The 71179-nt window shown below is 37.9% G+C and overlaps 4 protein-coding genes across 6 annotated transcripts; 1 reads left to right on the top strand and 3 right to left on the bottom strand.

The window, feature by feature from the left end:
* Positions 1-5386: 5386 nt before the first annotated feature.
* Positions 5387-12268, bottom strand: LOC149944050 (proton channel OtopLc-like). Its single transcript, XM_090175333.1, has 6 exons — positions 12121-12268; positions 10959-11067; positions 8402-8648; positions 7782-7945; positions 6149-6922; positions 5387-5870 (listed from the first exon to the last, which is right to left on the bottom strand). The coding sequence occupies exons 1-6, from the start codon at positions 12264-12266 to the stop codon at positions 5562-5564; spliced, it is 1749 nt and encodes a 582-aa protein (XP_090031459.1). The 5' UTR covers positions 12267-12268; the 3' UTR covers positions 5387-5561.
* Positions 12269-31604: 19336 nt separating this feature from the next.
* LOC149944049 (uncharacterized protein KIAA0513) lies at positions 31605-34965 on the bottom strand. Of its 2 annotated transcripts, none has more exons than XM_090174433.1 (7): positions 34855-34965; positions 33479-34354; positions 33267-33411; positions 33038-33182; positions 32894-32974; positions 32163-32257; positions 31605-32101 (listed from the first exon to the last, which is right to left on the bottom strand). In XM_090174433.1, the coding sequence occupies exons 2-7, from the start codon at positions 34280-34282 to the stop codon at positions 32043-32045; spliced, it is 1329 nt and encodes a 442-aa protein (XP_090030559.1). In that variant the 5' UTR covers positions 34283-34354; positions 34855-34965; the 3' UTR covers positions 31605-32042. The 2 variants fall into 2 exon arrangements, with proteins under 2 accessions (XP_090030559.1, XP_090030558.1); XM_090174432.1 differs by having other exon boundaries at positions 33479-34339; positions 34752-34960.
* Positions 34832-40829, top strand: LOC149944048 (nibrin-like). 2 transcript variants are annotated; one of them, XM_090174430.1, is made up of 14 exons: positions 34832-35067; positions 35161-35376; positions 35446-35579; positions 35903-36075; positions 36137-36400; positions 36478-36595; positions 36748-36932; positions 36994-37085; positions 37162-37258; positions 38037-38106; positions 38167-38344; positions 38418-38983; positions 40475-40674; positions 40740-40829. In XM_090174430.1, exons 2-14 carry the CDS (start codon positions 35346-35348, stop codon positions 40747-40749), a joined length of 2118 nt encoding a protein of 705 aa, XP_090030556.1. In that variant the 5' UTR covers positions 34832-35067; positions 35161-35345; the 3' UTR covers positions 40750-40829. The 2 variants fall into 2 exon arrangements, with proteins under 2 accessions (XP_090030556.1, XP_090030557.1); XM_090174431.1 differs by having other exon boundaries at positions 34835-35067; positions 38176-38344.
* Positions 40830-40885: 56 nt separating this feature from the next.
* On the bottom strand, positions 40886-58157 carry LOC149944047 (uncharacterized). Its single transcript, XM_090175087.1, has 5 exons — positions 58018-58157; positions 44815-44956; positions 44662-44744; positions 44475-44590; positions 40886-41426 (listed from the first exon to the last, which is right to left on the bottom strand). Exons 2-5 carry the CDS (start codon positions 44946-44948, stop codon positions 41253-41255), a joined length of 507 nt encoding a protein of 168 aa, XP_090031213.1. The 5' UTR covers positions 44949-44956; positions 58018-58157; the 3' UTR covers positions 40886-41252.
* Between the last annotated feature and the right edge of the window lie 13022 nt (positions 58158-71179).

Genomic DNA, 71179 nt, shown 5'->3' with positions numbered 1-71179 from the left:
GGCAATCGGTACGCACCCTTTTAAAACAACCTGACTCAAATCGTATTGAAGATTTAGATTAATTCATTTTGAATATTGATTCTTCTAAAACATCAGCCCCTGGACCAGAAGAAGATTTGTCTAATTTGGAAAGTTGCAAGGTCTTGCAAGGTGAAGGTTGATGTTCCGATGAAGACTTTGAAATTTGCAACTCCCTTGAAAGCTTAAATCTGCTTAAAAAAATGTCCTAAGTTATCAGGATATCTAAACCCATTCGACCGAATAGGTGTTTTCATAAAATCCGGCTATGTTGTTTTTCCGCCGACAATAATTCCCCCCTAAGTCTTTGATGGGAGTTCCGTTCAGTATGTTCCAGTTATAAAGCCGTCGGCGCGACTCGCATGAATGTACGTCAACAATCTGGCAAACATGTTTCCCAAAAAATCAATAAAAACCAAAGACTACAGACTGTTACATGTTCCTTCCTAAAGTATACCACCTACTAGGCAGTTCTTTGATGGGGATTTTATGAAAACCCTATTCCCATTCGACCGAAAGTAGCTCAAATGTGCGATTTTTAATTAAATATATTTTTGGTCCCATTCGACCGAAATTAAAGGGCTCCAAAGTTCGGTGGCAAAAAAAAAAGAAAATTGAGCATTCTTTTCATCCCCCCCAACCCCTCACTCGGCGGGCAGAGTCAACCGTAAATTTTGCACTTTACTGACTTTACACACATTTTGCCACCGAACTTTGAAGCCCCTTTAAATTCCATTTTACTACCATCTACGGAGGACCTAAACCTAACCCATGGAGTGCTTTCGTCTGATACGATTTTGAAAACTTGTAACGTCATAGCTGTAGTGTTAATAGTGGCCGCCTTGACAGTTACCTTTTTTATCAATATGCAAATTACCTTGGTGAAGTAGGGAGTTTCGAATTGAAAGCACTCTATTGGGCTATAAAAATGAAATTATTCGGTCGAAAGGGACGATACCATCTAATCCACAAGAACCTTTTAAATCATTAAAGCGAACAATAGCTTCCCCACCCAAAATTTTCGTTATTGTTTTTGGATAGAAGGTGTTGATTATGTTAATGGCGGAAATGATTATTTCCAAAGAAATTATTGGTTTTTAAATTGGGATTTTCCAGTGATTTTTACCTGGTTGTTTTAATATCCAACAGGTTTCAGTTTTAAAATAACAAGAAGCTGAAAAATAAATGGCTTATTTATCTTAAGATATATAAGCCACATTATAATTATAATATTATAATTATCGTTCAAATCGACCTACGTTTGAACATTTTATTTGATTAAATTGTTAAAGAACGTTCATTTTGTACCAACTGACTCGTTCTTGAAATTTCTAACAGAAAGAAATGAGGCTTTTCACACAAGGTTTAAATTGCTTTCTCACATGACAAACGTTAAAGAGTAGGCACGTGCCTACGTTGAAAAATTTCGGACTAACTTTATGGGCCACCAAATTTTAAAATATGCCTATATGGTCTTCTAATATTTGAACCAACTACACGCAAATTAATGTATTAAACGGTTTTTATATTTACAAAGATGAGAAATTTGTATAATTTATTTGTTCAAAATTATCCCTCATGGGCCGACCCCTTTCCTCAGTTTTATTTCTGTTGTGGATTTGTTTACGTCGTTGGACTCCCATACTTCAAAAATGGTCATTCCTTAGAAGCGGCAACGTATCTACAACTTTCAAAGCTAAACAGTTAATAGATGTGAATGTTTTAAAGAGTCAGAAAGATCGGGGTTATGATATCATTCTCAGAATGCTACAATGTCCCAACACTAGGTGGTGGAGTGAGAAAGAAGCTAATAATTTTTATAGAAAGAGGTTTGATTGTATACAGTTATAGTATTGCAAAATATATGGTTGAAAACAGATAACCCGAGGAAGCTATTGAGTGTCGCGGGTATATTTCCCAGTTAAATAGCTTCAGCAACTTGACTTAAACTATCGTTAATGTCGTTTTAACGGAAACCGTTGCTTTTTGTGCAGCTTCAGTAGCTAGCTTAGATGTTAGAACGTCTGAACGGTTTGACTTAATTTGGAATGAAGCTGAAAAGTTGGGCCAGAATCTTCCAGGGGAGGACCGTTAAATTTGGGGGCCCTGGACTAACACTGTTAGCGGCCTCTCCAATAAACTCATGTTTGGGGTATCAGAGGAATTTTGCAGGCATAATGAAAAATTTCATGTTTCTTAAATTTAAATTGTTTTTATTTTTTTTACCGCAAAGGGGGCCCTTTGATCTTCCCATATTCCGGTACCGGCAGGGCCCCTAGGCTTCGATCTTTTTTTTTGGGTCCCTCAACATCCCCCTCCCATTTGTGATGCATGGGCCCAGCTCCCGGTGGGCCCCTAGGCTTCAGCCTAGTCAGCTTATGGATAGTGCAGGACTGCATGGGTACTGGTTCGTAGCAGCTAACCTTTAAGTTTACGCAAATGGAAGATAATACCTAACAGAAGAATAAAACATAGTGTCATTAGTTTTACTCGAGGGGTCCAGCACTTCGAGGAATCGTGTACGAGATTCCGAATCAAGGAATCTGGAATCAAGATTCTTGATTCTGCTAAGAGTCTAGATTGTAGCAAGATTCCGCTATGATTCCCTAATATTCCGTGATTCTATTTAGATTCCTGATTAGATTCCGTGGATAATCTTAAAGCGTTCAATATTTATTATATTCTTGAAGTTCGGAATCACGAAATCAAGGTCCGAAACGACAGAAGCAAATACCCTCATTGCGCGGATGAGAACCACTTACTTCGACTTCGAAATAATCCATAAATTTATCAGAAATGGAAACTAGACTATTAGAAAACAATGGCCTTTTCAAAGCATTAATAGCCAAAATTTCGTCGCGAAAACGATATCCTAGCTCATTGTCAATCTTAAAACCGGTTATATTCCGATCTAAAAGGGTTAAAAGGGCAGATAAGAAAAGCCAAAAATTAAATAAAAAAACTTGACTGACTGCTTTAATTCAAGATGACTGAAGATTTTTTCCAGTGGCAAATACTTTATTCGAAAGGAGTTTCAATTCTCTCAACAGAATTATAACACGTCAACAATGGGGGGACAAGCCTCAAATAGTAGTTGATGAATTTGAGTAAAGAGCTAATCGAAGGGTGGAATTCTTCGATTGAAAGTAAAGTCGGTAATATTTAATTAGAATTAATTTAATAATAACATTGTTATTTATTAAATTGTTTAAATAATTAAATACAATAATTTGGTCAGTTAAATATCAACGAAAATGACAAAGAAGTTCTTGATGGGGGGGCCTCTTAATCACGCAGTGCCTACTCGCGAAAAATCCTGGCTAGGCTACTGGTTGCAACGTTTCATCACTCGGCGAATTTCTAAGGACAGCCGGGTTCGATTCCAGCTTGTGGCACTGGGTGAAAAACTCGGAACTACTCCTGCGTAGAGTTTGTAAGTTCTCTCCCCACTGGTTAAAGGGGTTTTCTCGCGAGTTCTTCTTCCCCTTTCCATAAAAACTTGAGGATAGTTAGTGCAGGGGCGTAGGAACCAGGGGGGGGGGGAGCAGAGGGGCAATGCCCCTCCCTAGAATTTTGCTGGAAGGGGCAACTAATGTTATTCCCCCCCCTCAACTTTTTGGTCTGTTAAAATCTTCCAAAGGCTCAAATGCTCATTTTAAATTTCTATTAAGCTTATAGAACCACACTGTGTTTAAATTTCAGTCTTTTCCCGCCAATTTACATAGTAGTAAACAGCACACATGCACTCGGAGAAGCTACACTCCATTAAAAATTCAAACCCATTCTTTAGACCTCTTTTCGTTTCTCTTTGCCCCACGAAGTTCTAGAACGCTCTTACGCCCCTGATTTAGTGAAGGGAGCTGTTGGCTCGCGTGGCATGAAGGGCTTGCCACCACCCTCCTACGCATTATAACCCGGCCACCTGAACTAATGGCTTTAAAAGTCGCTAGATGACTTGGGTATTAGCCTAGCTGATTATTATTATTATTCATCATTCCTTATCACAGAAAAGACAGAAATCTTAAAAATTCAACACTAAATCAATACACAAGAAAAACAATTGATTTGAAAGTTTTTTCTTGATATTTATACATTTGATATCTATATTGCATTTAAGCTGTTCTCTATAAATTTCTTGAATTAATAAATACATATTTTTTTAATATTAAAAACTAGTAAACTTTGCTGTACTTATTTGTTATATTTCCAATGAAATTTTACATTTAATTATTTTTATTAACAAAATTCAACATCCTAAAATGATAGAAAACATTTTCCAGACGTTTCAATACTATTTAAAGTTACCACCTTGGATGAATAACGAAACTACGCGTAGGCTGCGGTTTTCATCCAAGTTACTAGCGACATCGCGTATAGGGATCCTGAACTTCTCTTCTATGCCCGCATGCTACAAAAACATCATACGACATTTTAACGTTATGGCAATAGGCGCTTCAATAAAACATCTTCAAGGAAATCGTCAAGAAGTAATATATCCGAGAGCCAGGACCTGCAAGTCACTGCTTATTGAAATAATGGTAAATTTTCACCTGTAAACAGAACAGACGCTTAAATAAAATTTCCTTCAAGGAAATCGCCTAGAAGTAATATATCCGAGAGCCAAGACCTGCAAGTTACTGCTTATTGAAATAATGGTAAATTTTCACCTGTAAACAGAACAGACGCTTAAATAAAATTTCCTTCAAGGAAATCGCCGAGAAGTAATATTTCCGTGAGTCAGGACCTGCAAGGGACTTTTTGTTGAAATAATCGAAACTTTTCACCAGTAAACAGAACGTTTTTGCTAAGCCTTAATATGTCAAAAAAAGATACCGAGATCTATTCACAAGACAGACTGCATTACGGGCTTCGTCGCCGTTTTGCGTCAGCTTGCTAACGTCACACGTATCCTTTGACAGCGCCTCGTTAGGGGGAGATTTTCTTTTTGTGATGACGTCACTCCGTTACTAGCTCTCAATAAAATATTCCCCAAAGTGACAAACTTATGGAACAAGTGATTGCTAATCGTGGTTATATTTAATGAAAATGAATACGTTGTGACGAATCGTGACGTTGTTGCCAATCCAACTCATGATCGGAGAGTAAGCTCCTCCCCTTATAAAATAAAATCAGCTCGGTATCTCATTGGTTCCCTAAAACTGACGCCTTCCGACGCGATTGAAGTACACGCCGGTGACGTTTTTTCTTCCCCCTCTCGTGGAGGGGATCATGTTTCCCCGCAGGTCGTCTACACATAGTCATTCTTGGATAAATAAATACATTCTTGATTACATTAAAAGATGAAACCCTGAACATCAGCAGTAAAATAGCCACGGGTCAACTCGACCAAAATAACAACCAAACGAAGTAACAAGTTATAAAATCATTTATTTACATAACTCCAAGTATTCAAAAATTAATGAAAATTATTAAAAAAATCCCTAACAAAACGCGTTCAATTTAAAAAGGTACAGATCGTACGACGACCGACCCTCGCGGCTAGGACATAATGACATTTTAAAATCGACGATCGTGAAAACATATCAGTGGTCGCCTTTCTCGTAAGCCGATTTCCAAATATCAGCTAAGCATACTGAAGAATGAAATCTATAGAAAAGCATGAGAGGGTGAGTGCTGTGTCCGATGAAAATGGACTCCAGCTCGCCGAAGAAGGATTTGTTGGCCAGATGATGTTCAACATTCTTCTGTTCGAACGTATTGATAATCCAAGTGGACAAATTCAAGATTATCAAAAAAGTCACAACTTCTCTCCCAGGCTTTTTGTAGCGTAAATTTTTGGCATTGCTACAGCGTCGCAAGCCGTCAATTATAAATGGGGTTTGAATGATGACCTGAAAGAAGAAAAACCACTTAAGACTGGAATAACTAGACAGAGGAATCCATACCTCTACTTGGAATGCTTATCCTGTCGTATCGCGTATGATAAGATCACTCTGACGGCTTTGTCCCCGCCTACGAGAGAAAAAATCCCCTCTCACGTTGTTGTTTGTTAAGTTAACATAGTGACTTCAAAAAAAGCGTCAGCCACATCGAGATGAAAATCTGCCGCGATAAGCATTCCAAGTAGAGGTATGGATTCCTGCTAGACATAGTATTGATGATGATTTACCTGCACCGATACAAGTACGTGGACCGTAACCCTCAAGTAGTCTCCGGCCATGACTTCAGCCAAAGAGGATAGTATGTTGTTAGCGAAGAAGAAAGGTAAAGGGATGAACAGTAGAACGTCATCTAAAAACGTTACTGGATGCGTGTTAATATCCAGTTTCACGAGCTGGCTGAACGCGTATAGAATGCCAACCAAGGCCAGAATGCACAGTGTCAGTTCTTGAATGCTGTACACTAGAATTCCGACATCATTGGATTCTTCCTTTCCTATGGTCACGAAGAAGATGATGACTGAGATGATTATGACGAGAAGTAAAAACAGCCCGGCGAAGAGTCCTTTATTTGCCGAATGACAATCCGCGCTAATGACCAAATTGCTTTGATACGTGACGTCATCATCATGATGAGAAAATTTGTGCTCGAAGTGATGCGGATCGGCTTTGGCGTCGATGTTACCAATGTTCTGCCATACTATCATCCAGACGCCGACTAATATCAAATTGTACTCGATGGTGAACGGATACAAGTAGGGAATGGCTTCCAGTCGTTTAGAGCTGAAAATGTTTCCGTTGGTGCAATAGTGGTCGTGATCCGACTCGTATGAAGAACTCGAGGAGTTGAGGGACGCGGTGTTGTTCAAATCCGGATCAGGCAAGCTGTGAGTGTAGTGGGCCATGCCGTCTTCCACGATAGTATTGAACCAGAAACAGAGGCAAGTGGCGATGCAGTGCATCAGACCGAACCCTGCGATCTCCTTGTGTCTGTTGATGATTATCTAAAGATATTATATGCAGTGATAAGTAAAAAGACTTTTTGTTAACTTAGGTAGTGCTGAATAGACCGATACATAAGGAAGGGTGGCGGAGTGTTTAGCACTTTCAGTAGGGTTCGACCCTAGCTAGTGGCACTGGGTGCGTTGAGTTTTCAAAATCTCTCCCCACTGGTAAAATGGGTTATCTCGCTAGTTCTTCGGTTTTCCCTTCCCATGAAAAATTGTTGAGGTTTACGGTTATAGTGAGTGTAGGGAGCTGTTGGCTCGCCACCACCCTCCTACTCATTGTAACCCAGACACCTGATTTAAAGGCATTAAATGTCGCTAGCTGACGTGGGCCTAAGGTGGTGTTTTGGGTAATAGGTTAGCTGATTATTATATTTGACAAGGGATAAAATAATATTAAAGACCAATTTTAAATACCCAGTAGTGTGAAATTCCAAAATATTAAAATACCCAAAAACCGTGAAAAATATAAAACTTTACTATGAATGTTTCCGGAGTTAAACTTTGTTTATATTTTATCATTTAAAATAGTACTAGAAGTTGTTTTTTTTTTAAATTAAATCAGTGTACATTTGTTCCGTTAATTGGAGCCATCTACCATAAATAAAAGCATTTAATACGTCAACCATGTTTTTTCCAATTGGGAGAAAAGCATACCAGCATGACAGCCCTAGCCAAAGGTACGTCGTAACGTCATGCTGCCAATCCCTATTTGTGAATCGGTCTATTTCAAATATGATAACATGATATAAATCTTAGTTACATAGATGATTTCTTGAGAACACTTTATGATAGGCAGACACGGAAAACACGTTTTCGTGATAACATTTTTGAAGTAGTTTGTTGATAAACTTACGTTTGAGTACTTGAAGACGATGAAAAGTTGGTAAAAGGAGTAAATCGGTCTGAAAATTCGCAGAATGAGACTTATGACGTCGGCGCATTCGTCATTTTCCAAGAAGTAGCCCACTTGTTGGGTCAATAGAAGCCCCGTATTTATCATATGCCCAAAACAGAAAGCTGTTTTAAACAGAAACATTTTTATTGGTAAATTTATACGACCAAAAGACGTCACCAAGTGTTTCTCTATTTGCTAATCCTGAATCTTTGAGACGGTAAACAGTAAACAAAGCAGATATGATAACTGTTTTTAGTAATATCGAAGGCTTATCTCGGTTCCTTTTTAAAGTTCTTGGTCTGTCAGTAACTCAATATTTATCAACGACATTCTGAAGTGGTTTCCTTTGACCCTTGCTAAGTATAAATTATTTTTAAGGGTGAAATGGAAAAAAAAAATATATTTTTGACTGTCGATAAGGATTCATTACTCGGGCATAGAGTCTTCAACGCAGATTATCGCCTCGTGTTGAAGAAGTACCTGACTCGCCGTTGTCGATAAGAAACACTTGTCAACGCGGAATGTTTGATGGTTTGCGTGCGCGTATAATATTTACAAGGATCCTTCTTAATATTTACCAGCCATGCCGACTTTGAGATAAAAGCTGCCACTGTGTCGTCCTCGTAGGAAAAAATACGCTGGTTTGACATTCTCTTGGAAACACGACTGATTGCAGACGGTTTCCGTAGTGGTGCTGATATTGTCCCCCATGTTCTCGTGTTGACGCTTCAGGTACTCCAGCACGAAGCCTTTGTAGCGATTCAGATCAATGTGCAGAAACATCAGCCAGCACATGCCCAATATTATCAGCACCAAGTTGAATACCTTTAATACATTGACTTGGTTAAATTTAATTTATTTTCTACGGTGGTACTTGAGGAATTGACTAATAATAATAATACCCAGTCTTCTAATATATATATTGAAAGATAAGCAGTGCTTGAGCCAGTGATTACAGGGTGGGGTCGGGAATTTACATAAAGGAGTATTATTATATATTATTAAGTTTTCACTACAATTGCCACTGGTTGGCGAAATAAATGGGAATGTATTTCTAACCATTTATATTTATTTCAATCAATCGTAAATAGTTTGGAATTATTATTCTTCAAAGTAAAGAAGCTAATACGTGGAAAAGCTATGGCCCACAAAAACGACCCAGCGACGAAACTGTAGGTCTGGAAATCAATTAGAAGTTTCATTTAAACCAAGGAATACCTCTGCGTGCGGTGCCATACCAGAGTGACTGAGAAAAATCATATCACTTAAATGAAACTTCTAATTGTATAAATAACTGCGTAATAACAAAAATAAATTCTGGAAATCAGATTATTTTATAACCTATTTAAGGTGTACTAGAGTTAAACATTGATTCCTAAATTAAAGAAAAACTCAATAGTATACAGAAATAATAATTTTAAAATATTCAAATTATTAAGTTCCTTAGTTTAGAACATTTCCCATATATTGAGAATATGGTGCGACTTATCTCCTGAAATATCTCTAGTCCACACGTCAATGTTCGAAAATCTAGCTTTGTCTAGTGCTTTAGGCAGTTCTAACTATATTCGGTGTTCAATTTGAATCGGTAACGGTTATTCATAGACTCAAGCTGCACTATTTTGTAATTAATTATTTGAGGATACAAGATGCTTGTGTCCTCAAATAATTATTTACATAGCATTAAAATCCGGTTTAAGGATAAATTTAAAACAGACAGTCCTAAATATGTGTTAAATTTCATTTAAAATAAGTGAGATCTTAGAACAGATGTCAAATATTAAAATTCAAGCTTATTATCAAAGTTACATGTAAATCGCTCATTTGACATTGAACGTTTTTAAGATAGAGATATTTTGAGAAATTTTTCACACCAGCCAACATTTTTGCAAAATATTATTGGTCCACACGAGTCGCAAACAAATGCTTTTGTTGACCAAGTTTTGAAAAAGGGCCGGGTTTTACGACCAAGGCTTAATTTCAAATATTTCAATCTGACAATTTTGCTACACATCCTTATGATCCTTTTGATTTTATAAAACCAAATAGTAATGTTGAATACTTTTATTAACATAAATTGACATATTTGATTGTAGTAGAGGTATTTGTTTAAGATTTACGAGTCATTTTCTTAGCCGGTTAACGCGTGAAATCTCGATGCTTACCAACAAAGTTAAGCATAAATGTTGGCTCGTGGAAATAGGCATTGATTTTGGCGCACCCAAAACGAAATGAACGTTTAGGCGTTTAGGCTTTATGTTTCATTAAAAGTCTTAAAATTTTCTCAACTTAGTTCATTAGATCAATACGAGCCCCCTCCATAAAAAAATCCTGGGTGCGCCACTGGCATTTACAGCATATAATGAGAGTTGGATTCGATTAGTGAAAACTATTTATGGCATATCTTATATCGCCGCAAGATATGGTAATTCCAGTTATTAATTCTCACTGCCTGTTATTTCCGATTATAATCAGGATTGGAGATTTCAGTAATCGAACTTGAAGAGTCGCCGACAATGGATCGCAATGGATGAGGGATTATGTATCGCTTTAACTTTCATTGATTTCAAACATTATGGAGAGTCACGAATGAGTTGGGATCTCCCCGCGGTTTTACTTTGATAACAGTTTTAGAGCCTTATCTAACTTTTAGAGAGGTTGGCGTCATTTTGCGTGGAATTTTTTTTATAAATTTAGTGCGGTTATCGCTCCGATTTTGGGATTTTCCCATAAACAGACCTCGACACATTTAGATGGATGACGAATTGGTAATTGTAAAAATTAACAAAAGCATGACAGTTCCGATACTTTCTAACGCTAACGATTTAATGAATGATGCTATCAAGATACATGTAGAACGCGTAGGAGGTTAGACTAGGACGGATGATGTACCCACTTTCTGGTTTACATTAAAACGTAGATAGATGGCGGTAGCGTTTGTGGCAAACAATTAATAAGCCTGCTAACTAGCTTCTTCAGTGCTTTCTTAGTTCTCGAACCTCTCACCAGGCGACACTATTTGTACTTTTGAACTGCATTCCCTCCCTAATGTATACTTTACTTATTATAATTCTCGAGTGGGTCTTTTTGCCTACGTGTAATCAGTTTGGAATGGACCTAAAATCTTAGACCTACCTCGGTGAAGACTTTGTCGACGTAAGATTGACTAGCGACGTACAAGATGCAGCCTAACATCACTACCAGGACTGCGTAAATACCGCTGAACATTTTCGTTAAATTTCTCCTGAAAAACATACGTTTACGATTTAGAAATAAGATCATTTTTTTTTAAAATGCGCGTTCAATGTGGTAGGGCGAAGTATTTAAGTACAACATCCCTGTGACTCACTGATTTTCACATATATGTAAAGGCCGAAAAACGGCCAAAAAATAGGGCATTTAAAAAATTAATTTTTATTTTTTTTAAAGACGTGAACTATAAACAATTCTAGGGTTAGAGTAATAAATATCCCTAATTCAGGTAATATTACAGGCTAACAGATCGGGATAAGATACAGGGGTGTAGGAACCAGGCGGGCAAGGGGGGCAATGCCCCTCCCTATAATTTTGCTGGGAGGGGCAACTAATGTTATTGCCCCCTCCAACCTTTTGGTCAGTTGAAATCCTCAAATGGCTCAAATTCTCGTTTTAAAAGCAATAAAAACTTATAGAACCTCAACTGTGTTTAAATTTCAGTCTTTTCCAGCCAATTTACATAGTAGTAAAATGTACACGTGCATTCGGAGAAGCTACACTACATTAAAAATTCAAAACCATTCTCCAGACCCCTTTTGATTTCTCTTTGCCCCCTCCAACTTCTGAAACGTTCCTACGCCCCTGATTAGATACTTCTACAAATGGATTTTATTACGCTTCTGGTAATAGTGGAAAACCTTACAAATAAAGCAGTCCCTTTTAAGATGTAATAGCATAAAATTTTATTAATATTATTCCATAAGTATGCGTCTTTGGGAAATATTTTACTGATGATTCACAGATGGATTTCATCAGATAAAAAAATTCGAACCCTAGCGAGTTGCTATCAAAGGCCAAGTGAGACACGAAAGCTGAGGGACGCAAAACTAAAATTAAGCCCATTATAGAGTCAGTCTCTCGAAAGCTAAAGGATGCAAAACTAAGATTAAACCCATTATAGAGTCAGTGTCTCGAAAGCTAAAGGACGCAAAACTAAGATTAAGCCCATTATAGAGTCAGTGTCTCGAAAGCTCGCAGTAGAAACTTTGCCCGTTAAGAAAAGAGAGGTGTCATCCTTATAACAATATTAAAGACTTTTTACCTGAGATGCTTAGCTTTTTCCTCTTCGGAAGTGGCCTCATCCTCAAAGACAGACCCGCTGTCGTAGAACATTGAGACGGTGGTATTTCTCCTCTTGCCGATAATGCTGCTGCTATTGCCACCCAAGAATCCCAAGTCGATGCTCATCCTCGGTGAGGAGAAGTTCCTGGTTCGGTTGATACCCGCGAAACTCTTCCTCTTTTCGGCGGCCACGGTGGGCAGCGAAGTGAAAGAAGAGCTACCCTCGGCCAAACTTCCCGTTAGTCTCCTGACCACGTCCGGTCTCATATCGGTCACTGAGGCTACTTTCGCACTCTCCGAGATACCACTGTCCCCACTGGCCGGTCGTTCGCGACGTAGGCTCAACATTAAGTTGTCGTCCAAGGATTTTCTCCTGGTCCTTTGATAGTTATGATCCTCCACCACGATGCTGGGAACCGTCATAGGAGGCTTTGTCTCCAGTACGTTTTCGTGAATCTGGAAATTGTTGAAGGTTAAGATTCCAAACCAACCATAATATGAACCAGTTACTAGGGTGGCTATGAGGTTTTGTAGAGTTTTGAAATAAATAAGGCACAGTTACTAGGGTGGCTATGAGGTTTTGGGAAGTTTTGAAATAAATAAGGCACAGTTACTAGGGTGGCTATGAGGTTTTGGGGTGTTTTGAAATAAATAAGGCACAGTTACTAGGGTGGCTATGAGGTTTTGGGGAGTTTTGAAATAAATAAGGCACAGTTACTAGGGTGGCTATGAGGTTTTGTAGAGTTTTGAAATAAATAAGGCACAGTTACTTGGGTAACTAAGGGGAGTTTTGTAACAAATAAATTCAAAGAAGTTTGAAATAGCGTTCCAGGTAACTAGTCTATGTCCTAAATTTTAAACAAATGATTATTCGTAATATTGAAATTCAATAAAATAACGGCCCCTACCCAAATTGGCATAGCCATATTTTGCTAGCAGTTGTTTCAATCGAGTTAGAACTCCGAATAAAGATATACTTTTATAGAATGGGTATCTACATCTTTTAACTTTTACGAAAGTTTGGGGATTTATTTTAGAGAAGATTAGCGAAATAATCTCTTTGTCGTTTCTTAATAACTTTTACCTGAAGATTAACGAAGTGTTCGGAATGGCGGTGTTGCGAAATCGACTTGGAGAAGTCATGAGGCTCGATAAAGCTGACTTTGGTGTTGCTCGAAGCGGGATCTTGAAAGGATTCGAGACTCATCTTTTTATCTAGTAAAATGATGGGTATTTTCTATAAGAAGCCAAAGACTGATAAACTTTGGCTTGAGTCTACTCCTTTTATACTGAGATCATGGTTTCCCCTTATCAGCGAGATACACTCCTTACATTGCAGATTGAATTCACCGAATCTTTCTTGCAAGAAATTGTCAATTTTCGTTGTTTTTCTCATTTTCGTTACGAGCGTTTTGCGGTTTTATGTCGGACACAATTTATTCGGTTACAACGTGTTTATCGCTGTGTTTGTTAGGGCGTGAGCTGATTATTGGGTACACTGCCAAATCATGTTTTTTACCTCTCCGAGGGGACTATGTAACCTAGTAGGGGTTTTACAATCACCGTGTCTGTCTGTGTGCGTGTCTGTCCTGCGAACGCGTTCGCATTTTCGGGGCAAAGCGTAATCGCTGCGTACGCAGTTTCTTAGAATTAGGGTAAAGGTTTTTCCAAAAGCGCCGCCTTTTTGTTGTCATTGGGTGTAGTATAAATATTTTTCAATTTGCGTTGCGGGATTCAAACCCGAGCCCTCCTACAGGTGAGCGTTCTACCACAGAACCACGGATACATATTACACTTTACTGAAAATTAGAAACTCTTCCGAGGAGAGGTATATCTGTAGAAATGACTAATAACATAAGTAAGGTTGTAATTAGGTTCTTATATTAGAATTTTTAAGATACGTCGTACCTTGGTTAGGTTACAAGTTGTCTCAATTTTATTGATCAGAGCATATTTTTTTAAATATTTAAAAGGTATAGTTTTAAAACTTTCAACGTGAAGTGATTTAATGGGAAATTTAATTTCACCAAATTTCTTACCGAGATCAATTTTTCACCTACATTTACCTCGAAAAAGTTTCGTCTAACGATGAAAAAGAAATATTTTTCTAAAATTGAGAATTTCTTTGCAAAATTTTCTGAAATCTGAAACTCTACCAATTATATATTTGTTTGAGAAAAAGTCCTGACCGAGACCAAAACTTCTTTCCATTAAATCCTAACCAAATGTCTTATTCCCCTGTCGAACATTGCTGCCAGAACTTTGACAACAGCTTGGGCCGTATAAAGAAAAGCTGGTTGCAAGTCCAGTCACGGTAGCACAAACCATACATTTAACTTTTATCGGTATTTTATAGAAACATCTATTTTATTAGTTTTAGCAGCTGATTTTCAAAATGCATTTTCGAAAAAAAACTTTTTATATTGCTTATCTTGTTACATCGATTAAGGAAGTGATAAGCCTTTGAAACTATATGAGATTTGAGGATTTTGTACTGTGATGTGACCAAGTGAAAACTGACTGGAGTATACGAAGGTGCATTTGAAGGAGTTGTAGGGGGAGAGTTGAGAAGTATGCCTGTCTTTTACCATTTTCCTACAATGAGTTACAAGAGCGCCAGAGAGCTTCAAAGTGTGGCCTACTAGCCCCTGGAAGTAGGCTGCCACAATCACAAAACCAAGAAGCAGGGAAATGCGAACATTGAGGTTTGGGTTCGTGTGATAGGTAAAAAAGGACTTTGTAAACAAATCGAGGTACCCCGCGTAAAAAGGTAACTTAAACCGTATTTAAAGTCCCTGCTGCTTGGTTTTGCGCTGGTTGCAGCCTACTTCCAGGGGCTAGTAGGCCACACTTTGAAGCTCTCTGGCGCTCTTTTAACTCAACGTAGGAAAATGGGAAAAAACAGGCATACTTCTCAACTCACCTCCTACAACTCCTTAAAATTTTACATAACTTTTGAAACACCCTGTATATTTTAAACACGCAATTAAACAGTTTGACACGGTATGCGTTAATGAATATGCACATTATAAAACTGTAGATAGTTATATGGACAGAAACGTTATCTTTCTAGGAAAACTATTCTTGGAATTAATTACACCTAACCATGTAAAAAACTCCTTAAAAGTTTTGCATACCCTTTTGAAACACCCTGTATTCTATTGTTGTAACAAAATATAAATTTTTAGCAGCTAACAAGTACCGTATGACACTAAACTTTACCCACATCCAAATTTAATTGATGACCCCTGATTTAGCCCCTGACACAAAAAGATTTGGTGGAATTTGATAAATTAATATTTATCCTGACAGTCACTATCCTTAGAATGTACTTGAAAATATTAAGTGGAGAAAGAAGACTCATATACGCTGAAGAGATAATAACAAAGGCATCACGCGCAAGGAAGCACGTTCTGTCGGGTGCTTACGTCGGCTTAAGGTTAATCGTATTTACTAAAGGGCTGATAATCCCAATAAAATAATCGCGCGATAATCGGTTTACGTCGGCAATGGTCACTTTATTTACCAGCCACAAAGAACCGGATTCAACTCACTTCAGAAACAGCTGCAATAAAATGCTTATCATCCTATTTTAAAACCATTAACACGTCGTAAATTTTTCCGTATATTCATTATCTTCCGTTGGTTGTGAAAATGTAGATAATGTTTTATTACCTTTATATTCAGGGCCGAATTAATTCATAGAAAAATTATAGCATACCAGAAGTATATAATCATAAGCCTCTCAACCCTAAATTTGAATCGAAGGGCAGTGTTGGTTCAAGCAAATGACTGGCGAAAGTACAGCGCTAAATCCACCGGGTGGCGGAAAAAGAAACGTAACGCGTCCCGCAATGCATGATGCCAGCTGCTTTGGTAAGAGAGAGGTGCGTAGAGAGAGAAAGGGGGTTGGAAGAAGCTTCAATTTATCTCTACCAGGTGCCGATACTATCGCCTGATTTCTTCTTTTTCGCCCGTCCAGTGGTGGTACAAAGGGCGCTATGCGAGTTTCAAATTTAGAGGTTATAGGCTTATGATATAACACATATCTTACGGCAGTTTCAATGAATGTGATTTCTGTGACAGCATCACGGCTGAAAATTTACCGAAAGTATTCGCAGGCTCGCAGCCGAAAACTATCGCTATGCCCTCTTTGGTTCGCCATTGAAACCTTGATAGGTAGCGGCTAAAGCAGACGTTATACGCTTATATTAAAAGGTGGGTAAAACTGTCGACCCACAGGGCTGCGAAATTTTAATTTATATCGAGACGAATTTCCTATCTCGCGTAGTTTTGTGTTTTTTATTACTCTAGGTCATCTTCTTCGTAGGACACGGTTGGGTTTTGGTACCCATGATGGTACTGAGGCTTCAGCTCACGCTGAATTCCGCTACATCAACCACCCCCATCCAGATGCTAGGCTTTTACTAAAAATTTACTTTCTCAGCGCATTCAATTTGATTCGCCATGACTGTCTTCTGGAATGCGTCTGCAAGGAGTTTCCAGAACTGTATTTATTTCTACGTCAAAGATATAAGGAATACGTGGTGCCCAGCAGCCAAGGGACTGACCACTATCCGTAATCGGTGTACAAGTCCGTAGTTTTGACTGTACTAAGTTATTACGTAATCGATTACAGATTTAGCACTACCAAAGGTTGCACTCGATCCCTGTAATCGGTGTACAGAATTTAAGGAAGTGGTTAGCCCCTCGCCAGCAGCGGTACCCGCTGGGCCGGCACTTTTCTGTCACATCGTATAACAATTCGCTTCTCGCGTGGCATCCAAATGAAACATTTGGTATCTGAACGTTTCATCGCTGGGGGGTGTTCTTCGCCTTCAAGAACTATTCTCAGATATTGACCTGAAGTTGAATCCGTTAAAATATGCGCTTCTGGTCCGGAATTCAGGTGGATTCAACGACGAACACTTTCAATCTAAGTTAGACTCAGTGGCCAATGGTATTAGAATTCTGGCTCGTTCTAATTACATCCCCCTGAGTCCTGGGGGATCTACAATCGGAGGAGAACAACTCCTTCTGCGTAGAGTTTGCAAGTTCTCTTCCCACTGGTTTAAGGGGTTTTTCCTCGAGGTCTTCGGTTTCCCCTTCCATAAAAACTTGTGGAGGTTAACGGTAATAGTTAGTGTAGGGAGCTGTTGACTCGCGTGGCATGAAGGGCTTGCCAACACAATCCTACGCGTTGTAACCCGGCCACCGGAACTAATGGCTTTAAAAGTCGCTCGATGACTTAGGCCTAAGGTGGTGCCTTGGGTATTAGCCTATCTGATTATTATTATTATTATTACTTTTTTGTTTGCGTTGCTAGGAAAACAAATACATTGTCAATCATGGTCGGAAATCTGGAGAAAGTGTCGGATCAGCATGCCTTTTTTCCTATTAACAAACTCCTTGGTCATTCCTAAGATGTCATACCTCTTTCTGAATGTCCCTGCCCTTTGCAATGCTGACGACCGGCATTCGTTCGATACTACCCTACCGCCAGCCCTTCAAGACGTAACCAGGGTTCGAAGCTACTTGGGAACGGTCATCGCTTTCCGTTGCCAAAAGCGGCCTTGGTATCCGTCATGCGAAGCCGAGCTGGATCACTAAGTCCTTTCGACCTCCATCTCGGAAGAGATTGAATTAGGGGGGGAGGGGGGGAGACAATTTTTGTAAATAAATGATTCCTCTATAACACTTAATGCTGCCGACTGGACGGAATTTTAAACTCTGTAAAAGGACACCAAGGTCAACCACGGAATAATTTGGTTCTTCCGTTGGGGTTATTCTTGTCTGAGTCGCTCCTTGAATGGTGCATGCTATCTAGAAGCAACAAACACAGCACCCCACACAAGGAGCACGCAACCCATCAAAGGTCGTGCATTTTCTTGTGTACATTTTTCATTGGTTAGACGCTTTAGCGCCTGCTGCCGTCGGAAGGAGAAATTAATAATAATAATAATAATAATAATAAGCTAGGCTAATACCCAAGGCACCACCTTAGGCCTAAGTCATCAAGCGACTTTTGAAGCCTTTAATTCAGGTGGCCGGGTTACACTGCGTAGGAGGGTGGTGGCAAGCCCTTCATGCCACGAGATCGAGCCAACAGCTCCCTACACTAACTATTACCGTCTTCCCCCTTTCCTTAAAACGTTCCTTGTAAAGGCTCGTCCAATGAAATTTGTAGACAACTCTGCGTTAGCGTGTCTAAAGGCTAGCTGCGTTCTCCTGGTGTGGGTTGCTATATGTTTGTTACTCCTAGATGCTATATTATTGGAATGGCGACAAAGGACATTTGAATGGTGTAAGTTTGCTTTTGACCTTAGAATCTATTTCCCATCTCATGTTTTTCTATATATATTTATGTGACTAAGAGTCTGAAAATGCTAATTAAAGATTTACTGAATGATATTATCGAGACAGAGCGCGTAAAAAGCTAGAATAGGATGAACGATGCACCTCACTTTCTGCTTTGCTCTTTCGTGTCTAGTATTGATAGACCAATCAATAAGCAAACTAGCGTTCTCCAGGCTCCAGCGCTTCCGTAGCCCTCTAAGCTCTCACTAGAAGGGCCGGACTGTCCATAGGGGCGCAACCCTTCGGGGTCAAAAAGGCTCGGATCCCCTAAATTATAACAGGCTACAGTTTAAACTGAAACAGTTATATAATTAAGCAAGGGCTTTTGGTGGCTTTAGTAATCATAGGAGTTGAAGGGGGAATAACAAAAATGTTGTGTGTAGATGAAATTGTCTTGGAAAAAGTTGGAATTAGCCAACTCATTAAAAGAACTGAAGCGTAAACTTACATAAACATCAAAGAGTTACAAGAGTAAAATGAATTAAATGATACTAGCTGTGATATTTTAGCTTATATTAAGTTATAACGTAATGATACTGTGATATTTTAGCTTATATTAAGTTATAACGTAATGATACTGTGATATTTTAGCTTATATTAAGTTATAACGTAATGATACTGTGATATTTTAGCTTATATTAAGTTAAAACGTAATGATACTGATATTTTAGCTTATATTAAGTTAAAACTTAATGATACTGTGATATTTTAGCTTATATTAAGTTATAACGTAATGATACTGTGATATTTTAGCTTATATTAAGCTAAAACGTAATGATACTGTGATATTTTAGCTTATATTAAGTTATAACGTAATGATACTGTGATATTTTAGCTTATATTAAGTTATAACGTAATGATACTGTGATATTTTAGCTTATATTAAGTTATAACGTAATGATACTGTGATATTTTAGCTTATATTAAGCTAAAACGTAATGATACTGATATTTTAGCTTATATTAAGTTAAAACGTAATGATACTGTGATATTTTAGCTTATATTAAGTTATAACGTAATGATACTGTGATATTTTAGCTTATATTAAGCTAAAACGTAATGATACTGATATTTTAGCTTATATTAAGTTAAAACGTAATGATACTGTGATATTTTAGCTTATATTAAGTTATAACGTAATGATACTGTGATATTTTAGTTTATATTAAGTTATAACGTAATGATACTGTGATATTTTAGCTTATATTAAGTTATAACGTAATGATACTGTGATATTTTAGCTTATATTAAGTTAAAACGTAATGATACTGATATTTTAGCTTATATTAAGTTAAAACGTAATGATACTGTGATATTTTAGCTTATATTAAGTTAAAACGTAATGATACTGTGATATTTTAGCTTATATTAAGTTATAACGTAATGATACTGTGATATTTTAGCTTATATTAAGTTATAACGTAATGATACTGTGATATTTTAGCTTATATTAAGTTAAAACGTAATGATAATGATATTTTAGCTTATATTAAGTTAAAACGTAATGATACTGATATTTTAGCTTATATTAAGTTAAAACTTAATGATACTGTGATATTTTAGCTTATATTAAGTTATAACGTAATGATACTGTGATATTTTAGCTTATATTAAGCTAAAACGTAATGATACTGTGATATTTTAGCTTATATTAAGTTATAACGTAATGATACTGTGATATTTTAGCTTATATTAAGTTATAACGTAATGATACTGTGATATTTTAGCTTATATTAAGTTATAACGTAATGATACTGTGATATTTTAGCTTATATTAAGCTAAAACGTAATGATACTGATATTTTAGCTTATATTAAGTTAAAACGTAATGATACTGTGATATTTTAGCTTATATTAAGTTATAACGTAATGATATTGTGATATTTTAGTTTATATTAAGTTATAACGTAATGATACTGTGATATTTTAGCTTATATTAAGTTATAACGTAATGATACTGTGATATTTTAGCTTATATTAAGTTAAAACGTAATGATACTGATATTTTAGCTTATATTAAGTTAAAACGTAATGATACTGTGATATTTTAGCTTATATTAAGTTAAAACGTAATGATACTGTGATATTTTAGCTTATATTAAGTTATAACGTAATGATACTGTGATATTTTAGCTTATATTAAGTTATAACGTAATGATACTATGATATTTTATTTTATCTTATTCTTATTGACGTAACGATGTATTATCACCCATAACCAGTTTAATAAATAAATTCGGAAATTGTATTTTTAAGCCTTTTTGCAACTATATATGGCGCCCATAGATTTTTCAGCCTGGTAAGGATTTTAGTACTAGGCAACACTAAGTTTTACTTCACGAGTAACAGTCATTTCAAAAATGCTTAATTGACTCAAAATTTTGGTAATTTTGTCAATTTAGATGTGGTACTTTATTTCCGGTGTTACCTGAGGTATATTATTTGGCATTTTTGGACCTTCTCCAAATGAATATTAATTGTCAGAAGAATCAGATAATAAATGATTAGAGCTCAAAATATAAAATCAGTGGCGTAGCCAGGATTTGGGTTCAAGGGGGGGGGGGCACGAACACACACAAAATCATAAGTACCATAATTAAAATAAGTATGACACTTCGTATTTCATTTTAAAGAAGGTCAAAAAGTGAATTTTTAATGAAATATCAGTCTCTTTAGTTTATCAATAGTTTTAATTATATTTCACCAGGGTTAAGAGGTTTTGTTTACAAAAATAACAGTCACTTTCCGTAAACAGCGATTTTCAACGTTTCAGGAGAAGAAATAGAATAAGGGGTAACGCTTATTGCTAATAGGACCATCTAATTACTATACGAAAGTTACTTTCGATGGCTGGAGTGGCGGAGTGTTTAGCACTTTCGTCACGCAGCAAGAGTAGCCGGAGTTCGATCCCGGCTATACACCGAAGCATTCCCTTAAAACATGTGGTAAAAATAAGGGTAGGGAAATGTTGACTCGCGCGGCATGAAGGGCTTGCCACCACCGTCCTATGATAATTGATATTGTGACATAAGTGTGACACTTCATATTCTTCTCATGCAAACGTTTTACTGAGAGCTATTCACAAGACAGACTACATTACGGGCTTCGTCGCCGTTTATACGTCCGCTTGCTAACGCGTCACACGTAGCTTTTGACAGCGCCTCGTTAGGGGGAGATTTTCTTCTTGTGATGGCGTCACTCCTTTACTAGCTCTCAGTAAAATATTCCCCAAAGTGACCAACTTATGGAATAATATTATAGACTTATGCTAACGGTAATAGTGTAGGGAGCTGTTGGCTCGCGTGGCATGAAGGGCTTTCCAGCAACCTCCTACGCATTGAAAGTCGCTCGATGACGGTGGTGACTTGGTGTCCTCGAAGTTTCTGAACTCCCCTTCATTTAAATTCACATATTACAAAATACAGCGTTACAATTCCCGTCTGTAAACGGTATGTTGCAGATATCCTATAAAATAAATGAATGTCCTTCTAAAATTCTCTAGATAATTTCATTCAATTTACGGAAGAAATTGAGTCATATTCTCTTCTTAGATGTACCAAAAACCTCTACCAGCGAAATTATAACAATTTTTATTTAGAAAGCTCTTCTCAGTGTCTCTTCCACTGCATAAATCAAAGCCAAAAGGATGTCTATTCCCATATTTTTAGAGTGTTATCGAAACGTACTCTTATAACGAACTTAGCCTTATCATAGCCATAAAGGTTAAATAATAATTTTTTTAATCAAATTCTAAAAAAAATTAAGGAACATTTTAACCTTCCCTAAACAAAAAAACTTGCATTAAAATAATCTGATAAATTACGAAACGAATTAAGTCAGTCTTCAAAAATAATATTGATTTAACAAACACTACTGGTTCGAAAAATGATGAAATTTCTGTCAGACCAAAAACTAAAAACACACGAAAGTAAAATTATTTGTATATTAACATTTATTAGAGATATTAACCTAGTAGAAATTTGTTTTAATAGAGAGGATAAATTTGTAAATCGTATAAAACAACCATTGAGTTCATTACCACGATGCGCATTTTCAATAACATATTTTTATTCTCACTTCGCAACAGATGTTATTTTAATCATTTAATGTGTTTTAACGCGAGGGTTATTCACCTTCTTTATAATTTTAAGCCACAGATGCCTAAGAACAGAATCACTTCTATAACGGGTGTAGTTCCAATTCTTTGTCGTTATCGGGTATAATTAGAGGCGTCTGAAGAGGTTTTGTACATTACAATTATTTTCTATTATGTTCAACAAAACTTTAAGTACTTTTCGTGTGACCGTATCCACGGTGTTCTGTGTTTTCAACGTCTACCACATTCCGAAGTTGGACCCTATAGACTCTTAAACCTGGCCGGCGCTGGGGGCCCCTAGGCAGCTGCCTAGGCTGAGTAGGCGGGTATCCTACTGTCATGACATATTCTACATTGTACTGCTATAGTTGTCTGCTACCCTGCACAAAACTATAGAAGAAATGTTTCGTACGATGAATTTGAAGGAGTGTTCTACATTGGGTCAGATATTTATATAGTGGACGGTGCATTCTAGCTCACACGATAGTCAGTAGGGTCTTCGTACCGGTCCCAAAACATTCCTATTCCCCACTTTAATAATACCGGGGAAATCAGTGCTTCAAATTTAGATCTAATTTGCATATTAAAATGTTGTTTGTTTCTTAATTCGTACTTTACACAGTCTTCGTACGGTATAACGTGTACAATAGTATCGGAGAAACGTTTCATACAGGTGGTCAAAAAGCGGGGACTGTCAATCAGGATTATAACTCTTCATTTCTGCAGGTGGGGACCAAAGCTGACCTTCTATCATTAATACAGAGAAAGGCTACTGCCTTCTATAAGGGTTTCATTTTAGCGGAGTACAGTCTGTACCTTTTCATATTCACCACTCTCTCTAGCTTTACACGTTCGCCACCAGTGATGTCCTAGCTTTACTAGTTCACTCAGTGGCGCACAACTCGCTCTAGTTGCGGACATTGAAAAAGCATTCTTGCAAATACAGCTGCACGAAGGTGACCGTTCATCGGTGAAATTTCACTGGCTCGAAAGTTCATTGACTTCCTATGAGACCCAAAGTTTGAAGAGATTGAACTAGCTCGGGTATTATTGGGAGTCACAATAGTTCGTTCTTTTTGCCAGTCACTCTTCGTTACAGTGGCGTAACTATAGGAATTTGATTCCAGCGTTGAACTTGTAAAAGGGGCTTTCAACCAAAACCTTTTGGAACCTAACCCGAGGGGCTGAGCATTCGGTGTACTAGCGTGTAGCTTTGACTATACTAAAGTGATTACTTCACTGATTACAGATTTAAAATACTACCCAACACTGGAATTAAGAATGTCAATATACACTCTTTTACGAAGTCGGCCATTTCATTACAGGCCTAATTTAAAATAGTACAGGCAAGGGCGCTTGCACGTGCTCATCAGCTCGAGACGTCGCGTGCACTTGACCGCGTGAAGCGGCCTTGCCTGCACTATTTGAAATCAGACCTGTAATAAAATGGCAGCTCTCACAAATAAGGATATAAAAGAGTGTATAGAGGTAAAATAAATGAGAAGGTGACGTTTCCAGAGGCATGTTCAAGGAAGGTTTTAGGTCTATCTTGGAACCCAACAATGGACAATTTCTTTCTAGTTAACAAGATCTTGGCGGCTTCAAATATTAAAAGGGGAATTTTGAAAACATAAGCAAAAATATTTGAGCTAGTGAAACTAAACTTTCAGGAGGTTTTGAAGAAAAGTATCGCGATGAAGAGTTAATATACGATTTAAGCCAAATGTGGAAAGGTTGGTGTGCCGAGATATCTCTAGAGAACAACCTCTTCAAATCACGGTATTATGAAGGAGAACTTCAAGAAGTGGAGTCATTGTTCGATTTGGGTAATTATTATCGAGTGGAAAAAGCCTTACGAATTACGACTTGGGTCATCAGATTTATCGAACACCTTAAACAAAAAACCAATACATAATTACAATACGTTAAGTCTTTGAAGTTTAAGGGTACTGGATAAAAGTAATCCAAGCTGAAGAATTTCTAATGGAGGTACAGGCATTAAAAGAAGGCAAGATTTTTGAAGGATTGAAAATTTCACAATTGTATCCGTTTGTAGACGACAAAGGAATTATTAGATTAGGAGGACGTTTACAGGAGGCTGCTTTTTCTTATCAAGAAAAACATTCAATAATTTTACCGAAGTCAAGGTTTTCCGAACTACAAGTTACGGCCCGCGTTCTCATTCAATGATTTTACACAAAGGAGTAGATGTTACGCTAAAACAGATACGAGAAACACTTTGGATAATAAACAGTTGTCAGTGCACAAAGAAATGTCTCCAGAAGTGTCTTACTTGTCAAACTGGAGAGAAAGACCTTCTAAGAAGAAAACAGCCCCACTACCGGTCGATAGAATAATGGAAAGCCCCAAATAATGGGAATTATCTCGCAGCACCTTTTTATACAAAAGGGAGTTATAAAAATGATTAAAGCACTATTCAAGTGCGTCAAAACTCGTGCTCTACTAGAACTTGTGGCGAATTTCATATCTCACACTGGCTATTTTACTGGTTGGAAACCGTTGGACCTCACTTTGAAATGACTCCATGGACACCATACCGATCACCACGTCCACGGATAATTATCGAGGAAGATCGTTGCACCACTAAAGATTGTCGAATCGTTTGTGGTAGCGTTGTAAGAAAGACTACATTTCAAGATTGTGATCAGCTCAGCAGTCGGGGGTAATAGCTCCCGGTAATATACAGGCTAAATATTTTATATATAGTTACTGCAAAAGTGACATAATTACCAAAAGTGTGTCAATCGGACCTATTTCGTAATGATTGTTACGAGCGAAATACAAGTTGGGAGGGGAGAAGGGAAAGTATGCCTTGGGGAGGGAAGGAAGTTAATACCAACAATTAACGGAGGAACTAAGTAGCACTGGTCAAAGTTAGTGTATTTTTTTATTTTTCGTCGTTCTGTGGAGATGCTATCGCCATCTACCTACGATATAATACCATAGACTAAAAAAAGATCCAGAAAGGCGACAATAAATAGTCTTTTATGTGGTCGGTCTCGCGTCGAGCATTCATTAAACCTTTAGCATACGAAAGTACAGGGATTGTCACACTTTTGGTAATTATGTCCCTTTTGGTTACTGTAATATATGGGTCATTCCATGACAAATCAAAATTTGGTTTATAGGGTAATTTTGGGCCATAAAGCTGATTCCAAATTTTTTTATGTACTTTAAACGGTTTTGGAGATATTTGATACCATATTTGGCCAAAAATGGAAAAAAGTGACCATAGCCTCTAAAGTCAAAAATTATATATTTTGATATAAAAGTCCAATTTTAACCGAAACAAAGTTATTATAAAGACACTTTTGCGTTCTTTTCTTTTCAAATAAAAATCTAGAACATTCTACGTTGAACTGTTATTTAAGAAAATTCAGATTGAATCATTTGACCTTTGACCTTTACTTGTTACTCAATTTTAAAAAATGTTTTAATAAATTTTTTCGAATTCCCCATCTGTGATTTACTAGATAATGTTGAAACCCCAATATATTATTTTTAGTTTTCGAGAAAAAAATTATTTTGATTTGTCATGGAATGACCCATATAAAAACAAATTGGGCAAGCTAAAATATACCTCTCCTCGTCCTCGGAAGAGTTTCTAATTTTCAGTGAAGTGTGGTAGACGCTCACCTGTCGTCCTGGAGGGCTCGGGTTCGAATCCCGCTCGTTACTAACGCAAATTGAAAAAAATTATACTACAAGTAGTACAATGACAAAAAGAGGGCTCTTTTGGAAAAAGCTTTTCCATAATTCCAAGAAACTGCGAACGTAGTGATTACAATTTGCCCCGAAAATACCTACGCGTACGCAGCCCAGACAGGCAGACACGGTGATTGTACAACCCCTCCTAGGGGACATAAAAATATTAGTGGTAGAATAACACGGTGGTCCGGCGGAAATTAATAATAATATTATTAAAAAAAATACATTTTAGTGTTGTAAGCTTACGGACCGCCGTCATTTCACCGAAATTTGTTTTTCCAAAGAAACTTTTGGAATAAAGTAGGCCTCGTGACGAACTAAAAAACAAAAAGACTGCACTAAACAACGAAAAGATGTCGTTTCTGTTGTTGTCGTGTGACCGGTTCCATAGGAAACATAAATTTTACCAATTGAGTTTTCAGTAAGTACGCTCAATGGCTGGGACCAAGGTTCCTAGAAAAAAGCTACGCTGGGACTAGTTTCGATGTCAGTAGGTGGAATTTTTATATACACCCAAATTTTATAGGTACTTTGGCTCTTATATTTTATCTGTGAAGCGCGTTTTTAACGAAAAGATAAAGCTTTTGTTTTAGTCGCGTGTCCGGCTGTATCATAAATATTTCGATTTTCGCCTTGGCGTGTTACATTAAAGCAACCGTCGCCTCTATCATTGTCACCTATATTATGATAAGGTCCTTTTATTAGAGATGGCAATTAAACTATGCGATTCTTCGAAAAAACGACTTTACTGGAGGTCGTGGTGCCATCTATTAATGGAAAAGGAAGCTATAATTCAAAATAGTGAAACAATAACGTCGTCAGAGAACATTGTAGAGTATTATAATTAGACAACGTATACTCTATTTAGTGAAATTTACAAACGAGCCAATCAACACGAGGGGTACTTTTATGTCCCGCCTTTGGGTCAAAATGAAGCGTAAGCATCTTGATTTCGATGCTAGCGACATCTGTGGAAAAAAGAGCTACTTCACGTCGAGCAGACACTTGCTTTAAGTTAGAAACTCTTAAAAAATAAAACACCGGCAGCTATTGTTGAATTTTGCCCGAGAATCTGCCTCGACAGATATGAAAGGTGATTGATTGTACAATTCGTACATGTTAGAAAGCTCATGATGGAACCACTTTATATTTTAAGACTTTTATGCCCTGCCTAACTAAAGTTAACGGTAGCGAGTTCCGTTAATCTAACTCATCAGGTTCAAGTATGTGACTTGATGATAGCTCAAGATGTTTTTAGCACCCCCCCCCCCTTGAGTTTTCTTTCTTTCTGTATCCGCCACTGGGCCCTTAAGGGGTTGGAGTGTGCAATAACTGGTGGCTTTACCGGGGAGTCGTTGACCGGCTCTTGTAAAACATAAGGGCGTACTGGGAGATGTTAGCTCTGATCAAATGGTCCTATCTTCACAACAAACAGGGTAGGGTCCTGAAAAACTGGCCGCCTCGGAGGACTGGGTAGCCTGCGGTGGGTTGGCAGGTTTCCGTACGAGGCGCAGTGGGCAACATCGGGTGTCCGGTGCCAGCTGTGCCGGGTTACCCCTTTAGGAGCTCTTTCTGAAGGGTATGGCTCTCTACCTACGTATTTAGGGTGTCGGCTGGAGTTGCGCTTATTCCCACTGCTGTGTACGAAGTGAGGGGTTGGTCGTCCCATTGTTGCACCTTCTGCTGGGTTGAGCGGCTTGCCTCTAAGGTTAGACCGTCAGCGGTAGGGTTCTCTTGTTACCTTGCCTGTTCTGTCACTTGTACGGGCTGTGGACGCTAGCGTAGGGCATTATGATGAGGATCTCCGATGGTGTGTTCTCTGTTTGCGGTACACCGGGCTACAAATCTGATACACACTGGGCGAGAGTGCGGCATATTTAGAGAAATATTAGTATTAGCATAAGTGGTAATACCACTTATGGTATTAGCTAGAGCAAAAGCGACATAAACAAAGAAGGCCTATTGATTTTATAAACATTTAAATTTCAAATGTTTTAGGGCATATTCAGGTTTAAATTGTGCACCCCCTTTGAGAACAGAGCAAATTTCAATCCCTCTTTCGTCTGTACTCCAGTTTTTGACGAGTGACCAGTTGTTTGACAGAACGGACAGCTTGAGTGACCACTCGGACTGTACTCGATAATGTAATTTACATCTATGATTTGTATCCAGCTGTCTACGTTATCATTCCCTAAAACAACTGACAGGCGTAGGAGTTTTCGGCCTCTGCACCCCCCCCCCCCCCCAAGGGATTAGCCAAGGCCTAATGAAAATTGAAACGTTTCAACATGGAAATAACTACCATCCCCTTCGTATTTAAAAAAAAAAATTCCTAGCGGATGTCAAATACGAGGGGGCGGGTGAGAGAGGGGATGATTTGATCAAATCTGTGCTTGAATGGTCGAAACACATACCGTTGTCACGTCGTCAGTTGATGTAGATGACATATGAGTTATATGACATTAACTTGCCTTAGCTTCTAACTGAAAACTACTTTTGAAGCATTGGTGGGAGGGATGTCAAAAACCTGTTGAATTAAAACCTTTCTACAGTACAAAACGATATTTTAACTATAATCATAAGTCTATAATATTGTAGAATATTATAGACTTAGGCTATATTGAAACCATAGAAAAAGTATAGAGTAGTAGCATTCTGTAGCTTTGGCCATGGCCGCTATTGTGGGCGCGAATTTTTTATTAATTAGGAAAAAGCATGGGTGACGTCGTGTGACGTAGCACTGCCTTTACTCAGGCTCAACGCCAGCAATAGCCACAAGTAGGCACGTGCCTACGTTGAAAAAGTGTAGGCCTACTTTGGGGGCCTCTAAATTTTTGAAACGGCGCCTATTATAACCCTCAATATTTTTAGTTACTAGTTTGTAAAATAAGATTTGATATTTCCATTTTTAGCCTACTGAGAGTAATATAACAGATTGGAAACGAAGAAAATCGAAAGTTAATTTTATCGAAATGTACTATAATTAGAGTACGGTTGGCAACGCTGTCCGTGATTATAGATTTTCCCCTTGAAAAAACTTTTTCTTTTGAATTGACTGATAAGAGATGGTGACGCCGGGAGGGGGAAATACGTCATGCTATTTTGCCTTGGTGTCAGTGAGAAGCTACAATACACACAACAAAGACATATAGTTTCTTGGAATTTGCGACCTCAGTGAAGAGGACCGGAGGGGGGGATTGCCAAAACTGGATTTCTCTCTTTCTCGTCCCAGCAGAGGTAAAGCCCAAGCCTATTGCTTTGATAGGAAGGGGTTATGCTTTCAAATATTGAGGAATTTGGGTTTCCCCTTTTTCCCTCTTTTGCGAAGTCACGTGATTTCAGTGACCATCGAACGGGGTCCGTCAGTGATTAGGGCCTCGCGTTTCGTCAATCGTCATTTCGTTTTCGTCTCCTGAGAAGAGGCAGTAGGCGGACATTGTCCGTACGTGCATTGCTACGCGCACCGCTTAAATTTAGTTTTAGTTGACTGTTGCTCCAAAATATTGTCAGTTAGGGAACTACTTGGTTTGGTTCAGGCCATATATAATTTTCAAAGCAATTCGGTTATTAGAAGCGAATATTTTGAAAACTCCCAAAAATATCTGGGCTATGAGATACTTAAAATGCCACAAAGCTGCGACACTCGGTGGTGGAGTAAAAAAAAGGTGTTAGTTATTTTAGAAATAGACTCGATTCCGTAGTTTTAACGTTAGATAATCTAATTGAAAACGGAAAACCAGAGGAAGCTGCTGAGTGTCGTGGGTATATATCCCAATTACATAACTTAAACAACTTAATATTAATTGTCGCACTAGACGAAGTATTAGGCGTAACGAATTCCCTGTCGGAATACTTGCAAAGTTCGAAAGTTATTTTAACGGAAGCCGTTGCCATTTGCCAAGCTACCGTTAAGACCTTAGAAGAATGTAGGAACTCGGAACGTTTTGATTTAATTTGGGTAGAAGCTACTAAAATCGCATAATCTGCTTTTATTGCAATACCTGATCGTAACAGCGAACCGATAGCTTTACGGAAACGTAAAAAAATCCCTAACAAGAGATTAAAACATAGTGTGGTAACGAGTACAACGGGTAGCAGGGAAACGGAAGCAAAAACCCTGATTGACCAGTTGAGGTCCACCTATTTCGAATTAGTTGATAAATTTATTTCAGAAATGAAAATTCGACTATTGGAAAACTCTGGCTTATTCAAAGGTATAATGGCGTCTGACACCTAACTCGGAAAACTTTCTTAACGAAAACGATATCGTAACCCATTGTAACACTTATAATCGGTTTCAATTCGTTAAAAAGCCAAATTAAAATAGCCAAAAATTTAATTATCCCCAAGAAATTTACCAGCGTAATCGACTGCTTCCACTATTTAATTAAAATGGCAGATGGGTTCCCCGACCTAGTGGAATACTACAAAATTGTTTCTTGCATTCCTGTGGCAAATACAATCTCAGAAAGAAGTTTCAGTTCACTCAAAAGAATTGAAACACGTCTACGGACAACTATGGGAGAATTTAGGCTTTCAAATCTGGCTACACTGTCGATAAATCGTGATTTGTAGAATTGTTTAAAAGAAAACCCAAAGTTAGCAGTCGACGAATTTGGAAAAAAAAACTAATCGAAGAGTGTCATTCCTTGATTAAAATGCCTTTAAAAAATTCAATGGGAAAATAGAAATCATGTCAAAATTTAAAACATTTAAATAAAAAAAATCCTTGAAACTCCGGAATTTTTTAAATAAACATTATAGATGGGGCCTCTATTTCAGGCTGGGCCTACGTGCATAAAATCCCTGGCGGGGCTACTGCCTTTACTCTATGAGTGTAGTAATCTAGTCTACAGGAAAATTATCAACTTAAAAAAGGTAATTTTTTTGTCCAAATGTTCTTTGGCTATTGAAAAATATCCGTTGGGAAATTTGTAGGAAGGTTCTGAGATTTTTTTAGGCCAAAAACTATTGGTAACTGGGCATTTTAGACCTGGGTCTTATAAAGATTTTGTTACTCCATGAATTTAAAGGGTTACAGAATCGTTGGAATTTTGAGGGCGGGGCTACACAATCACCTGTTTTAGTAAACGAACACAAATGCGTAAGTCACGTGACGGAAGAGGAGGCGCTACATGAAATTCCAGACGAATTTTTCAAAGGTTTTGTGGACCTTTAAATAAATATCACACAAATTTTGAAATATGAACATTGAACACATCAGTTTATTTAAATTCTATTTAACTCAAATAACAAATAAATAATGTTTTATGCCTAACATTACAGTATAATTGAAATATTTTTTTTAATTTAATTTGGAAGGAACTTGGGTCTGATATGAGTTTTTGAATTAAAAAATTACAATTGTTAACCTATTTTAAAATAATGCATTACCAGCATTATGCAATTCATTAAGCTCTTTACAAAATAATGTTTATATAATGAAAGGGGTTATTTGCTTGCAGTTGATTATACACAGCAGAAGATTAATATTCCTTTCAAGAGATTCATTTTGGCCTACCACAGGATTTTAAGTATCAAAATACATTGAATTTGTATAAATATTACAAATATACAGGTATTGCTTATATAGTGGACTTATACAGTGGCTATAGTTTAGTAAGAGAAGAAAATGCCCTTTTTTAAACAAGTGACTAGAAATTTATACGGAGGCAAAAGATGGTGTTGAAGATTACCTCGTGCTTATGATTACAAGTAGCTTAGGATGTCACATCGCTGTACATACGGTCGAGATTTTCTTTCAGCAAAGAAACTTGTTCTTAATTTGGAAAAAATTATGTTAAATTTGGAAAATATTGATATTATGGGTAATATATTACCTTTTGGCAAATTTGCAATGACACATTGCTTCCGAAGAAATTCATTGCATAGATCTCGACTGATACCAAAAGCGTGCATGTTACAAGTGAAGGTCCTGTGATTTGAAAGTATTTAAATTATTTCATCATATTTTGGAACTTCAAAATTATAACACTTTTATTTATAATAAATATTAATTTATTTTTCAATTGAAAATTATATTTCATAATTTTTAACTGATTTAATATTTTATTTAACACCAATATAATATTTTATTTAAAACTGATTGATTTAATATTTTTTAAAACTGATTTAATATTTTTTTTAAAACTGATTTAATATTTTTTTTAAAACTGATTTAATATTTTATTTAAAACTGATTTAATATTTTTTTTAAAACTGATTTAATATTTTATTTAAAACTGATTTAATATTTTATTTATAACCGATTTAATTATTTAAAACTGATTTAATATTTTATTTATAACTGATTTAATATTTTATTTATAACTGATTTAATATTTTATTTAAAACTGATTTAATATTTTATTTATAACCAATTTAATTATTTAAAATTGATTTAATATTTTATTTATAACTGATTTAATATTTTATTTATAACTGATTTAATATTTTATTTATAACTGATTTAATATTTTATTTAAAACTGATTTAATATTTCAATTCATATTTAATATTTTAATGTCAACTATGTATATTAATATAATAAAGTAATATATGATTAACTTACCCTAATTGACCAAAAGTGATATTTTCTTGAAATTTACGTTCATCTGAACGTTCTTCAAATCCATAACCATTGAAATCATGGCTATAATTTCAAAAGATGGATTATATAATACGAAACAGAAGTTGGGGAATATTTTTTATTTACGTTGTTGGTATAGTACGATGGGCTCTTTCACATTGTACTGCATCAAAAAAAGCAGCATTCCAAAATCTGAGAGATTTCCAAATAGGTTGCTGTTTGAGGTACATGTAAGGGTATTGTTTCCGAATGGGTTGACCTTCTTTTGTGACTGCAATGTTAGTTTATTTAGACGCTACTACTTTATATGGGTCACGAACTCGTACTCATTGTAAAAAATTCTGCCGGTACATACCTTCGTTATAAAATGTGAAACACATGTTCATGAGTGATTTGGCTGGGGAAAAGTCATCGGCTTCGGCACATTCAAATAATATTATTGCAAAGTATTGGACTAGACTGTAGAAGGTGGACTCTTTGACTTTCTTATGGGATACTCTCTTTAATAAATAAATTTCCATTTTAATTTGGAATTTAAATTCAGAATGAGACTATAAAAATGCTTACCTGAGCATTGACGTATCTAGCAAACCACAGGCGCCCCATTTCTTGTTGGCTATATCTTCCAAATTGAGCTTTCTCTTCGTAAGTTACGGAGGCACTATGTTTGAATATATTATCAACAAATTTCTTCATGAAATCTCTAGCTTCCACACTAGCTTCATCTCCTTGGCTGTCAGTACTTGAACTTGAATTCCAGGAATGTATGGAACTTTCAGATTCTGACCTGTTCATTTCTACCCCTTCTGCTAAAGATTCTACATCAGAGGAGTCTAGACTGGTGCTAGGTCCACCGGTGTCAGTTTCACTCCCACCAATTCCCACTGATTCTGAATGACGGAAAACAGAAAATGGGTCTGTTTTCTTTTCATTTTCCTGGGAAAATGCACTGCTGTTGTATCCATTGCTGTTGCCACTATCATTTGTTCCCAGTGAATCTTGCGAGGAATCTCGTCGGTCTTTGGATTTGATAACGATGTTTTCATCTACTTCAGGTTGCCCGTAGATGGATCTATCTTTTCGTCCTGTTTTGACTTTGTGCCTTTGAGCATAGTTTTGGCTATCTGTGACAAACTGACTGACTCTCTTAGTTCGAAATGCTTTTTCTTGTTGGCTTGACAGTGTATCCGCTTTTCGATTGAAAGGAGGTGATCTTTGTGAGTCAATATCACTTCTTAAAGAGGATGTAGGATCTATCACATCTAGACTTAGATTTAAAGCCGCTTCCAATTTTGAAGAAATTCCATTCCATAGACTATAATTAGTCCCCAGCACAGAGCTCAGAAAACTAGGCGATTTGTTGGAGCTCATTGAAGAATTTTTTAACCCAGATAAGTTTTATTTCTGTAGGAGCATATTTATTATAGCCTGTAATAAAACTGGGTCAGTAATCTTGACATGCAAAAACTTTGGATTACAATTTTTGTAATAAAAATTCGTTATTGCGCATGAAACATTTTGAGGACTTGTGTGTACTTTATCCGGCGTCAGTATGTACTATATAGTTTAATACACCTGACATTCAATATGAATTTTTTCCCCTGTGCTTCAACTTGAACTAATTTGGTCAAAGCTTGGGAGTATTGCATTACTACTACATGTATCAAACGTGAAAACGCAGGTGGTTTAAAAGCGTAGGCCTTTACTCTTCTGAAGTGTTTATGATATTGAAGCATAGATAAAAAGACAACACGTTTACAATTTTAGGTCTAATTTTTAAAGCTATAAACTTAAAAAGAGTGGAAGTAAAACAGTGCATGCTTAAATTTCGAAATCAAACCTTTTCATTTCAATTTTGATTTATTTGTAAAAACACGTTTGACAATTAGGCTAATAAGGGCTTAATGGTGAATGATGGTTGCTTCATAACCCGGCATTTTAAGCCGACCTTTTCTCTGGCTTGGCTTTACGTCTGTATTGGTCTGTTTCCGCCCCTCCTCCGGCCGGCGTACGAATGAACCGGAAGAGGTGTGTGAGAAATACCTTTACGCCGGACATAAACAACTACTTTTCTTATAGTCTATCCTTAAACCTATTATATCAAGGTCAATGTGTGATTGAAGCAACTTTTATCCCCTTTCTGTCTCATAATACACGTGGGTCCTTTTGAGTTTGGCATACCACGAAATAAAATTTCCGTACTTTCATAAATTTATTTAATTAATTAAATATTCTTCTAAACCAATTAGGTTGTGTTGAGATGGTTGAGATTGAGATTCTAGAGACGTTTTCAAATATTTGGCGGGCTATTGGCAGTACTGCATCAGTGCATCAGAGTTGTGCAAGAGCAGAGCAGGAACGACCGAAGTCACCGAACGACGTTGATTTTATAACCTTTGAACTTCGCTAAGTTTATCCAAAGAAAAGTGCAACAATGAGCTGGAAGCTTGAACACCATTCGGATGGTAAATTAACAAACATTCTAATCAAATGTCATAGTCATTGATTTGTCTTTACCATTTTTTTTTAAATAGGGTCAGTATTATTTTTGACAACCGAACAAGAATTCATTGTTGGTAGGAGAGGTAGTGATTTTGTTATTGAGAACAATTCAGGAATTAGTCGAAAACACGCTTCTATAAGTGTTTCATTCCAAGATGAAAATATTGTAAGTTTAAATTTACTGTATCATTTCAATAGATCTTAAAAGAAATTGATTTGAAAAAATTCAACGGTTATATTGTGTAAATTGGCGCGTGCTTGCTCGGAAGGGATAATCTTATTGGCTAAGACAAATGCGGATAAATATTGCTAAGCCCACGTGATTCTATTTTATTATCAGAATAAATAATTACACGTGCGACGAAAAAATGGGCGATATCATCGAGATTCACGCGTTTTTAATTTAAAAACCCTTCCTTTTGACGGTTTTTATTTTGGAGTGAATAATTTCTTTTAGCGTCTATTGGCATTTGAACTTTTATTTTTCAGAAAAATCCAAATCGGATTCCAATTGTTAAGCTTGTAGATTTAAAGTCCAAATATGGAACGTATCACAATAATCAGAGCTCTACCATTCCTATTGGTGGTGTGGTTCTTAAACATGGAGATGTGGTTTTGTTTGGTCCAGATTCAAATGCCGCGGGTACTCCTAGCAAATTTAGGTAAAGCACTTTGATTATCATCCTTGGTGGAACAAAGCTTTATGGATTGAGGTTATTTCAGAGTTGTTTACACACCTGTGATTGTTACTACCTCATGCCTGGAACAAGCTGAAAAAAGGGCACTAATTCAGAATTTGAGAAAAATTGGAGGGCATTGTGTCAGTGAATGGAAATCCATTTGTACTCACGTGGTTATGAATGAAGTCAAAGTCACAATAAAAGCTGCATGTGCCTTGGTATCCTCAAAACCACTGGTTACACCAAATTTTTTTGTTGACTTTTTGTCACAAATTGTAAAGAAAGAACCTTTGCCAGATCCTGAAAAGTAAATCCATTTCCATTTTGAAGTTATTAAAGATATAAATGTTGTTCGTTACTTAAAATATATTTATATTTAAATAGCTATATTCCTGCCTCAGGCGAGACTTCGTTACTTGTAGATGATGTTTCTTTTAATGTTAATAATGCAAGAGCCAGTGTATTTAAGGACAAAACATTTCTATTCCTTCTGGCAGATCAGGTAGATCATTGGAGTATTTGTATTGATAGTGCCGTAACTGAGGTCTCGCAAGTTATGCCACCAAAAATAAATGGGCAGGGAATTTGCAAGGAGATTATATACGGCACTGCTTTATTTGTAATTTTCATTGTTAATTCATAACTATTATTTAGCACAAGAAAATGGACTCTTTGCTAACCATGGGAGGTGCTAAAACCATTCTTGTTGACAAACTTCCTTTTAAAAAGCACAGACAGTTAATGCTACAAGAAAATGTTTGCGTTATTAAGAATTCTGCCCAAATAACCAGCAGTGAAATACAGAACCTATTTGATGAAATTGATGAATTCTTAAAAGAGTATATACCTTAATTTTTGAGTTATTTTGAGGTTTGTGGTTTCCTAACAGCATTAATTTAGGCATAGTAAGAGGTTGATTCCTGAATCTGACATTGGATTGGCAGTTGTTCATTGTTCAACTGAAACTTACGCAAATCCATCATTTCATCCAGGTATTTTGTCACTGGGTTGTTTATGTTACTTAAATTTTGCACTGTATTTTTTCCTAGTAATAAATATCCAATTCAGGTAATTCCATTTCAAGTCCAGTTAAAGTCCACTCCCAGTCAGTGAATGAAAGTGCGTCGGCTTACGCCACTGATTCAGTTCGATCAGAAGTTCTTTGGTAAGTAAAATTTTAATTGGGCATGTGCAAGCCTTGATTTTTGCGTTCACTTTGCGAGTATCAAGCCGAGCTTTCAGGCTTAGCTTAAAAAGGGGGTTTCCAGTACTCTAATAATTAGGCTTAGCTCTATAAGGAGGGGTTTCGAGTACTCTATGATAGATTTAGCTTAAAAAGGCTCTGAATAATTGTATTTATTAAGTATAACATTTTTCCAAAATAAAACTAGATTTATTGACCAGCCATATTTGTGAAGTTTATATTAATAACTGGCCATACAAGGGATTACAACAAGAAAATAGTAGACTGATAAATTGCCAAACAACTGACAATAAACAGCTAGGGTACCCCATGGGCCAATAAAAGATGAATATCTTCTTTTATTGGCCCATGGGCACCCTATGTTATATAACTTATGGTTTTGGTTTCATTTTATACATTTAAAATTAGTGACCAATCAGAAACAACTAGGACTTGTACCTCACCCAATAAGAGATCTTAAGGCGGGACCAAACTCACCAAAGGGATTTTTTTAGTAGCTTTTCCCGCCATTTTTAAAATCGCGAGTAGTGCCTTGCTAAGAATAATAGTTTGAGTACTCGTAAGTTAAGCCTAGGCCTTGATTTGAGGCTTGAACCATTTTTGAGCTTTTCAACTATGGCTTTTCGAGCTTCGACTCGAAGCTGGATCGAGAACTCGAACGAAATCGAGTACTCGCACATGCCTAATTTTAATTGATCAAATCAGTCTTTGAATGATCCAACCAATGTTTTATTTTAAGTAATACTGGTAGGAAATCCACTTCCGGAAGATCAATTACTACCATTCCAGAAACAATTTTTAGTAATCAAGTACATAATATCTATAGATATTTTTTCAAATTGTGAAGGTTATAAACTTATAATGTTAAGCTTTTGCAGTCCATTAATGTCCCCTCAGTCTCCACTTCTATGAAAATGGATCCTCCACCCCCACCAAAACCATCCACAAGTAAACGGCAAAGGGAAGAGGATGCAGAGACTATAAAGCCACGAGAAAAATTGCCTAGATTTGACGTGTCATCCATTGTAGCTGAAACGCTCGAAACCGGTATTTTGAAGATCTTTATTTTAAATTTAGTTTAATAAATTAAAGAGTTTTCAATAATTTCTGGAGTATTAAGATGTTTCAGATTTTCCAACCACTGTAAAGATAGAACCACCTTCCTTGGAAATATCGGGTGTTGTTCCTGATTCAATGCCAGATACAGTTCCTATCGATACTGATACAAAATCAGAAGATAATGACCAAGGAGAAACCCAACCAATTTCACCCTCTGCTTTTGATTCTGAATTTGATTTTGATGAAGAAGAAATTCCGTCAAAGAGGGGAAAATATGAAACTGACGTAACACTTAGAGCTGAGTCCAAAATGGAAGTTCAAGAATCTGTAAATACTCCCAAAGTGCCAAAAAGCACTTCAAAGGCTGTAGATGTACCAGTGGAACCTAAAACAAGTGTCACATGTGAAAAGGTTCCTGTGATATCTGGGTTTATTGTGAAACAATTAAAGGATTCCAATTCCAATTCCAATTTTGATGAAGTGGACGAATATGGTGAACGAATTCAAATTAACCTTCTCGGCACAAAGTTTGCATCATTAGTGGTTCGTAAACCCAGAGCAACTAGGGTCAATGTTACTATAACCGCTGAGGGGTCTTTGGTGAAAAATTTCAAAAAATTTAAGAAAGTATGTATGACATTTAATAAGTGTTAATAGAAAACAAAACCAATTTTTTTGGCATGTGCGAGTACTCGATCTAGCTAAATTAAAAAGCTCGAAAATGGTGTGGGAAAATTCAGTCCGCTCGTCCACCGGATAAATCAGAGCGAGATATGTGTAACGGCCACGCCAACGGGGGGGGGGGGGGGGGATACGTGGGGACAGGGGGGACACACCCGTGGCGGAAGTATTCCGACCATCCGTTGGGGTTGGGGGATCGGTGCTCGTCCTCAGCAGTAGCGGCGCTAAGGTTTTTTCACAAGTGGGCTAATTATTTTGTGGCCCCTAAGAATTTGGTGGCCCTTACAACTTTAGTGACCCCTTATAAATTTTCCAGGAAGCGAGAAGAGCAAGGTCGTTTTATTGTTGCGGCTCTCGTCCCATTTACTGGACCCCCTACTGCTTGTAGCCGACCTGGAGGGGACACGTACATGCCCCGGGTATTTCCCTAAACTCCTTTAAGCCCCTTTCTTTTGTTTCTATCGTTCATTCAACTTTCTCTCAATTTCTGCCTCCTTCCTCTATATCTGTTTATGGTCTACTCTCTTCTTGAGTAAACGAATTATTTTGAAAGATTTTTTTCCAGTAAAACGTTTCTTAGCAATAAAACAAATTTCTAGAGATTAAGAAGATTCATAAATTCAAATATGTGGCCTCTTAATTATAAATATATGGCCCTTTTAATAAAAATGTTGCCCCTCTCAGAAATGCAGGGGGGCTAAAGCCCACCTCAGCCCACCCTTAGCGCCGCTACTGGTCCTCAGATGGCCATCAACAAACTGCCTCCCAGACGCAAGGGATTACAGGAGTACGCCACTACACCCGGCAACTATTATTCTTACCAAGGCACTACTTGTGAGCTTTAAAAAATGGCCGGAAAAGCTACAAAAAAATTTCCTTTGGTCCCACTTTAAGATCTCATTGGGTGAGGTACAAGTCCTATTGGTTTCTGATTGGTCACTGATTTTAAATGTACAAAACGAAACCAAATGATTTCCCTAGCTGTTGATTGTCAGTTGTTTAGTGGTTCATCAGTCCCCTAGTTATTAATTTAGACTTCTCAAATATGGCTTCAAATAAACGTTAAAGCTCTGGCAGTAAATAGCCTAATTATTTGAGTACTAGAAACCCCCCTTTTTAAGCTAGGTCTAATTATTCGAGTACTAGAAACCCCCTTTTTTAAGCTAAGCCTAAAAGCTCGAAAGCTAGATAAAATTTTAAAACTCTGACTCAATTGACGGATTTTGAAATGACCTTTTAGCGCGACACTACAGGTACATGTCTTGGGCACACAGCCTTCTTTGCGTGCTTTTTTGACCATAACATGTAGAGGTATTTTCACGCGCAAAATGAATTTTAAAAGCCGTCAATACTTGAAAAGACAAGCTCGGCTTGAAACTCCAAAATCAAGGCTCGCACATGTCTGCAATTGTTTTATGCGTCTTAATGAAATTGAAGGTACCTCATGCTGGAGCCAATCGTGTACCTCACATTATTGGAGCTGATCAGATGAAACCATTCACTGCTAATGTTGCCAGACCAGTGGAAGAATTCCTCTTGGGAAACGGAGGAATGGGAGATTGGCTAAATGATGTTCCGGATGTAGCCCAAGCAGGCCCTGTTCCAGAAGTTCAAGGAACCATAAATGATAGTGAAGAGTAAGTATTGAATGTTATTATGATAACAAGAAATAGACGATTCTTAATATTATTTTACATTTAAGTTGGATTTAAGTTCTAATCCATAACTACCTGCCTGGCCAAAAACTCTAAGCCTGTATATTTTTGTTAATAAAGTTTTGAACTTTTATTATTTGTTTAGCTAATTTTTATTGAAATAACATTACAATAACACTGTTTAGTACACAAGCAACATTTATTGGTCCATTTTCTCATTAACAATTGATTGGATAAAACTGAGATCTGTATATTTGTTCTACAAGAAATAATAAATATTTACATCAGATCATGTAATAACAGTTCAATAAAAAAAAACCTTCTCCAAAAAAAATAATAAAAACGTCTTAAAAAAGTAAAAGTAAATTTTACTTATGTTTTAAACTAAAAGTACTTCGGTTTTGGTTCACACCAACCATTTAACCAATGAAATTCCTTAAATGATCATGATATTTTCAAATAACCAAAAGTCCTGCCCAAATCTTCAAATAGGAACTGAATTCACTGACGTAATGTTGGCGGAGGGGAATGTTTTTAGAGTACTGATAGAGGGGTTGGTTTTAATGTTTGCTGTTATGGCTGCTTTGGGAATGTGGTGGTACTATTCCAAGGACGCAAGTTCTGGCTGACCAAAGGTTGTCCGCTAGTCGTTTTCTAAATTTCTCTTCAATATGAAAATGCCACGAACTCATACAAGGTCTTGAACTGAACTTTTTCAGGCATGAATAGAAAGCCTAAAAATGATTTTAAAAAGTGTTATTCGATTAGTAAATTGAATTAATACTTAGAGCTAGTAATTTGTTTTAAGTTTCAAAGTTTGTTCAAACTTATAAGTCTAGTAAGATTATACAAACCGGAAAATTCGAATAGTCATTATAATTAAATTACAAAACCTTCCCTTCTCGCGTTCGCGAATGCAGTGAGATGGCGCTTTTCACGACCGAAAACTATCGCTACGCCCTCTATAAATTACCGATGAACTGAGATAGGTCGCTATTAAAATACACATTGGCGCTACCTCGGCGAGCTAGGCGAGTAGGCGCCACCTATACCCATTTCGGTCTAGAATACAAATTAGAAAATGGAAGCTTTCCGCATGATAGAGGAGCCGCTATATCATGCCTGGAAGGTACATTCGGACGTTCTCTGTACCCAAATATATTCTTGGTGGTATATTTTAAAATCAAAAGGATTGTAGAGTTGCGTGCCATAAATATTAGCTTACACTCAAAGTATAAAATTTTAAGGGTTCAATAAAGTCAAGAATATATTTATTTAACCCTGCGTATAAATACATTCTTGATGAAGTTCATAACAAAATTCAGCTCAATTGGAATTTTATCAGAAATTAATACCTAAAGTTATTGGACTTACATGTTGAGTGAAACGACAAGAGTTGGTTTGACTTAGAAACGTTTTTAAATATTTTTATGACCAGATACCTTATTTTGAACTTTTTTTAATGAAATGGTCATAGCAAAAGTGACATGATTACCAAAAGTGTGTCAATCGGACCTATTTCTTAATGAATGTTACGAGCGAAATACAAGTCGGGAGGGGAGAAATGAAAGTATGCCTTGGGGAGGGAAGGAAGTTAAAAAAAAAACTAATAACGCCTCGTAGTGAGGAACGGATTTTTCTTCGTTTTGTGGAGATGCTATCGCCATCTACCTACGATATAATACCATAGACTAAAAAAATATCCAGAAATCGATAATAAATAGACTTTTATGTGGTCGATCACGCGTCGAGCATTCATTAAACCTTTAGCATACGAAAGTACAGGGATTGTCACACTTTTGGTAATTATGTCACCTTTGGTCATAGGGGATTAGTGAGACCATTTTGGAATAAAATATTTTTTTCCTAAAACCAGGGTTTATAGAATAAACCCTGCTGCAACTAAAACGGATCTCTGCACAAAATGCAGACTACAAAAATATTCAAATTTATTAGTTAGTTGCTTAATTTGGAACATTTCCCCATAGAAATTGAAAAAATTATATGATTTCAATGTTTCAGTTAAAATAGCTCAGTCAATGTTCGAAAATCTGTCTATGTCATGACCATATGTAACATAATCACTAATAAGTATGCCTCAGTATAACCAATAATGTATTTATTTATACCTAGGGAGAATGTCTATGTCGAGACGGTTTTTAGCCTTTCTCAATCCACCCGTTGGTCCCCCCAGTACGCTCCTCCGCTTAAAATAAAACGAATAGTCCCGGTATTTGATTGGCTGCTTAAAATTTACGTCACCTAACGCGATGGAAATCAAACGCCGGTGACGTTTTGTCTTCCCCCCCGCGCGAGACGGGGGAAAGGCGTTCAACGTGCCCGGCGATTGTCGCAACATAATCATTTTTCCTAAATATAAATAAATACATTCTTGGTATAACATTTCCATACGTGTAAATTTTCTCTTTGGCCGACATTTTTATTAATTAGACGCATTGATATACGACAAAACCCAAATCGAAATCCAGCTCAACGCTCTTTCATTTATGCAAGTCGTTGAGAAATATAGATGATAATACAAATTCCATTGAAAGTTATTAGATTTTCCTAAATAAGTTTTTACAGTACATTTTTTGCCTTTTTGAAATCATCCATTGAATTGGTTACGTTTTTATTAATGATTAAAAAAACATTTGTTTAAAATCTTAATTTAAAGCATGAATTAATTTAAATTGAATTAAAGGGAATATAACCTCAGGTATTCGGTGTGGAACACCAACGTTCACGGCTCTGGCCGCTCTTGTCTTTGCTTTAAAAATGTTTGGCGCCACTGTACAGGGAAATTTAAAAAAATGAAGGGGCCTTCCATAAAGATTGCTTTGCGGGTTATATTCCCTTTAAATTAACCAACGCCAGAAGTTCATAAATTGCCGTATTTTCGATTGCTAAGCAGACGTTTTGTGAAAATACCGTAGTTTATGAACTTCTGGAGTTGGCTTAAAAGGGTTATTGAGATAGTTGTCTGGTTTTCAGCAGATCAGCCTTATTCCCAAGAATTGTCTGGTAACCCTAAAATTAGTTTGCGCAGCTACCGAAGTTGGCTTTGGCTAATAGCTTGATTCCTTGAAGTTTGCTCAACCGCCTTACGAGTTTATCTAACGGCCTAGATCGCGTAGAAATATATGTCGGAAACCTGAGCAATGATTGAGGTTAGTTGTCAGTTGAGCCAAAGATAATTTAAACTCGTACCCTAGATTCGAAATCACTCTCTCGCGCGTTGCCGATAGCGTTTACCCACTTCCCGCCGGAACACCATGGTTTGCGCCTTACCGCAACCACGGCCAACTTCGATCACGCGTTGCCGCGCTATATAGCGCGTGATCGAAGTTGGCCGTGCCACAACCGATGGAGCCCGATTTTTCTGAGGTCACGTGCCGGAAAAGGGTAAACGCTTTTGTAACAAAACCGTCAATGGGAAAGCTCTCAGTATTCGAATCTAGGGTACGAGTTTAAATTATCTTTGGTTGAGCCACGCTATGACGCAAAAGTTGGCCGCTATTGCGCGAGTGTCAAAGTTGGCCGTGGTAGAGCAAAAACGCTAAGACGCAAAAATATTGCGTTAGGCTTAACGGGTATTTTTTGCGTCCACGCTCACTGTCGTGGCGTTTTTGCCCTAGCGAAAAGCACTCATCACCATCTTGTTCCTTTTATTAGATTATGTTTGTGTAAGCGACTGAGAGGAAAAACGGGCCGTCGTGCGTTAATTAAAAAGTAATTAGCAAGTATAAATGTAAAGAAAAAAAAAGAATCTGGTCACGTACCGTTCTGGAGGCGCATTTCGCTTGGAAAGATTGTTCCTCGGGCAAAAATGTGAAGAGTTGGAAAACTTTCATGAAACTATTCCCGCATCGCTTCAGAGCTACTTTGTGGCAATACGCTGTAAAAGGGAAGTACAAGGATGTAGCTCCAGATTAAACTTCAATAAAAAACACGTTTTTGGTCACTTACAACTCTCTTCCTCGCTGAGTGAGTTCTTGGAGTACGTGGAAGCCATTTTGGCGTACTTATGCCACGGAGTTTTCGCCTTTGGGCTAAACGGAAACGTTTCGTTAATATACGCTCATCCGCATTTTTAATCATTTAAAAATCTCTTTATCGTACCTTGTTACGGAATCATCTTCCAGTTCTGATTCGAATGAACTGTGTTTGCTCCCTCTCCTGCTCTCTCCGGGGGTCAACAGAGTTACTAGAATGACCAGTGTGGTCCACAACACTATATTGTTCCTTTGATACATATTTGGCACTGTTAAAACGTAAAAAGACTTTCGTTAGTTCTCTATTTAGATACTTATTTGTTATTTATTCACAAAATTGCTTAAATGGAAACAAATATTTATGGCGAAGCCATTAAAGGTTCGATTTTAATGATTTTTAGTTATACTAGATGGCGCTAATTAATTTTTTAGCGGGGAGTTATGACTTATTAAAAAACATAAATTCTAACTCTATTTTAAACGATGCTTTATGTAAAAACTATAAACGTAATTTCGACTCGGTAAAAATTATAAAATATAAACGAAAACACGAAAAAAAAATCAAAAGAAACAATAATATTTTCCGTGGTTTATAGATAATTTAAAATTTCTACGTTTCCAACTGTTGGCGCCATCTAGTAGTACTTCGGGTATTTAAAAATCAGTTCTCTGATTATATTCATCGTTATGAGAAGTAACAAATTATCAATAAGTTAAATAAATACGGATAAATTTATAGAGATTCAGCGAACTTAATTAAATATTTTAATGATTGAATCAAGAATGTATTTATTTATACTCAGGGAGAACGAATATGTCGTGATTATTTTTAGCGTTTCTCCAATTCCACCCGTTGGGGGCCCCGGTATGCTCCTCCACTTTAATAAAATCAAATAATACTGCAATCTCATTGGTTCTTAAAAATTGCGTTTTTCGACGTGATTAACGCTGCTGCGAGGACGCAAAAAATAAGACCGCCTCCTTTCCCCCCCCCCCCTTAGCGTGACGGGGTTAGGGCCTCAACATGTCCGTCGATAGTCTCGACATATTCATTATCCCTGAGTATAAATAAATACATTCTTGATTGAATCTTATTTCAGTAAATATATTCTTAAATTGCTAAATTCAATACAAAGCCCAGGGCTGAAACTGAAAAATAATTAAGGCCAAAAAGGAAACTTTTCACGAAACGACATTTTTCACCCAAATATACGTCTCGGAAGAATGCTCATTTTCTGCGAAATTTAATAAAAACGTTCTTTTATTAATGTTCTGATGGAAAATTCGCTTTAAAATGTCGGATTTAGTGAATCTAGTAACGTAATTGTTAGTGGTTTTTCTACGGAACTATTTTCTAGGTTTTTCGACGCAATAGTTCTTTCTATAAAGTAGCGTGGCCTTCTTGTTTGAATGTCGATCTGACGTCACAGTATCTTGCTTTTACAAGTCTACGAGCGCGCGCTACAGTCGCCAGAGGAATATAGCTTTTTCTAGCGCACGTGCAAATCGCGCGTGCGAAGAATAATAATACTAATAAAGCTGGGTCTTGTGACGTAAGAGCAACATATTATACATTTTTTTACTTTTTATTCATTTTTTTATTTTATTACTCACATCAAATTATATTAAAAACATTTCAAAAATCTTAACTTTTATCGTTTTTGTGAAAAATGCTTTGATCAATAAATTTGTGAAACACTACAGTAGGCCATTTAGTTTTGTCATCAAGAATGCATTTATTAATACCATAAATAACATAATAACAATAAGTATCATGTTTAAACTCTAGAAGGCTCTTTGATACGTTTTGCCAATTGTCATTCTGATAGGAATTATGTTACTTTGTTTATAGCTAGGAGCAACAAACACAAGGAGAACGCAGCTAGCCTTTAAACACGCTAACGAAGGCTTGTGTACGAATTTCATTGGACGAGCGTCACGAACCTTTACGCTGAACGTTTTACGGGCGGGGGGAAGTCAATTTCCGAATTTTCCCCTACCGACGGCAGCAGGCGCTAAAGCGTCTAGCCAATGAAAAATGTACGCAAGAAAATCCACGACTTTTGACGGGTTGCGTTCTCCTTGTGTGTTTGTTGCTCCTAGGTGCTAGTATCTGTCCGCCGAATTTACTAGATATTTTGCCTTTCTTAACCTGCAAATGAGTTTAGCAGCGTAATTACACAATTGATTTATGCGAAACCAACCAAATTTGCGGGTTTCGGTCGAATGAACTACAATCAAATAAATACATTGTTGCGGTAATAAATGAACTTTAGATCATTTACTTTTGAGCATATGGATTTTCGTAATGACGGCTATATTATCGCATCGTTTCATATTTGGACGTGGTGGCAAGCGTCTATTCTAGGAATTGCTAATTGAAAGAAAATGGTTTCAGCCTCTATTGTGTCTGTCGCGAAATAATTTGTATTCTTTTGGATGTTTCGCCTGACGCCCACTTCATAGATTTTCCCAGGAAAGAAAAACCCACGTTTGGCCAACTTCGTCAAAGCTTATCATCCATTCATTCATTTTTATATTGCGCTATTTTATGAATCTTTTCTACTCTGTGGTCGAGAGGCCTCAAGGTCAGGTCCATAAGTAGCCATCTTAATGGTTTTCTCCGATTCCTTTACCCGCCAATTATGTCACATTCAAAACATCATCACAACGTTTAGAAACCGTTGCATTTCATTTACTGTATTTCAGTCAAAGGTGCGTTCATGACGTCAACGAGAGATTTCGAATTCTTGACGCAATCCGCGTCGAGATGGCTACTAAATTAAGTCTATAATTATATCACGTAAGTGTGTCAGTGATATGAAATAATAAAACTAACTAAGTAACATAATAATAATAATAAGTTTGTCAATTAGGAAAAATTATCACCGATCTAATGCACAATCTAGGTTTAGTTATCAGCACAAAGCCCCCTGGTGTCTAAATATGCCCAAGGCGAAATATGCTACTACCAAGGACGATAACATGCTACTCACCAGGAGACTACCCGAGGTAATAATCACCGATTTAGTTGAAACTAGGTGGGTATGTAGACCTTATGGTAACATGAAATTTCACCAAGGGAAAAGTTGCAATGGGCATTAGTTTTGCCATGGCAACCGAAAATGTTTTTGACAACACAGTATGTATATTTTCTCATTGAAAATAACATGGGAATCTGAGCACTTCTAATGGTACCCCCTGTGAAAAATTTTAAAAAAATTTAAAATTTCAAAACCAAAAAAAAATAGATCAAAATTGACAAATGAAATGAATTTTATGATATTTTGATGAATTTTGCTCAATTTGATCAAAATATGTAAAAAATGATCAATTGTTATTTTCAATGGGACAATATATATACAGACAGTGTTGTCAAAAACATTTTCGGTTGCCATGGCAAAACTAATGCCCATTGCAACTTTTCCCTTGGTGAAATTTCATGTTACCGTAAGGTCTACATACCCACCTAGTTTCAACCAAATCGGTGATTATCACCTCGGGTAGTCTCCTCGTCAGTTCGAGTTCAAGTTCAAGTGGGAGCTGGGCGAGAATGTCAGGAAATAAGCATTAAAACAATAGGAAGTGTCACACTTATTTTTATTATATTACTTATTTACTTATGATAATAATAATAATAATAATAATAATAATAATAATAATAATAATAATAATAATAATAATAATAATAATAATAATAATAATAATAATAATAATAATAGTTATGTGTGGAGGGACGTAGAATTTGACCTTGGATAAATAATAGTAGTTCCTACCGGGATATACCACTCTAGCGTTCCGCGTGCATTTGCTAAGTGTTTGTTACGGGTTCTGCCTTGTAGAAGGCTACGTGTTACGGGAGTTTCGGAAATTCTCCGTTAACTTCGCCGAAGCGACGCTGCTGTCGCAAAAGCCATTTGCTTGTCAGATTTTTTTCCAAGTGATATATCCCGGTAGGAACTACTATTATTAATCCAAGATTTGACGATAATGGTCTCTAGCGAGAAAAATACGCAACTTAAAGGGAATATAACCTCAGGTATTTGGTGTGGAACACCAACGCTTGCAGCTCTGACCGCTCTTGCCTTTCGCTTTAAAAATGTTTTGCGCCACTGTACAGCGAAATTTGAAAAATTGAAGCGGTCTTCCATAAAGATAGATAGATAACAAACTATAACTAAAAAAAATCCCCTTTAAATTAATAATGCTTTTAAAGTCAAAATATTCAATGTAGCCGTCCGCCCAAGCACTAACAAACTATAACTTTTCCCTTTTAAAGTAAAAATAATAAAATTCAAATAGTCAGTGTTCTAAGTGAAAAATATCCTGCTTTCGAAAAACACTTGTCTCTAGATTGTCTGTATTAGCGGAATTATCAGTTTTATCACGGATCTATTGTACCATCATTACCACCATTTTTGAAATCATTTAAGTAGAAATGAAAATAAATTTATCGTTTTCACAACTCTAACCCCAAATTAAAAAGTCTTTAAAATGAAAAGTTTGGAAGAAAAAAATCGATACATAAAATATAATGGTATTTCGTCGAGCGCAACCATTTCTTCAGAAATTTAATGGTTTCTTTTATCAATCGTGAGAACACAAACCCTTTGGTTCTTTAACAAAGATGCGAAGGCTATTATTAAGTGGCGTTAACCTGACTGATGGTTGTGTTCGGGAAAGACCCGGAACGCAGAAACAAGTCTGGAGACTGCAGAGTTTCCAGTTATTAGTGACTCTCCAACCAGCCCAATCTAAAACGAAACTAGCCCAAAACGTCGGCAGGCGTTTCAAGTTTTAAAAAATAGACGAAATTATAACCAGTCCTGTTAACTTCTTTATTTGTTTCACGTTACTGTCACCTATAGATCGATTTACAATTTGTAAGAGGCAAAGACGACTTTAAAGGGGTAATATTCATCCGAGGTAACGTGGTGATGGCGTTATTTGTTAGTAGATGGCGCTCTGATAGCAGCATGGCGTCATAATTTTGATTTCCAACGATTGGTTGAAAGATTTCAGTTTTTAGTGGATAACGGTTTTGTCGAGATTTAAAATACAAAATTATCTTCCCTGATTGGATAGTTTAAAATCGTATTATAGTGCCATCTATGGCGGATAGTTTTAACTACTGTTAAAATTAATTGTTAAGTTAAATTACAAAAATTATATATTTTTAATAAGAATTTAAAGTACAACAATTTAGTAATTAATTAGTAACTTTTTAAAAAAGTTTTTTTTCATAAACTTTATAATGTCGCCATCTACCTCAAACATTATTAAAAAGGAAGGTACCTCGGGTGGATTTCGCTCCTTTTTGCATATTTCCCTGTAGGCAATATGCTAATGCGTCTATAAGCAACAAACACAGCACCCCACACAAGGAGAACGCAACCCGTTAAAAGTCGTGCATTTTCTCGTACGTACAATTTTCATTGGTTAGACGCAATGAGGTAGAATATGAACTAGAGAAACAATTCGCGGGACACGTTTTATTTGAGTAGGAGAATTAAGCTTAAGTTTCAACTTTATCCAATCGTGTTGGCGCCATCTGTTTCTATAAGCAGACACTTTTGCAAAATATATTAAGGTTTAGTTTTCCAATAACACGATAGATGGCGCTACCCCGGAGAAGGTAGCACCGTTACGCCACCTAGTCTCGAATAGTGAACTAACTAAAGTAACATTCTGCGCACCTAAAATTGTTTGGTCTTTGCTTCTATGCTGTGTGCTTGGCTTGGCCTTGTGTCAATTCTGTGTATTGTGTGACTGGGTGTCTACTCTACACTCCACACAGTACAGGTACTACACAACAGCCGCCATTGGCACTTGCTTTAAGATTGTTTGCTTTGTTTTGTTTTATTGGTAATGTAATTGTTATATCAGAGGGACTGACTGGTTTCATATGTAGTTTTACACTTCGTTTCGAATAAGTGGCGCCATCTTGTTTAAAGCAAGTGTCGGCTCGACGTGAAGTAGCTCTTTTCTACAGATATCACAACAAGATACTTAAGCTACATTTTGCCCCAAAAGGCGGGACATAAAAGTACCCCTCTTGTTGATTGGCTCGTTTGTAAATTTGACGCCAACTTAAATTATAGTAATTTTTAACAATATGTTTTATATTGGATATACATGTATAATTTAGGTTAAAGTCCACAAAGTAGAGTATAAGTTGTCTAATTATAATACTCTACAATGGTTCTCTATCTAGTTTTTGACGCCAACCAAAAAATATTATCGTACGCTTGAAAACAGGCGGTAAATTTGAATTTTGTGTGAAATACTGACGTTAAACTTGTGAAATACGTTTCTTTAATAACACTTGAAGTTTAAACGATTGTAAAATTGTGATTAAAAGTTGCAGTTTTAACTGGTTTACAGCCAAATTAAAAACATTATCGGACGTAAAAATGAGTACTATATAGTACGGTATTAAAAATATCGTACGTCCCAAAAATTAGCTCGAAGATATCAACATGTACGATAATTATCGTACGTCTGGCAACGCTGGGCCGCTAAGCCTTAGCGATCAGTTGCCAATAAAAAAATCACCTCCCGCCCAAACATTGTACGCAGTGTTACCTAAATGTGACTTTTTTAGAATAAAGTCCATGCCAGTGGAATAAAGTGGCAAATATGGCCAAAAGTGTGGCAAATATGGCCAAATGTGACTAATAATCAGTAAATGCACTGAAATGATGTAAATAATATCTTTCAGATGTGTAGCATCACTTACATGCGAGCATTGAATTGGGAATAATACTGCTAGAATTACAATTACGATTTCGGTTGCCATGGTTACGCGGGACCTGTTCTGAGAAGACTACGAAATTAATCTTTATAATTAGGCGGTAGCGCCATCTATATTTTGTAAAGTTATATGATTCGCGCAAAAATTCAATTGCAATATAGTTGCCACCACTAGAGACAGATGCCGCCACGGTTGAACGATATAGTTGAAAAAGTCTCCATATTGAACGAAATTGGTCCCGCGTCAGCCAGATTTAGTTGTACCTCTATTTATTCCCAACTCAATGCATGCGAGATAATGTTTCAGTTTTTCACAAAAGAACCATTAAAAACACCTTAAAGATATATAGCAGACGAATTAAAACTCAGGAAAAATCGTTGTAAAATAGCCAAAAGAAATAACTAGATTGGGCTATAATTGAGATTCTAGCCCAAACTGGCAACTATTCCAGTATATTTGTCTAAAATAGCACAAATATATTTTTCCTTTGGTATGTTTTTTTATTATAATTAAAATTTATTATTTGCCACTATTTGTCATAGTAGCCAGTAAAAGTATTATTCGCCATGTCGGTATTTACCACTTTTTGCCACATTATTTGACACCTGACATTTACCACTTCGGAACACAGTTTTAATAGTAGCCCAATTGGGCGGAAAACCGACCAGCTGGCAACGCTGTGATTGAGCGTAGAAAAGGATGATTATGGTCTTTAACCAGCCGACAAGTGATACTTTTCGCCGAAACGCATTACGAAAAGTATTTTTCTTGTGCAACGTCATTTTCGTGTTTGGAGAGCAGATTTCTCTTCCGAGATGGTTGGAGATTCTTAGACGAAACTTTATGGGATAAATAATCGAAGACGACAATCCGCGTCGATTCTCAGAAAACGTTATCTTTTCGGATTCTTCGAAATTTCCCCAAATGACCGCCCGCGGCGCTGCTGACGTTTTTCCTTCTTCTTTTTCCCCAAAAGGGAGGTTTCGTTTTTTAAAATATCACGTTGCGCCATTTTGCACCCTTTAGTATAAACTGTCTCAAATATTTCGTCACCTTTTCAAAAATAATGTTGAATAGCGAGTCCTAGGGCGGTAATGGCGATGACGTTTCGTTTATTCGGTACGCCCGCGCTTGCACGATTTTTGGGGTCAAATAAATTGGATCGGGGGAAAACCTGACGGACTTATGTTGTATTGTTTGCTGTCTGTTCGTTACATTTTTGCGTCAACGCCCACGTTTCTAGAATGTCTTTTTTAAGGAAATGTTTTTTATAATTTGTAAGGTGTTGCAAAAATCGTGAAATTTGTGAGCATAATTTTCCTTTATGTAAAATTTTCATTTATTCCTAAGTAGCGCCTCTGCCGGAAATATGTTCGTGAAAGAAAATACTCGAGATGGCGCTGCGGTGCCACGTTCTTACTTTAATTCGTTACGACTGCCCAACTTGTTCAGTCAAACCTATGGAGAATTCGTTCGCTCTCTTTAGTGGGAGAGCTGGGGAAGCATTGTAGAAGTTAGCAAAAAGCACTCGTAGCCTTGTAAAAACAAGAGACTGTGACGTAAGAGCCACATTTAAACAATAATGCCACGTTACTTAATAAAAAGAACTATTCGACACAGTGTATTAGAACAAGAACTAGCACCATTCATATCTGGTGGCCGAAATGTGAAATTCGTTGATCCATCATAAAAATTATGTATTGGTATTAACATAAGTCTATAATATTGTTCCATAAGTTTGTCACTTTGAGGAATATATTACTGAGAGCTAGTAACGGGCTGACGTCATCACAAGAATAAAATCTCCTCCTAGCGAGGCTCTGTCAAAGGCTACGTTAGCAAGCGGACTCAAAACGGCGACGAAGCCCGTAATGCAGTCTGTTTTGTGAATAGCTCTCAGTAAAACTTTTGCTGTGAAGAATAGGAAGTGTCACACTTATGTAACAATATTTTACACTTATGGTATTAATTATAAGTATATTAATTATGTTTTATCTTTTCTTTACATCAAGATTTTGTTATTTATATTTAGGGAGAAACGAGTCTAGATGGCGTAACGGCGCTAGCTTCTCGGAGGTAGCGCCTATGATCTAGCGTCTGCTACAGACAAATTAAAAAGTCATAAGAAAGTTTTTTCTTAAATAAACTTATCAAAATATAAGCGAACGATGTAAAAAATAATATTAAAAGTATCATTATTTATAGAGTCAAATCTACGAATAACGATAGGGAAAAACTAATAGCGTCTGCTTTAGCCGCTACCTATCTAGGTTTCAATGGCGAACCAAAGGGGGTGTAGCGATAGTTTTAGGTCGCAAATATCAATAGACGCTTCAATAAAACATCTTCAAGGAAATCGCCACGAATACATATTTGCGAAAGCCAGGACCTGCAAGTTACTGTTTATATAGTGCTTATTGAAATAATGGAAACTTTTCACCTGTACGGTATGCCACAAGTGTTTCCTTTTAACCAGGTAGCTTTTTTTGACGTATTAATACTTAGCAGAAACACGAAGTTCTGTTTACAGGTGGAAATTTCCCATAAAAATAATCAGCTAGGTTAATACCCAATTAGGCACCACCTCAGGCCTAAGTCCTCAAGCGACTTTTGAAGCTATTAATTCAGGTGGCCGGGTTACAACGCGTAGGAGGGTGGTGGCAAGCCCTTCAAGCCAAGCGAGCCAACAGCTCACTACACTAACTATTACCGTTAACTTCAACAAGTTTTTATGGAAGGGGAAACCGAAGAGCTCATGGGAAAACCCCTTAAACCAGTGGGGAGAGAACTTGCAAACTCAACGCGGAAGGAGTTGTTCCGAGTTTTCACCCAGTACCACAAGCTAGGATCGAACCCGGATCTTATTGCTGGGAGGTGAAAGTGCTAACTACAACAAGCAGTATCATGCAGGTCATGGCTCTCGGATATATTTTATCGATTTTCTTGAAGATATTTTTTTAATTAAAGTGTCTATCAAAGAGTATTTTTCAAATGTAAATCTATTCCTATAGACGAAAAATATTAAAAAAAATATGTGGAAAAAAAATTGAATTTCAAATAATATCTGTATCTTGCTCCATCTTGTTAATATTTTATTGGTGTGAAATTAATATACAGCATTGAGAGGCAGGTCCTGGCATGTGTAATGAGTATGTGGTGGCCATTTTCACTCCGTTCGCCCCCTGGCGGTGAGAGTCAGAGCTGTTTAAAGATCCAGGCTCATCAGAAACACCTTTCCTCTAATATTTCAATGTTATCGCAGTGGGCGAATACAAGTAGGGGGGGGGGGGGTATAGGTTTATCTCTTACGCCTCAATTTTAATAGTTCCGAGAAAAAAGCCCCCTTATTAAGCCTTATGGGTAACGCCATTCGATTCCTGTTTCGAGATTTTGATTAATTGCCACCTTACGCAACCCGTTTCCCAAAACCATTGATACGGAATCCATTTGTCTTCTGTCTTACGAGCATTTACTTCTTGGATCTCCTTTCTTAAATTCTTATTGAGTAGTAGTCGTGGCCGACATGGGTGATGGACGCCATTTTTTAAAAATTATGGGTGATGAACGCCATTTTGGAAGAAGTATGGATGATGGACGCCATTTTGGAAGAAATATGGGTGATAGGCGTCATTTTGGAAGAAGTATGGGTGATGAACGCCATTTTGGAAGAATAATGAGTGATGGACGTCTTTTTGGAAGAAGTATGGGTGATGGACGCCATTTTAGAACAATTATGGGTGATGAACGTCATTTTTGAAGAAGTATGGGTGATAGGCTTCATTTTGGAAGAATTATGGGTGCTGGACGTCATTTTGGAAGAAGTATGGGTGATAGAACAATAGGGACTTGGCTGTACTACGTCACAGTTTTTTTTCAATAGTTTTTATCGTGGGGAGAAAAATGTTACCACAATGGCAGCCATGACCAAAGCTATGGAGTGCCAAGTCGCTATTATGGGTGATGGACGCCATTTTAGAACAATTATGGGTGATGGACGCCATTTTAGAACAATTATGGGTGATAGACGCCATTTTGGAAGAATTACTTATGATCCAATAACCTGCACACTTATGGAGAAAAATTATGTACTTATGATCCAACTACGTGAATCACTTATGGAACATAATTATAAACTTACGATCCAACTAACCTACTCACTTTTTGAACATAATTATAGACTTACGATAGGACTGACTCACTTATTTGACACAATTATAGATTTATGGTCCAACTGACACACTTATAAATTATAATTTAATTAAGATCCAACTAACACACTTATGAATTATAATTTACTTAAGATCCAACTAACACACTTATGAATTATAATTTACTTAAGATCCAACTAACACACTTATGAATTATAATTTACTTATGATCCAGCTAACTGACACACTTATGGAACGTAGTTATGGACTAACGATCGCAAACTCAACCAGCGCCCGTACAAAATAGAAATGAATCAAGAAGCCTTAATAACGCGTCGCTGTCACACGCGACGTCTTGTTTGCATTTCTTGAATGAATTTTTTTGTCGAATGGGAAACCGCCGATAATCGTGACGGAATCCACGTAAGCTTAAGCCGCTTACATCCAGAATCAGTTTCATTATTAAATTCTAATCTGCTAACGCTACGACAGTCACTGACCCACTGAGCGTCTAACTCCTCATAACAGACTGGAATTTAGAATTCTACGAGTTCACGCTACGTTAGTCGTTACGCTCACAGTCATTCATGGTATTTCCACCCCCCCCCTTAGCTATTGTGACAATGGATTTCCACAGATTTCCGCATTATTATTTGTTTAATAAAGAATGGTATTTGGAGGCTCTTTTTTATTGCTATTAACTGGGCCGAGTTGAAATTCCTGATTTTTTACTTTGCCCCCCCCCCCCTCTAAAATGCTTCATTCCACCAGCTTAGTGATAATGTGACGTCAATACTACTATCTTCAGGTATGCGCAATCTTTAATATGTCTTACCCCGTTACGTTGTTCAATAATATTGTCAACCGTTGTGCAAGTGTAAGAGTTGGTTCTTGACATCAAAAATTACCTTTTTTCATAATTAAGTAGATTATTCAGAGTGATTTTTAGTAAATTTATAAATAGAAGAAATTCAGATGGATATCAATTTCAAATTTATGTATAATTTTAACAACTTTGAATTAAAGTTTTAAAATTTTAAATTAATATCGATATTAATTTTTTCTATTTATAAATTTACTAAGCTTTTAACCATGGACAATTTAATAAATTTAATATTTATGATTGATTTTTAATGATTGTTAATTTGCATATGTTTGTAAAATTTACAAGATAAATGTATTAAAATATTAATAAAATATAACATAATACCACATTAAAATATTAATAAAATATAACATAATACCACATTAAAATATTAAAAAATATAACATAATACTATATTAAAATATAAAAAAATATAACATAATTATATATCTATTGAAAATAATATGACAGAATACTATAATATCGTTTTAAATTAATATGACAGAATACTATAATATCGTTTTAAATTAATATAACAGAATATTATATTATGTATTAAAAATAGTATTAAATAACACTATATTATCTATTTAAAATAATATGAAATAATACTATAATATCTATTAAAAATAATATAACATAATATTATATTATCTATTAAAATAATATAACATAATATTATATTATCTATTAAAATAATATAACAGAATATTAAAAAAATATAACAGAATATTATATTAATTATTAAAAAAATGTAACAGAATATTATATTATCTATTAATATAATTTACAGGAAGAAAAATGTTTACGGATTGTAATCGAGTAATTAATCAATTGGAACCGAAAATTGATAAACCAGTTGTCACCAAGGAATCTCCTTTGAATATTTTTTTAAAATTTAATAATTTAACGATAACGAATTTTATCGGGAAAAAACCTTTTCGAATAGTAACAATTAAATTAATCAATTAGGGAATTTGATAAATCGGATATCATCAAGGAATCTCCATTGAATATTTTTTACAATTTAATAATTTACCGATAACGAATTTTATCGGGAAAAAACCTTTTCAAATAGTAACAGTTAAATTAATCAATTAGGGAATTTGATAAATCGGTTATCATCAAGAAATCCCTATTGAGTAATTTATAATTTAATAATTTACCGATAGAGTAATTTATCGGGTGAAAAAACGTAATCGAATAGTAGCCGAGTAATTAACCGATTACGAAAATTGATAAATCTATTACCACCAAGGAATCGCCATTGAATATTAATTATAATTAAATAATTTACCGATAGCGTAATTTATCGGGAGAAAAAAACGTAATCGAATAATAGCCGAGTAATTAACCGATTACGAAAATTGATTATCATCAAAGTATTTTGATTGAATAATCAATTATTTGATAATATACCATTAGTAAATTTGAAAGGTAAATAAATAATAGCGATAATTGTTCGCAAAACTAAATTAAATTAATATCTTAGAAAAACCGCCAAATAAGAAACAAAACCTTAACGAATTATAACTGGGAGTATTTGTAAGGTATTTCACTTACCGACTTGGTTGTTAACGATGAGAAAAGTGCTGTCTATCGGTTAATCTACTGCAGCATGCTTGCTTTCTTATCGGATGAAATGAGGGTTTAACGGTTGGCGTCCGTTGCGACTGCTGTCTCGTACGTTTCTGCTCGTAAAACTTCCCCAAAACTAGAGAGGGATGTACTATTCTAATGTAGGGATGGCGAAAAGGGGGGGGGGAGGAAACGGGCAATGCCCCCCTCTCGCCACTTTTATCTCTCTCGCGTCTCGTCATCCACAATTCCACATGACGTCACTGTCTCTCGGGTCGTAATAGGCGAGAGCGTAAAATCGTCTACGTTTGCCCAGCTTGTTAAAAAGGGGATGACGAAATAGTTCAGTTAAACGCTATGGATGAATTCATAAGCTAGTGGGGGGGAGGGTTGATGGAAGCATAGTCGAACCTAGTCTTTCCATTAAAACAAGAAAGCCACGTTATTGATAATATCGCCTCTTCTTAGTTCTGGTTACTACGTCACGGATAAGCGAATGGGGGGATATAATAATGGTTTTTAACTTCCCCCCAACTCCAGTAATGATTCTATTTCTTAGCGTTTCAAGTGGTTACCTATTTTGTGTTTTTCTGCCGGCAGGTAAACGATGGGCGTAGCGGTTGCCTCGAGCGATGGTTGCGGGGTTCAAACTGCTAAGGTCAAGTTGATTTTTGCGTATTTCCACTTTCCGAGAGGAAGACTTGTTTTTTTTTATAGCTTTGATGTCCGCCATTCGAAAACAACTCTCTGAATAAAGAAACGAGTTCACATCATTGTTTTATCCGTTGGAATGGGATAAGTTCAATAAGTATAGCTAGAAGTATATAAAATTTATCATATGTGAGAATTAACCATCGCAGATCCGTAATATCAGAAAATTATACATATTATGACTGAAATAACCGTCATGCATTTCGTAGTATCAGAAGTTTATATCTCTTACGAAGGAAATAGCCTTCACGGATTCGTAATATCAGAAGTTTATATATCCTATGACTGAAATAACCGTCATGCATTTCGTAATATCAGAAGTTTATATATCCTATGACTGAAATAACCGTCATGCATTTCGTAATATCAGAAGTTTATATATCCTATGACTGAAATAACAGTCATGCATTTCGTAATATCAGAAGTTTATATATCCTATGACTGAAATAACCGTCATGCATTTCGTAATATCAGAAGTTTATATATCCTATGACTGAAATAACCGTCATGCATTTCGTAATATCAGAAGTTTATATTTATTACGACTAAATTAACCATCACCGGATGTCTAACATCAATAGTTAATATTTCTTACGATATTAGTAACCGTCGCTAGATTCGTAATTACAGAAGTTTATGTTTATTACGACTGAAATAACCTTCGCGGAATTCGTAATATCAGAAGTTTATATATCTTACGAGATAAGTATTTATGATGAATTAAACTAAAGGATGTTTTACTGTAGAAAAAAACACAAAAATACCTTATCAACTCGCCACTTGGTTGCGTTCCACTGGAAATTGGAAATGTAATTCCTATTTAACAAACAGTTTTGATCAATACCAAATCGGAATTTGAGAAAAATTATAGATTATTACCTATCTTGCTAATTTTATTCATTTGATTCAGTTGATTTTTTAAAACACTTTTTCGGAAAGAAAAAATTGTGTGAGGGGTAGTGATTTTCTTGTACATTTTATTGAGAAAATACTCATTACCAATGAGAAGCAGTGTAATTTTTACATTTTACACCTTTAAAGCAAGTGTCGGCTCGACGTGAAGTACCACTTTTTTCGATAGATGTCGCTACCCTCGAAATCTAAACAAGATGCTTTCGCTACATTTTTACCCAAAAGGCGGGACATAAAAGTACCCCTCGCGTTGATTGGCTCGTTTGTAAATTTGGCGATAACTTAAATTATAGTAATTTTTAACAATATATTTTATATTGGATATATTATTTTGGTTACTAAATAGAGTATAAGTTGTCTAATTAAAATAGGCAACTAATTAAACCCGGCCACCGGGAATTGGCTTCACAAGTCACTAGTTGACTTAGTCCTGTGTGGTTCCTTGAGTTTTAGTTTAGCTGATTATTATTACTCTACAATGGTTCTCTGACGACGTTATTGTTTCGCTATTTTGAATTTTAGCTTCATTTTCCATTAATAGATGGCACCACGATCTCCAGTAAAGTCGTTTTTTCGAAGAATCGGATAGATTCATTGCCATCTCTAATAACAACTGCCTTATCATAATACAGGTTGCAATGATTTAAGAGAAGTAATAGACTACTCTGTAAATACATTCGCGATTTGGCAGGAAATTTGTGCCTTGATTATTTATTTTAGTAATTCTTGACGATAGTCTTGATTCTTGTTTGTTTTTCAAGATTTTGAACTATTAAGTTTTTCTGATTTTCTCAGATTTGTTTTGGTGATTCCTCGGATTTTCTTTTTAGGATTTTGGTTTTTTTAATATTTTTTCCCAGAAATTGTTTTCCCACATTTTGTACTTCACGACTTCCAAATCAAAGTTCAATTTTGAAAGAATTTCGGATTTCACGTTTGATTGTATCCTAAATTATGGTGGATACCATATTGATTGTGAATGCTTTATTAAAGCTAAGGCGAAGCAATATGGCGGCGTTTGAATTTTTGTACATACTCTCTACTGCTTTTCCATATTTTACTATAGTCCAAACTCAATTTCGCAATTTTGCGTGTTTTATCAATATTTTTAATTTGGTATTAGAGTTTAAATTGAATTCCCAAGAAGACCAATTATGGGTCATTAAAATGAATCGGTTACACCCAGATTGTACTCCGTGTCGGATATCATTCTCCCAGTTTCGTAGAAATGGCCAAATATTCCCACAATTTTAGCCCCTGCAAGTGGCCTTCGCTGATATCCACTGAGTGATGCTCCGAAGTGAACTATTCCAGGAAAACTTCGCTCTGCGGAGAAGACCCCATTTCGTCTCCCGCATCGATCCAAATTCGCGGAATCCAGGATTATATTTTGGGAATATCATCTCATCTTTCTCGAAAATTAATTTTATAACCAATTGTTCTGTAACGTTTCTACATCATTATTCTTATTGAGTTGGTTCGTTTTACCCTCATTAAAATATTACAAATATTAGAAACGTTGTTCGTTAATTTTTCTATTTTAACTTTTCATTTTATTCGATATTTTTTGAAATTTGATTTTTAATATGATTGACCTATATTTTTATCTTCTGTCGAAGATATATAATTTAATTATCCTATCGGAGGACTTGAAAGTTGGAAATGGAAATGTTTTACATTTCCAGGAATTTTGCGTTCTTCGATTTTAATTTTTCAAACTTAGGTTTTCGCGCTTTTGTCGCCATCTTCCGTATTGATTTCTGAAGAAAAATTATTTCTTAAAATACTGATTTTAAAATTTTATTTACCGATTTGGTTTAATGTAAAATTAATTTATAGAATTTATAGTAATTTTTGGGGTGTAAGGTTTAGACTATTTATCCAACTAGGTGGCACGTTGTACGTATGATATTAAAATTGATATGACAATACACAGTGTTTTATCAGAATTTTTGGCCACGATTTCCTGGCAATGTACGTTGTTAAATCGTAGGCAACGGTTAAATAATGAATATCTTATAGAACTCCTACGTAAATAGATAAAATATGCAGATAATTAGATCTTCTAGACCTAACAATGTAGTAGTTTTATCGCATGTAATAAAATAAATATATTTTTCCTATCATTTGAGAAACGATTAGTGGTTTACTGAACCTTGACATTTCTACTTTATCACCCTCTAGTGGATTGTATTAAATAGATGCGACTAATCGTGGCAATGGATCCCCAAACCATTGGCTACATAAAAACTTGAAGAGGCTAACGGTAAGTGTAAGGAGCTATTGGTATTGGCTCGCGTCAGCAGCGGCCCCAGCAAGTTATTCTGGTGGTGCGATTTCTCATTGCGAGGTCAGACGTTTCGGTCTTGCGGTCAAAAGTTATTGGTCCCGTCGTCCCGATCCCGTTCCCCCCCCCCTATGATGGCACCCGGTGCGGTCTCACCGTTCGCACCGCCCTAGGGCCGGCGCTGGCTCGCGTGGCATGAAGGGCTTGCCACCAGCCTATGCATTCTAATCTGGTCACCTGAATTAATGACATAAAAGTCGCTAGATTACTAAGGCCTAAGGTGGTACCTTGGGTATTAGCATAGCTGATTATTATTATTATTATTATTATTATTATTATTATTATTATTATTATTATTATTATTATTATTATTATTATTATTATTATTATTATTATTATTATTATTATTATTATTATTATTATTATTATTATTATTATTATTTTTAATACTATTTCTTGTATATAAAAAAGTGTAAATCAGTTGTATCTATAGGCTTGGAAATAAGCGGTGGTCACGGGGTCAAAGACCAGTTTATTCATTGCTCGGACCAGTTTTTTTATCCAAAAACTAGGAGCTCACTGGTCCTTAGGACCCGGCGGGCCTCCGTATGAGGGCACGGCGGTCCTGTTTCCCGGCCTTTTGGAGTCACACTGGGATCTTCGGTGCCAGCTGTGCTGGGTTACTTGGACTGCTGTGTGCTCGTCGTTCCCCTTTAGGAGCTCTCTCCAAAGGGTTTGACTCTTTACCTACGTAGATAGGGTGTCGGCTGGAGTTGCTACAGCATCCACTCTTAAACCCACTGCTGTGTGCGAAGTGGGGATTGGTCCACCCATTGCTGCTCCTTCTGCTGGGTTGAGTGGCTTACGTCAAAGGTGCGACCATCAGTAGTAGGGTACTGCTACCCATGCTGGATTTGTCACCTGTCCGGGCTAGGTGGACGCTGGCGTAGGGCGTTATGATGATAGGCCTCCGGTGGTATGGTCTCTGTTACTAGGTACACCGGGCTATAAATTCTGACACACTGGTCCTTAGGACCGGCCCTTAAGGGATTGGAGTGTGCAGTAACTGGTGGCTTTACCGGGGAGTCGGGGTCCGGCTCTTGTAACAATTAAGGGCGGTGGTGCATTGGGAGATGTTAGCTCTAATCAAGTGGTACTATCTCCACCTCCGACTTCGGTCAGGTATGGGCTGGAAACTGGGCTTCGGCTAAGGCTAACGGTGAGGGTCCAGGCAAACTGGTCGCCCCGGAGGACTGGGTAGCTTGCTGTGGGGCGGTGGTCTCCGTATGAGACGTAGTGGTCCTGTTTCCCGGCCTTTTGGGGAAATACCGAGTGTCCGGTGCCAGCTGTGCCGGGTTACTTGGGCTGCTGTGTTCCCGTCGTTCCCCTTTAGTCGCTCTTTCCCTACGTAGGTAGGGTGTCGGCTGGAGTCGCTATAGCATCCACTCTTATTCCCCCTGCTGTGAGGGGTTGGTCGTCCCATTGTTGCACCTTCTGCTGGGTTGAGCGGCTTGCCTCTAAGGTTAGACCGTCAGCGGTAGGGTTCTCTTGTTACCTTGCCTGTTCTGTCACTTGTCCGGGCTGTGGACGCTAGCGTAGGGCATTATGATGAGGATCTCCGATGGTGTGCACTCTGTTTGCGGTACACCGGGCTACAAATCTGATAGACATGGTCCTTAGGATCAGTTTATTAATTACATATAATTATGAAAATTCAGCTGGACCAGTTTAATAATTCTCTCTCTCTCTCTCTCTCTCTCTCTCTCTCTCTCTCTCTCTCTCTCTCTCTCTCTCTCTCTCTCTCTCTCTCTCTCTCTCTCTCTCTCTCTCTCTCTCTCTCTCTCTCTCTCTCTCTCTCTCTCTCTCTCTCTCTCTCTCTCTCTCTCTCTCTCTCTCTCTCTCTCTCTCTCTCTCTCTCTCTCTCTCTCTCTCTCTCTCTCTCTCTCTCTCTCTCTCTCTCTCTCTCTCTCTCTCTCTCTCTCTCTCTCTCTCTCTCTCTCTCTCTCTCTCTCTCTCTCTCTCTCTCTCTCTCTCTCTCTCTCTCTCTCTCTCTCTCTCTCTCTCTCTCTCTCTCTCTCTCTCTCTCTCTCTCTCTCTCTCTCTCTCTCTCTCTCTCTCTCTCTCTCTCTCTCTCTCTCTCTCTCTCTCTCTCTCTCTCTCTCTCTCTCTCTCTCTCTCTCTCTCTCTCTCTCTCTCTCTCTCTCTCTCTCTCTCTCTCTCTCTCTCTCTCTCTCTCTCTCTCTCTCTCTCTCTCTCTCTCTCTCTCTCTCTCTCTCTCTCTCTCTCTCTCTCTCTCTCTCTCTCTCTCTCTCTCTCTCTCTCTCTCTCTCTCTCTCTCTCTCTCTCTCTCTCTCTCTCTCTCTCTCTCTCTCTCTCTCTCTCTCTCTCTCTCTCTCTCTCTCTCTCTCTCTCTCTCTCTCTCTCTCTCTCTCTCTCTCTCTCTCTCTCTCTCTCTCTCTCTCTCTCTCTCTCTCTCTCTCTCTCTCTCTCTCTCTCTCTCTCTCTCTCTCTCTCTCTCTCTCTCTCTCTCTCTCTCTCTCTCTCTCTCTCTCTCTCTCTCTCTCTCTCTCTCTCTCTCTCTCTCTCTCTCTCTCTCTCTCTCTCTCTCTCTCTCTCTCTCTCTCTCTCTCTCTCTCTCTCTCTCTCTCTCTCTCTCTCTCTCTCTCTCTCTCTCTCTCTCTCTCTCTCTCTCTCTCTCTCTCTCTCTCTCTCTCTCTCTCTCTCTCTCTCTCTCTCTCTCTCTCTCTCTCTCTCTCTCTCTCTCTCTCTCTCTCTCTCTCTCTCTCTCTCTCTCTCTCTCTCTCTCTCTCTCTCTCTCTCTCTCTCTCTCTCTCTCTCTCTCTCATGATAGGGGGCCGCCGTGGTACCGCGGGACAGCCTAACGTAGACACAGTGACCGGGAAATGTGTCATAAGAGACTACAGACTGGGCGAGCGTCGGTGAGATGCCTAAAGAGACGCCAGCGCCTCGGACGGAAACGGCGCCACCTCTTTGGGGTCTATGTCCCATCCTCTGACGATTGTCTGGCTCTCGCGACGCTAGCCTTTATTAATTCACACCTCGCAGCGGTTAGGGATGTCGATAATGTTTACCTCTTCGGCGATCTTAACTGCACCCTTGCACCCGCCATTGATCGCGCTAACTGCGCCGAGCCCCGAGTTCGTGTTGCCAAGGCTCTGGGGGACCTGATTCTTCAGTACGACCTTAATGACGCATTCCGCCAATTATACCCTCAAAGTCGTTCTTTTACTTGGCGCTCGCGGAACAGTGGTGTTTTGCGGTCAGCTCGTCTTGATCGTTTATACTATTCCTCCTCCGCCATGCTAAAATCCGTATCCCATATTCCTACCTTTTACTCCGATCACGACGCTGTCTTCTGCGCCTTTATTCAAGACGCGACGATTCCCCGCCGTCCGCCTTTCTGGCGCTTATCTTCCGAGCTACTTCTCGATACTGGCTTTGCCACCAAAGTCCGAACGGAGATTCTAAGCCTAATTCGCGCGCGCCCCAAGTATGTAACCTGGAGTTACTGGTGGTTCCGCATTTTCAAACCGACCATTAAATCCTTCCTCATACGTCTATCTCACGAACTACGAGTCAATGAGGCTATTCATCGAACTGCTCTCGAAGTCGAACTGTCCGCTCATTCCCCCGACTCTCCGGCTTACACCGCGTGTCGGGAACAGTTAAATTCTTACCTTCTCGGGAAGGCGCGGGACAGCCTGACTCGCTCCCGTAGCGAATTCGCTTGCGCTGTTGACACCCCATCAAAACAGTTTTACGGCCTGGAAAATAAGGTACGCGCCTCCTCCGTGGTCCAAGGTTTATACGACGCCTCAGGCGTTCTCGTTCGTGACGCCGAGTCCATGCGCGACGTAGTTGTCAATTTTTACACCGACCTCTACTCGTCTCCCGTCTCCTCTCCCACCTTCGAGTCTTCAGAAGCGGACCTAACTCGGGATCTCCCGACTCTAAGTGACACCAACGCGACTAGTTTGACTTTCCCTATAACAGCGACTGAAATCGCCGACTCGATTTCGTCACTACCGCGTGGCAAGGCCTCGGGTATTGACGGTTTACCCATTGACTTTTACAATATGTATCAAGATCTTCTCGCGCCGATCCTCTTGGACGTCTATCGCGATCTTCAAGCAAATCCACACTTTGGCCCCGCGTTCGCGGAATCCATCGTGTTGCTCATTCCCAAGAAAGGCGACCTTTACAATCTCCTAAATTGGCGTCCAATCTCGGTCTCTGACGCCGACTACAAAGTCTACGCGAAGCTCCTCACAAATCGTTTGAAGCTAGCCGCTACTTCCGTAGTTCACGCCTCTCAAACGTACGCTTTACCGGATCGAACAATCTACGACACCCTAGCCGTTCTTCGCGACCTCATTGCTCTCGCCAATAGTCTCGACGAACCGCTCGCCATCGTCAACATTGACTTCGAGAAGGCCTTTGATCGGGTTGGCCACGAATACCTTTTCCGTGTGCTATCGCGTCTCGGTTTTCCGGTTACATTCGTTGACTCTTTACGCGTAATCTACACCAACTCGGTCTTCCACGTGCGTTTTAACAACGCCCTTACGGACCTCATCCCTTTTAATCGAGGCATACGACAAGGCTGTCCTCTCTCCGGCTTACTCTTCTCCTTGGCACTTGAGCCATTAATGTGCCTCCTTCGCCACCGCATTGGCCCACGCATTGGCCCAACGCATTATAAAATTATTAACGGTACTTTCGCTGATGATTTTAATTCCTTTTTACGCGACAATATGGAATTCAACATTCTCCAACGTTGCCTTACACAGTACAGCGACGCTTCGGGTGCCGTCGTCAATACCGAGAAGTCGTACATTCTCTGGTCGGGCTCGTGGAAGGGTCGAACCGACACTCCCCTCGACATCCCGTCTCGTTCGGATGGCGGTCGGTTTCTCGGCACATTCTTGGGAAATTCCAAGAACTTCGACGCCCAGAACTGGCCCGAACTCCTCACACGTTTACGCAATGTCTTAGGGCGCTGGATGAAACATCGTCACCTGTGCTCCCTCGACGGACGAACTCTAATCGCCAACACGCTCGCTTCTAGTGTTTTGTGGCATCGACTGAAAACGCTTCACCCACCCGCCGACTTTATCACAGCCGCTCAGAAGCTCCTGGTCGACTTTCTGTGGGACGGCATTCACTGGGTGCCTACCTCTAAGCTTTACCCGAAAAAACGGGATGGTGGCCTCGGCCTAGTCGATATTGCCACAAAAGTCAAAGCTTTTCGCGTCGCGGAAGCTCTCTCGATTTCCGCCGGTCCTGGTTCCGCGATGCCACGCGCATTGACTGCAACCGCCATCCTGCGCGAATGCGTGCAAGACTTTCATTCGCTCGACGACTTGCTTCTCCGTCGTCCGCAGCTTCCGCTAGCGAACAGCTACTATTCGTCGCTGTACAATAGCTGGCACTCCGTTAGCGTGGCATACTCTCCTTCCGCAGTGACTCGCGCAACACTCGAGGCGCTGCCAGTGTTTGATTCCCCGTTCCTGAAGACAGTACAAGGGACACCACTCTCTACCGCTTCCCACGGGTTTTTCATTCGTGTTGGACGCGTTCGCTTTGCCGACTTTCTTGACGATCGCAATCACTCATGGATTCAGCCACATACTTTGTTTCGTGACTCTCGCCCATCTCGCGCTACGTTGCTCGCCCTTCGGGCCATTCACACCGCGGCCGCACATTCGTTTCCGGGTGTCTTCGACTCTTCTGGTATCATCCGTACTTTCTCTTTCGGTACCTCAACAGTTCACCGGTTCTTCATTGAAATCCGCTCCTACTGGGGAGTTTCGCGTGTTTCTCTGGATAACACCGTCACCACAAGATCAATATACCACGCTCTCGTCTCAAAAACTTTTTCGCTTTTAAGGCCCGTTGCCGTCGCTCCTTTCACTCCTCAAGAAGCGACTGCTTCGTGGCCCATTTCGAAAATTTCACCGTTCACAACGCGACTCGAGAACTGCGTTCAGTGGCGCGCCCTTCATGGTTCGCTGGCTAGTCCTTCGCGTCTCGTCCACTTCGTTCCAGAGGTCACTACTCCTCATTGTCCCTTCTGCCCTGCCATTGGTACTTTTAACCACGTCTATTTTGAGTGCCCTATTGTATGTATGGTCGTCGTCGGTATTTTGGAGTGGGTACGCTTCCACACCGGCCACGAACATCACCCTATCGAAATGTTTTACCTGGTAGCCACCCCTGGTAATCACTGTTTTTGCAACCTTGCGTTCGTTATGTTAAAGTGCATTCTTAGAGATCGCTACTACAACCTCTCTACCATCAATTTTAATGCCGCCAACTGTTCCTTTTTCACCCGATGGTTGCAAAACCGGTGTAAAACTCGGGTGGTTGCCAGGTACCGCTCGGCAAAGGCATACGCAATTTACACGGACACTTTAGTGTCTTTTAATTCCCTCTGGGCTGTACCAAAGATGTTTTAGTTTGTTAAGCCCAATTTTGGCTATTGTTTTTCCGTTTTAATACTAGTATTATTTAGTATTTTAATATCTGCATAATCACTCTGTAACTTAATGTATTTTCTTCGCCGCCAATAAAGGCCATTTTTGAAACAAAACTCTCTCTCTCTCTCTCTCTCTCTCTCTCTCTCTCTCTCTCTCTCTCTCTCTCTCTCTCTCTCTCTCTCTCTCTCTCTCTCTCTCTCTCTCTCTCTCTCTCTCTCTCTCTCTCTCTCTCTCTCTCTCTCTCTCTCTCTCTCTCTCTCTCTCTCTCTCTCTCTCTCTCTCTCTCTCTCTCTCTCTCTCTCTCTCTCTCTCTCTCTCTCTCTCTCTCTCTCTCTCTCTCTCTCTCTCTCTCTCTCTCTCTCTCTCTCTCTCTCTCTCTCTCTCTCTCTCTCTCTCTCTCTCTCTCTCTCTCTCTCTCTCTCTCTCTCTCTCTCTCTCTCTCTCTCTCTCTCTCTCTCTCTCTCTCTCTCTCTCTCTCTCTCTCTCTCTCTCTCTCTCTCTCTCTCTCTCTCTCTCTCTCTCTCTCTCTCTCTCTCTCTCTCTCTCTCTCTCTCTCTCTCTCTCTCTCTCTCTCTCTCTCTCTCTCTCTCTCTCTCTCTCTCTCTCTCTCTCTCTCTCTCTCTCTCTCTCTCTCTCTCTCTCTCTCTCTCTCTCTCTCTCTCTCTCTCTCTCTCTCTCTCTCTCTCTCTCTCTCTCTCTCTCTCTCTCTCTCTCTCTCTCTCTCTCTCTCTCTCTCTCTCTCTCTCTCTCTCTCTCTCTCTCTCTCTCTCTCTCTCTCTCTCTCTCTCTCTCTCTCTCTCTCTCTCTCTCTCTCTCTCTCTCTCTCTCTCTCTCTCTCTCTCTCTCTCTCTCTCTCTCTCTCTCTCTCTCTCTCTCTCTCTCTCTCTCTCTCTCTCTCTCTCTCTCTCTCTCTCTCTCTCTCTCTCTCTCTCTCTCTCTCTCTCTCTCTCTCTCTCTCTCTCTCTCTCTCTCTCTCTCTCTCTCTCTCTCTCTCTCTCTCTCTCTTAGGTGGAGCACATAGTGGGAAAGTGGGTAACTAATGGAGTGGGTCCGTTAGAGCCGCTGGGAGTGTGAGCATGAGTGAGCGCGGGACTGTAGGAGTGAGACAATTTGGAGAGACTGAGGGAAGCCGAATAACGAGGGGTCAAATTTTGTCGGAAATTAGGAATCTTGGACTAAGTGCTTCTCGGGATCTAACGGAGACTACCCGAGGTGGTTATCACCGATTTTGTTGAAACTCGGGGGTTCGGTAGACCTTATGGTAATATGAAAATTGCCAAAAGGAAAAGTTGCAATGGGCAACCCAAAATGTTTTTGACCTCTCCATTTAAAAAAGCATGGGATTTTCTCGGTAACCCAAATTTTGTTAAAATTTTACCAAAATTGATCAATTTTAACCAAAATCATTGATCAATTTTACACAAAATAGGTCAAATTCATCTTTTTGGGTATTTTTTGAAAAATTGTTTTCAAATTTCTTTAATAAGTACCCTGTGAAACCGAGAAAATCCCATGCTTTTTTAAATGGAGATTTTTTTGTTTTGAGATATCAAAAATGTTTCCGGTTGCCATGGGAAAACTAAAGCCCATTTCAACTTTTCCCTTTGTCAATTTTCATACTACCATAAGGTCTACCTAACCCCCGAGTTTCAACCAAATCGGTGATAACCACCTCCTTTGTCAGTATTTTGTTTCCGAAATATTCCACCAAACGTATTTAGGCAATAGCGATGCGCTGTGCCGTATATCCGTCTAGGCCAACCTAGGCCGTGGCCTAGGGGCCCATCCTTGGAAGGGGCCCTCCAGTGACCGTAATTACTGTATTCGAAGTCATAAATCTATAATATCAATCGTAATTTATATTGGAGAAATTCCTAGGTAGAAGATTTTGTTTTAAAATTACCAAAATTTCTGCCTGGCAGTTTACGGACGCAGCCTTAAATCGAAATGTTGCATAATTATCGCATATTTAGTCGATGATTGTTAAGAGCTTTTATTTAGTAATATAACCGTAGAACTCAGACTTCTATGCTGAATCAGGGAAATTCAGGGATAAGAGTAAACGCAGCGCGTGAAAAGGGGGCCCAGACTCCTTATCTGCCTATGGGCCCAGGAACTCTAAGTCCAGCCCTGGCGATGCGTGCTGCTGCAGCTGGTAGCGGACTATTATAACTTTTGTTCATTGACTTCTAATAACTGATCGATTCAGAATCAATTAGAAGAATTTGAGGGTCTCTTGTTGGATTTTGTGAATGTAGATGGCGCTATTTTCTTTACGTACGGGGCCTATAAGCTATTAACGATGAACTTTTTGACTGGTATTGAATGGTGAAATAAATTAACTTATGTGCGAATAGTGTTTTTTTTTTAGGTATTAGGCGAATACCAAAAACGTCGGTCTATGGGAACCATTGGTTGGATCGAATTTCTAAAATGACCAAATAATTTGATCAAATAGGCTACTCTCTAATATGCATAGGTGGCATAGTTGGCATAGTTCCGGCATAGTCGATTTCCTACCGTAAACGTTGTTACTATAGCAAGTAAACCAAGGAGCGGAAACACTATTTATAAGGCATTGTTGTTTTGTATCAGGCATAGCTCTTTTTGTCGAGATTCGTAGGGATAGAATGCATTCCACGCCCGACTATAGCTGGTGCGTAAGGCTTGGTGCTGTCCTCTAGGTTGCGTTATAGATGGCCAATAGCATTTTTTAGTATGGGGAATCGCGCGCTAA

Source organism: Leiobunum rupestre, chromosome 5, assembly GCF_980474605.1.
Source record: "Leiobunum rupestre chromosome 5, qqLeiRupe1.1.hap1, whole genome shotgun sequence".
NCBI classification, from domain to species: domain Eukaryota; kingdom Metazoa; phylum Arthropoda; class Arachnida; order Opiliones; family Sclerosomatidae; genus Leiobunum; species Leiobunum rupestre.
This window is presented reverse-complemented; position numbering and strand designations above follow the sequence as displayed.

Bases quoted from the DNA above. Each gene is read 5' to 3' on its own strand.
- LOC149944050 (XM_090175333.1), bottom strand. From the start codon at position 12,266: ATGAGCATCGACTTGGGATTCTTGGGTGGCAATAGCAGCAGCATTATC. The intron at 7,946-8,401 runs GTAAATATTAAG...TGTTTAAAACAG, and splicing joins TCTCAAAGTCGGCATGGCTG to CTTTCTGTTTTGGGCATATG. The intron at 6,923-7,781 runs GTAAGTTTATCA...TAATATCTTTAG, and splicing joins TCGTCTTCAAGTACTCAAAC to ATAATCATCAACAGACACAA.
- LOC149944049 (XM_090174433.1), bottom strand. From the start codon at position 34,282: ATGAGCTCCAACAAATCGCCTAGTTTTCTGAGCTCTGTGCTGGGGACT. The intron at 33,412-33,478 runs GTAAGCATTTTT...TATTTATTAAAG, and splicing joins CTAGATACGTCAATGCTCAG to AGAGTATCCCATAAGAAAGT. The intron at 32,975-33,037 runs GTAAATAAAAAA...TTGAAATTATAG, and splicing joins CATCGTACTATACCAACAAC to CCATGATTTCAATGGTTATG.
- LOC149944048 (XM_090174430.1), top strand. From the start codon at position 35,346: ATGAGCTGGAAGCTTGAACACCATTCGGATG. The intron at 35,377-35,445 runs GTAAATTAACAA...TTTTTTAAATAG, and splicing joins GCTTGAACACCATTCGGATG to GGTCAGTATTATTTTTGACA. The intron at 36,401-36,477 runs GTAAATCCATTT...ATATTTAAATAG, and splicing joins CCTTTGCCAGATCCTGAAAA to CTATATTCCTGCCTCAGGCG.
- LOC149944047 (XM_090175087.1), bottom strand. From the start codon at position 44,948: ATGTATCAAAGGAACAATATAGTGTTGTGGACCACACTGGTCATTCTA. The intron at 44,591-44,661 runs GTAAGTGACCAA...TCCCTTTTACAG, and splicing joins ACTCAGCGAGGAAGAGAGTT to CGTATTGCCACAAAGTAGCT. The intron at 41,427-44,474 runs GTACGTGACCAG...AATCATTTTTAG, and splicing joins CGAAATGCGCCTCCAGAACG to GCTTTCTATTCATGCCTGAA.